The sequence below is a fragment of the Ixodes scapularis genome, unplaced genomic scaffold, assembly GCF_016920785.2.
Source record: "Ixodes scapularis isolate PalLabHiFi unplaced genomic scaffold, ASM1692078v2 PGA_scaffold0__279_contigs__length_252992795, whole genome shotgun sequence".
NCBI lineage: Eukaryota > Metazoa > Arthropoda > Arachnida > Ixodida > Ixodidae > Ixodes > Ixodes scapularis.
Genome location: NW_024609835.1, coordinates 90413331 through 90485419, shown reverse-complemented (window position 1 = coordinate 90485419; position 72089 = coordinate 90413331). Strand labels below are relative to the sequence as shown.

The following is a 72089-nucleotide window of genomic DNA, read 5'->3' as shown; positions in this document are numbered from 1 at the left end:
TCTAGATAACGGATCCTTAACCTCCCCCTCAACGGCGTAACAAATCATCTTATCAGCCTCACATCCGTCCCCCGGAACGGGAACACTGCGAAGGCGCCATCGAGATGCTTTAGTATAATCCAGGCACTCTAAGGCCGAACATTATCCAAAGTACGAGCCAATTTCTCCGCCGGTCCAAACTTGGCCATCAGTTCGCGCAGCACCGTCCTGATAAACTCCCATCACCGATTAATCGGGCAAGAATAGCCTCAATGCTAGCCGGAGTTACCCACATCAGCGGCCTATGAACTCGGCAAAGGCCGTCCGCCCCGGGAAGAACACGTTCGAACGGAGATAATGTTCTCCAAATAAGCGTCTGGCGCATCTGCAAACTGCATCCGAGAATCAAAAGTAGCGGCAGTATAGAAAAGCACCGCTTCTGGCGGGCCATTCCGTCGACCTCAAGGGGCGGAAGGCTCTGCAGAGAGAGCGGTGCGCTTCCGGCAGACGTGTATACCAGACGACAGAAGTGCCCGTCGTGACTGCTTCAGCCTCTCTTGCTATGCAGATCATAAAAGCCTAGAACAGTATTCGGAAAATCCGGCGGCGGGAAACTCTCAAGGAAAGAAAGCATTGACCGCCGTTCGTGTCGCAGGGCCTTCGCGGGATGCGGAAGGCTGACCTTGAAAAAGGCTGCCAAGGCTTCGCCGTCCGTGGCTGAGTTTACATGGATGCGATCGTAGCGAATCGAATCGAGATTAACCGCCTATGATTGGGTAGACGAGGAAGGGAAAGGAGGATCGCGGGCGCGTGACTGGTCACATCTCGATTCGATGCGCCATGGTCGCATCCATGGAAACGTAGCCCGTGACCGGGCCATTCATTAGTGTCGTCAGAGCCAATGTAAGGAGTTCAGAAAGGAGGTGCTCTAACGACGGTGAAATGGCGCGGTCCACAAAGACGCGCTGCCGCCAGCAGCCGCCACCCCCCCCCCCCCCCCCCCCCCCCCAATGTCCGCGCCGGCTCATCAGGCGATGGCACGTGATTGTTTACTCTTTGGTCGGCTGGATATCATCAATAGTGACGCCATGTCGATTAGATTGTTGGCTGAGGCGCCGAAATGCCTGGCAGCGAAGACTGGAATAGTACACCTATGCGGTCGTAATTGTTTTTCGTCACCTCATGACACTGAACGCTGTCTCTGGCGGCGGATTTCATTTCAAAGCAAAGTGCCTCTTTTCCTTGTTTACGTTCATAGAACATATTAGAGGTCTGAGCATGAGTTGTATAGAAAGTAGCCATTTTGATGAAGACCCGCTGGTTAGGTGTATAACACTACTACCATGCTGGAAAAGCTTTAACCACGTTAAACAGGTAGACTTCTCGATGCATCAGGGTCAGCTCAGCCGCTTGGTCACAGCCGGTGGCATTGCAACCTGAATATATTATTATGCCTAGTGGTAAAGCATTAGAAATTTAGCGAAGTAGAATATATCTACATCACCTCATGCATCGACAAAGTGTCACCAAAAAACTTTTTTTTTCGTAAATAAAAAAAGCATTGACAATTGCTCAGTCTCAGCCTAAACATATCACTAGCGGTCCGGAACAGATGCCAAAGTTTCAGATCTTGCCGTTATCTGATTCAAGCGTTATATAAAATTTCCTGAAAATTTAAATGGGAAAGGGGGTTCGTTCCCGTAGCTGACACTATTAATCTTCCTATATTCGTGGGCTTTGACGGGTGTCATCTTCCCATTAAATTTTTTTTGAAAACTGCTTATAACTTCTGAATCCGGAAACGGCAACCTTTGAAATTTTGACATCTGGACATGACCGCAAAAGCTCGATTTAGGCGGAAACAGAGCGTTTAGCAATGCGTAATTTATTTCTGTGCTGAAAAAAAAAATATTTTCGGGAACTGTACTTTATCAGGTAGAAAAAGAAAAGCGTGATGTACGTCGATGGTTCGCGTACTGAAGTGCAAAAATTATTCATACGCTGTACTTGGACACATCGAAAGGTTTTCTTTCACATTTTTTTTGTGACCCCCGCTAGTGATGCACAAGTTAATATTCTTTATTAGAGTCCCAGAACTGTTAATCCTGTTTGAACCTAATGGCAGAGAGGTCGACATGGTATTCCCATGTGCCAGATAAGAATTTTCCATACGCACATGACTCAAGTTACCTATTATACAGGAAAAAACAATCTGCGCCAACGTTCGTGGCAACCCTAACATTAACGCACAATTGTTCCAGTTTGTCAACATTTTCAGAAAACATACCGCCATTACGTTCCGCTCTTTTTTCATGAGCACATATGTCATTCCATAAAGCCGGGATCACGCTGCTCATACATCATATAAAAAAAGAGTCTGCACACAGATTCGAACGCGAGTTACCGCGAGATCCGTGCTTCGAATGCCACATGGCAACGAGTGCAAGGAAAAAATTTGGCACGCAGCATTCGAAAGACGGATATTGTGGTGACTCGTGTTTGCAGACTGTCTTTTGTATATGATGTGCAGGGTGCGGCCGTAAAAACTTTCACATATGGCACGCCTAGCAAAAATCGAATTTCAAACATCCATACCTGAAATTGGGCACATGAACGTCGTTTATTCCAAAGCTGTTTGCCTATTTTTTTCAGGCGTCCACTCGGGAGTAGCGAATTATTAGAAAGATAACAAAAATGACAGACGTACATTTCCTATGGCCTATACCCGCCCGTTCGCCGTCTGCTATCTGGTTCGCGACGCCGCTCCCAGGTGGCTCACTGAACGCAAAAACGCGGGAAACGCAGTACGAAAGGCTGGTGACGGGCGAGATAATCGCCATAAAAAGTGATTTGAACGAAATATATGAACGATTCTTGAAATTACCTGCTTCAAGTCAAGTTTTGACAGAAGGTCATGCAAGGAAGAAGACACCATGACGCGACGATATCATTTATTTGCAGCCTGGAATTAGCGGCGAGATGTTTTGGTGGCGCCCTCCTATGGTTCCTCCTTGTGACGTCATTACCTTGCGGACAACAAGTTCGATGGTGTTTGTAAATAGCATGGCGGAAGCCTGAAATCATTGCGCTCTCAAAGCAACACTGCCAACACCGTCGAAATAGAGTTCTTTCAATCCTCTTATTTCCGTCGATGGTCTACCCTTTCCGACGTCATAGTCAGCTTTTGGGCCAATCGTGGAAGGCCGACCACAGCGACGCTTTCGGTCGCGCACGTCGCCAATAGCAAGTGGTGCTGCTACGGTTGCAGACAAGTTCGTTTTGAGTTATTTCATTCTGATTTCCACAGAGCCGCTGTAGCACATAATGTAATTTTTTTTTTTTCATACAGCTTGGGTATAAGTAGCACACATGTCGCGAGACATACTTGTAAAAAAAAAAAAAAGAGAAATCATCTTAATTGGAGCAATATTTACGGCGCTGGAGTCATTTCGGTTGGCCGGTGATAAAATGGCTGGTATTTGAAAGAGATAGTCGTCTTTTTGCTGGTTTCCCATTGGTACCTCTATCAGCAGCCTCTACTTTGCTTTCCGCGAGCGGCAAGCAGCACGAGAGAAAGTAAGAGGGAAACTAATAGTTTAAATTCCGTCAGGAAGTGGAAGATATGTGCGTTCATTCAATTGTTTATTTTTGAAAAATATATATCCTGATACGCCTCTTCTGTCACGGCGATTTGAAATAATATTGATGCTGCAGCGGCCCTTTAAACGACTAGGGTTCGGCCGATTCGATGTGCCCGCCGTTTACAGACACGCAAAGCCGAAGTCGAGCTTCGTACGCCAGGAAAGCCCTTTCGCGCATCCCATCGTCGATCTCGAGGAACGCGCCCTCAATTTTTTCTTTCAGCTCTTCGATGCTCGGGATCCTCTTCTTGTAGACAGGTCCTTTTATAAATCCCCATACGAAAAAGTCGCACATATTTAAGTCGGGGGATCGTGGAGGCCAGTCCATATAATCTGATCCTCGACTCATCCACCGCCGAGGGAACGTGGTAGTGAGCCATGCCCTCACACTCTTTGCGTAATGGGGAGGCGCCCCATCCTGCATTAATATACAGTTTTCTTTTGTCATGTGGTACCTTTCAAGCTCAGGGAGCATTTCCGTTTTCAGCATGTCCAAGTAGGCATCTGCTTTAACGGTGCCATCGAAAAAAAAGGGGCCCACTATGCCTTCACGCCGAATCCCACTCCCCATTGTCACCTTCGGTGAATGAAGATGCCGTTCGTCCACGGCATGAGGGTTATCGCGAGCTTATATCCAGCTGTTCTGGCGGTTCACACGTCTATCTAGGTGAAAATTTGTTTCGTCACTAAATAAAAGAAATTGCAGGTGCCCCGCGTTGCTCTTAATTCGCAACAACTCCGCCTTGCAAAATCCTAAACGTCGGACGTTGTCACCCTCATGCAGGGCTTGGACAAATTACATCTTGTACGGGCGCAAATTATTTTTCCGCAGAATCCGTCGTACGCTTTTTTCCGATATTCCAAACAACCTGGCTGCTCGTCTTGTTGACAATTGCGGGTCGCTCTCGAAGACAGCAAACACCGCTTCAATGAGCTCCTCATTTTTCAGCAGGCTCTCACGTTCACTGACTGGATTCTTCTTTTAAGTCTTTTCCACTCACAAAACGATCCGCCCAAGTCAATATAATCGGGCGCAAAGGCGGGCGTTTATGAAATGCAGTGCGAAATTTTCGTTCTGCTGTGGCCACCGAGTTCCGCTCCACGTCTTGACAGCCTGGGCACACTCACTTGCCGAGTATTGCGGCATCGCAGGGCGGCGCGGAAAATATTTTGATAATAACTGCAGAAGATAGGGCAACAAAAACAATAATAAGGAACAATCAAGATGCCTCAGCAGCGGCACCCTTGATTCCAAAGTTGAGCTTTCACCGGGAACGGACCCGTCAACAGATAAGCAGACGACAAAGCAAGACACACGTTCGTCTGCTTTAGAACATATTCTTATTAAACGAGGGCGTCCGCCAGCTTCTAAATTTCAAGTAAAAGGGCATAATCGTTCACATATTTCGGTAAAATCACTTTTTATCGCGACTATCTCGCCCGACACAAGCCTTTCGTGCGGCGTTTCCCGCGTTTTTGCGTTCAGTGCGCCCCCGGGGAACGGCGTCGCGAATTAGATAGCAGACGGCGAACGGGAGGGTACAGGCCATAGGAAATGCATGTCTGCCATTTTTGTTATCTTTCTAATATTTCGCTATTCCCGAGTTGGCGTCTGAAAAAAATAGGCAGAACACCTTGGAATAAACGACGTTCGTGTGCCCAATATCAGGTATGTACGTTTGAAATTCGATTTTTGCTAGGCGTGCCAAATGTGAAAGTTTTTACGGCCGCACCCTGTACGAGCAGTGTGGCCCCCGGCAATCACAAAAACGTTAGTTTGCAAAAACGAGTTACCGCCATATTCGTGGTTCGAATGCCCCTTGCCAAGTTTTTTGCTTGAACTTATTGACGTGCAGCGTTCGAAGCACGGATCTCGCGGTGACACGCGTTCTAATCTGTATGCAGACTAACCCCACGGCCGGACTGGAAGCGCGCGCTCTCTTTCTCTTCTTACGGCCTTTGCAATTGGGGCAATCGCTACCTCCCGCCGCAATTCGCGGGGGGCGCTGTCATCTCACCCCTGGGCTACCCTTTGCCGTTGGCACAACGCGCGTCTGACAGTGTATCGCAACGCTGTCGCAACTTGCAGCCGAGATTTTTATAGCCTTTGACACCTGATCCTTATGTTTAGACCCTCAGCCACTTATCTAATAAGCTTCTGATGAGCCCAAGACGGTGAATATTTGACGCATATCTCCGAGACATTCGTGAATAAAAAGTAGTAAGTAGAGACAGCGAATGCAATTGCGGAAAGACTATGCTCGTCTTTACCTCCAGGACTTCTGTTGCAACTCAAGAGCAGGAGGAGACGGACCGCTTCTACGTGGAGGAACTTTGAATTATAAATAATTCGTACACTCTCGTGAAATGTAACCAGGCCCAATCTATCTATTGCCGTGGTCTGCATCATCATTTCATAGGCCGCACATGAAGTCGGTCAGCTGCTCTAGACGAGGGTGTAAGTAGTCTGTACAATTTTCGCACAGTGCATATTACAGCCTAAAGTGCTTCCTCGAGGGCTTGTGCACATATCCAGCTGATTTTTTGTTTCTGTCCGTGACCGTCTTTGCATGGTTAATCAGAAGTATTCTGAGGAACCGTTGCCAAAACAACAACATACGAAGTTAAACACCAGCGCAAAGCAGCTCGAAGGGACTCTCCGAGTGGGGTGAAACGGGGTGAGGTGGTTGCGCCCCTGGCGGCAAGCAAGTGAACTACATGCGGAGAAAAAATGCCATTGAATCCCGGGCGATTGCAAAGGCCGTAAGAAGAGAAAGAGAGCGCGCGCTTCCAGTCCGGCCCAGAGCCGTATATTGGGAGAGTTTGGCCAGTGGGTGTGGTGACGAAGGCGCCGGAGAGGAGAAAAGTAAATGAAAAGGAGGAGAGCGCCGACGGAGCGAGAGAGAAAGAAGGGAGCAGAGAGGAGACGACCGCCATTTTTTTAGCAACGCTGTCGGAAACTGGTCGGAGAAGAGCACTGCTGAGGCTACGCGTCGTCTGCTACCGGCCGACTTCTTTTTCGCCTGAATAAAAGTTTGTGGCCATACGCCGAAAAATCTTCATTTATTAGCTTTTTAACCCACCGAGGAATAACAGAATGTCATTTTCTTGCCAGAGCCAGCGATATAAAAGGCAATAATCGAGATTTAGATGCCGATCCCACGCATTCCGCCGGGAAAATGATCGAAGATGGCGGCCCTCCCCACTCAGGTGGGAGCAGCCGGGAGTTCACGCGCATGCGCTCATGCCTCTCGCTCTATGCTGCGTGCTGATTGGCTCACTTGGGAGGAGAGCGTTACGGCGGCGAGATCATAGACTGACCAAACTCTCCCCATATACGGCTCTGGTCCGGCCATGCCCACCCTTGGGTAGTGTGACTCTGAACCAACAGGAGGCAGTGGGATCGCCTTCCAGAAGAATCGTATGAGGTGGCGCTTCGATACAGTGGAATGATTTTTTTTTTATATCTCTAAATTGACATCCATGGTTCTTCGCTTGTTTTTTCTATAAACAAGCTTTCCTTTCTTTTTCTTTTTTGGAACGCGCATTGTTGCGCCAGTTCTCGTGCAAGGGGGCCAGTTGCCTACGCTCCGAGCTCACGTCTCAAGCGAGTGTGGTCAAAACAAAACGCGAAAATCGTCCTGAGCCAAATGGCGAGACACGGGCACAACAAAATAACCGACGCGTTGAAAAATATAAAGTTGCCTGTGCGCCGTTATAGGGGCGGATCCAGACCTCCATTTTAGGGGGGGCGGTTCCTCGGTGTAAAACGGCGGGGGGGGGGGGGGTGTTTATATTTTTTGTGGAGGTATCGTTTTTACTTAACTCTGATAACATAATATAGATCTTGAGAGCTTTTGTATCGGTTTACCTGTCGGGGATGAACTCTTTGAATTAAAACCTTTCGGGTGACCACGCTAGAGGTATAAGTATCTCGAAAATTGTGGTGACACTATCCTTTCTGAAACTTGGGTTTCAGACCGACACTACGTGAGCAGTCGATTTAGGGCAGCTTAAAGACATTGCCTTGGCAGACATTCTGGTTGAAGCTAGTGCTCAACTGCTGCGGCAACGGGAAGAGCGACTTAAATCAGCGGAGCGAGTACGTTGCAAAGAAGCGACAAAAATGGCCCGGCGGCTTCAACGCTGCTCGCGGCGTCAAAACACTGTTGACGCAGCGAGCGAAACGAACGCTGCCATGCAAGTTCGTCGATTGTTCGCCGTATATTTGGAATGTCCAGAGCGCAGCACATGTGGCATTGCCAACCCAAACTCGTGTTTTCACGTGTTCTGGATGCAACTCGAGAGAACGAAAGCGAATAATTGTTGAATATTTTTGAAAGCATGTCGCAGTTCGGCAACTATAACTTTTGAACTTAGACAAGACCTTAAACCAGCAATGGATCCTTCCAAATTATATTCAATTGCACTTCGTCTGGATATTTTCTGTATCAAAGGAACACTTACTTGTTTCTGGGTAGTTAGCTCATTCGTCAGGGTCGAGAGGACATGCAGGTGCAGAGATATGATAGGGCAGAGCGGTTGTAAGGTCGGCGAATCTCGACTGGGCTAAAGGCCGATCACGACTGCAGCATGGATGTTTGGGAGTCGGTGTTCACTCGAACGGGCACAGGCACTGTCTATTTAATTTATGTATAGCTGCATCTTTGAAAGGGCTCGTCTTCCCCAAGTCCGTTCGACACACACATATTCGCTCCCGCAAAGCCGCGCGAAAGCTCTGCCGTCAATCCACAGAAGCGGCGTTTATCTGGAAAAGGCGGCGCCAAGGGGAGACAAGGGGTAGCGGGCGCCTTTCCTAAAATATGTCCCGCCACCCTAAGTTGAAACGGCATTGTATACAAATAAATGCCTACGGCGTCGGCTTGAGGACCCCGTGTAAGCAGCCTCCAGCCTTTAGGGTGCTCGTACCGTTTCTCTTTCTTTTATTAGCTTCCCGCCACGAGAAGTCGTACCGCAGGCAGTATGAAGCCCATTAGAGGAAACATCTCCCCCTTCTGGCGCTCGTCGGCTTCTTTCTGTATTCCGCGCTGCGGCGCTGATCCTCAGTGAGGGATGGAGGCGAGGACGAAAGCGGGCTTATGTTTAAGCCAAGGTCATGGGGAAGTCCGGAGCATCTTCAGGAAAAGCTTAGACCCAGACTACACTGTACTTAGAGCATTTGCTTTCTCTCTCAGTTGAGAAGAAAAGCAATTGGCCACCTGGTTGTACAAGCTGCATCCCCCCCCCCCCCCTGGAACGTCTCCTCCCGGTACGTCCCCTCCGCACTTCCTTTGGCAATGAGCACACCGTGCCAATAAGATACCTTTAGTGAGCCCGTGGGCGACAGCATCTCAAAGCAAGCTAAAAAAGACATGCCAAAAGACAAGCCCAGAACCACAAAGAAACCATCAAACGAAAAGTGATGAAAAGGCGGCCGTTAGAGAGGAAGGATAATCCGCTACCCTTGAGGAATCGTCTGCGTTTGGGAGCTTTCATAGCCGCGTCCCACTAGAGCGACAGACAGCAACAAACGACAGCGACACACGACAGTGAGCGACAGACGACACCGACAGACAGCCTGTTTGTCGGAGTCCGCCGTCCCACTTGGCGGACACGACACAGAACACGGGGACAAGAAAACTTGTTTCCTAGTGGGACTGGAGTTGTCAACAAAACACCTCAAAATACACAGACAAACTGAGTCTGGCGACACGGTTTTCGTGTTTTGCTCTTTGGGCATAAAACGCGCCGACAGACACGGTGAAAGTGGAGACGATTACTTTATTTCTTGATTGAAGCTTCCGCTTCTCTTCGTTCGCTGTTGGCGACTTTCAGTAAACAGTCGTGACAATCGACGCCAAACTTTTTCCGAACTAGAATACCCGAATCGGTCCTTTTTTTGGGTCGCTCGAGGAATTTTAGGTGAGCGCCACGGAATTTCACGCCTATTTTGAGGATGTTTATAACCTCATATTCGAATGATCGAGGGCAGGCGTTTTTTGGAGGACAGTACGGCATCCCGATTATCACAGAACGCGATGACAAGTCTCTCCTCTGCCGGAATGGCTTGCCTCGGAACGTCGTGTCCTACTTCGTGGTGAGCGGTCTTACTTTGGTCAGTCCTTGCACATGGGTGTATCCATCCTGATGCAGGGGCGTAGACCTCGGCGTCTTGAAGCACCATCTCGCGCACCAAGTTTTCGCGAGCAAAACCAGCCACAGCATGACAGCAAATTCCCTTTCGCAACACGACCGTCTGGCGCCAGCAAGCAAGCCGCGCCCGCGACCACTACGTGCAATCGGGAGACCGGAACTGCGGGGCCGGGAACGAGGAGTGGCCGCCAAGGGCTTCTCGTTCCGGGAGGAAGGGTAGAAGGGTGGGAGGGGAGGCAACAGAAGGCACAAGCGGGCGAGGAGGATAAGTTTGTCTCCGAGACATGTTTCTCAGTGGGACTGCTTGCTGCGCTTCAAGTCCAACGACAGACAAGAACTCGTCCGTCGTCGATCGTTTGTCGGCGCGTGTCGGCGATTGTCGCGGGTGACGGTCGTTGCAGTGGGACAGCATCGGCGACACGGAACTTTGTGGTGTCGTCGGACAAAAATCGGTGTTTGTCGTTCTAGTGGGACGAGGCTATCAGGGCACAAATTTTTCGCAGACAACCTCCAAAGAGAGAGAGAGAGAAAGGGGACTAGATATGTTGAAGGTATTTTCCCGCCGTGCTCGACGTGCTTGCCTTGTTTGGAAGTGTGCCTGCAGTCGAGGACCCTGATATTTGGTGCGCCTCCCCACTGTCTCTCCACTTCGAAACTCCTGGCGCCGTCCCTGTCAGGAAGACGTACCGTGACCTTGACGGAGATAAACCCCACTTTGGAAGGGCCCAGCAGGCGCGTCCACCCACCGCTGTTTTAATCTTTTGTTTCTCGCGTCGATTGCTTACGTTTTTTCTTCGAGCTGACGAAGAACCTCGGGGGGGGGGGGGGGGGGGGGGTTGCCTGGCGAGGCGTTTGGGAGGGGGGGGGGGCGATCGCCCCCACCGCCCCCCCCCCCCCCCCCCCCCCCCTTGGATCCGCCACTGCGCCGTTAGCACCTCGCTAGTATTTCGGAGGCAGATTTAAATGACGGGCCAGCCCTTTTGTCGTGCATGTGCCTCGCTCTTTGTGGATTTCCGGAAAAACGTGATGACGTGATAGACTTTGGTTTCCAAAATTCTAACTTGAGGAATTAAATATCTAAAAAATCAAAACAAACAGACTCATTTTTGGGGGCTCAGTGGTCTCATTTAGGTAGCTGGGTGTTTATTTTACCCAAGAACACGAGACTGGAAAGCACAAAAAATGACACTGAAGTTTAGATATTGAGTTCGGTAAACCCAAAGTAGGACTGGTGCGGGAGTCGTAATAAAAGAATGCGAAGGTTAAAATATAGCTCGCAACAATAAACGATAACAATTAACTTTGATACGTGATTGTGATTGATTTCAGTGATTGATGCAATGACTGACCAGACAAAGATTCTGGGTCTGAAGGTAGCTTTTGCACAGAGTTTAAAGGGCTGCTGAACCGATATCTGGATTCCACAAAACACAGCGGCAAAAGCGTGCAACGGGACGCTACAAACACCAAAACATATTCCTCATACAGCGATATCTCAAACGGATGGCCGTATTTTCTAAAAAAAAAAAAAAAAATGAGGCGCATTTGACAGATATGTTGACGTCTTGTTTCTCCGAGGAGAGTCAAGAAGAAGAGGGAACGGCCTCGTGTCTTCTCCGCCTCGCCACCTTGAGGGGGCGAAGCGAACAGAGGGAGAAACGAGATATACGTTGTCGTCACGCGCCTCGTCGGCCTCGTTCAATCTCAACGTCTTTTTCCAAAAATAGGGCCGTCCATTAGTGTTGTACGGATTGTAGCGTGCTGCATTGTTTTCTGAGAACCAAATGTCGGTTTACCATCCCTTTAAGCAATGTACCAGTCTTAATTTGGTGATTTATGCGCGTGAGTAGTGGTGTGCAACCATGAAAAATATGCACAAGGGTAGAGTTTGACGTTGAATAAAATACACTGTAAGCACGCAGATGGTACGCTGATTAAGACTGAAACAGTGCTACATTTGACATTAGCGTAGAGCGTATCGAAAGTTAAGGGTGCATCTAAAGCTAAAGCTTGTACACATATACTGCGTCGTAATGTTTGAATGTTCATAGTATTTTGTTACCGTCCAATTTGGTGTAAGTTGTCTCCTGATTGCTTTCAACAGAAAGGAGGAAACATTCTAACTCTGGGTTGATAGAAAAATTCCACCTGCTCACAGCTACCAATCATCTCGGCGCCGATTATGAGTATTCACTGCATGCCAACGGTCGCGTGTTTAGAACGAGTTTTTGACACGTGATTTCACACAATCGCAGTTGTTCTTGACAAACAACATTGTTTACTCACGCAAGCGGAAAACAAGTGAAGTTTAGAATATTTCGTATTGATTGTGTCACAAGTAACAAGTAGCATACATTCTTTTTTCCTTTTCTTTTTTTGTAATTTGCGAAATAGAATGCTCTTGGGTTACCTTGGTCTCTAAAGCATGTAGTACACAAAGAGCACGAGCTGCATCGTAGTGGGAAACGGAAACCATAATGATAGTGTGTAATCGCGTGAAAACTGAATGCATTGTACATATGCAGAAGGTAAGCTTCGTTTCACTAAATACATTACCAGTAGAGTATTTGGTTTTATCGTGCGAGCGAAACGGAACATACAAGCGCGTGCATGCTGACCTGAACTACTGTTCTAGTGAACAAGCGCACAGTTCAAAGCAAGGAGCTCGCTTTTATAGCTTTTAGTGCACTGAAGCTATTCAAAACATAATTATAATCAATTCAATTATTTCATTTTGTTTATTAAGCGAGCGTATGTCTGATTTTTTTTCTTTTGCATTGATATGCCATTTTCTTAGTTTTATGATATTTTTTGTCCCAGAGGTCCGACAACTATAGTCTGTTTCATCATAAGTAAAAGCTGCATAATCAAAAATGTAAGCCGTGAACCTTGACTTAAGGAGTAAACTGATTCAAGATAGTCAGCGAAAGCGTTTGACAAACGTGCAGGTTCACTGAGTACTTTACCCGATGTGTCCTGTAGGGTTATCGCAGAGGTGGACGTGGACATGCGATCCCCGACATACCGCCAGCGAAACCTAGGGTCACGTTTTAATTCTCGTCCCGCTTGATCAACAATTTAGCTGATGCCCGTGATTCTGAAAATTTATTTTACCAAAATTGAGCTCGCGTAAGCTTGTATTTTCTACGACAGTGCAGTTTTTTTTTTTTTTTTTTTTTTTGTTTCACACCAAAGATAACCAATAAGCATAGTGAAAACCAATGATAGTGAGAGTGTGACTTTTTTTTAATAAAAAGCTCAAGCGCGCTTTTAATACAGTTTGTAATTATTCAACGGCGCTATTTTACATCTGTTGTTTCATATATAGGTGACCAATCAGTAGTTTCAAAATTCTAAGAGGCGAAAATAGTCGCCCTTATTAAAGGCAAAAGAGTCGTGGCTTCAAATATTTGTATTTTTACGAAAAAAAAATTTGAAAGAAATTAAAAAAGGAACGTGCCACCCATCGGGTGGGACGAGAAGGTTAGAATACTGAATGAGAATGTCAACGTTAACGTTTACTAATGCGAGATCCAGCACGTTTCCCGCAGTGTTTTCAAAACTACTTAATTGCTTCAATCCTAAAAACTTGAAAGAATCGAGTAAAGTATTTGCCTTTAGTGTAACACGACCAAAAGATGATAAAGTGGGTTCTAAATTCAAATTCATATCGGGAACATTATAATCTCCAAGAATAAGAATACGGTAGTTATCTCTATCGAGTATATCAGGAAGCAGGCTCATTATTCAGAAAAGCGAGTGACGTCAAGGCTTGACGGGAGGTAAACCGTGCCAATGAGCAAGCCGGAATTATCACAAGGTATTTCCACCAACTCACTGTTAAATTCAAGGTCAAATCGGCAAACAACCAGTAATTTTTTTTTCTTTTTTTTTAAGAGCAGTAAGCATATTACTTTTAAAGTTTATTGGCACGCTTTCATATCGTCCGTCCCTGCGGGGGGATGTAGTCAGATGATGCAAAAGAGCAATTCAACCATGTTTCACCTAATGATTTACATGACGTAAATCAAAGGTAAACACAGACAAAACAAAACAAAAACAAAAAATGGCGCTTCGTTATCCGCCATATCCTTTCCTCCCTCTAGTCACTTCACTCCGGTGTCAAGGAAAGCTAATGTGCACCCGGATATGCGCTCTCGCGACCGGTCGGACATGGGCGTAGACGCTGCAAACACGCGATATAATTGGTACATAGAACGCACGCAAATCATTTCAAGTGGGGTAGCGATCTTCGTGATAACTTTTGTGTCTTCCCTTTGTAAAGTTAATTCCACCCCCACCCCTCCCCCGGCTCACCTATCTATTCAGTCAGCAATTGCGTTGATATAGATGCGACCAAAGCACATCGAATCCACTTTAACAACGGCGTTTGCATCCCCTCCCTACCTCTCTTCAATCCCCCCACTCTTCAGGCACTTGATTCGACTCGCTACAGTTTACATGGAGATATCAATTCGGCTTGAAAATCTCAAACCACCCCCTTTAAAAGGATCGAATCAGAGTCGATTCGATGCGCTTGGCTAGCGGATCGAGGCCTTTACATCGGACGATTCTATACGCTGACTTGATTCAATTATCTACTGTCGCATCCATGTCAACGCAGCCAACGATAGAATGTTTAACACATAAGATCCATCTTTAGATGCTGTATGAGCATCAGCCCAGAGCGTGGACTACTGTTATTGCACTTACTTCTCGAGTCTTACATTTCCCCATTGGGGTGATGTCGGCGTTCATTTTTCAACTCTTAAAGACGGAAAACGCTGGTTTTTCACCGTCAGTCTAGGATTCATGAGTTAAGGGTTGTAGTTTTGCTCGAACGAAAAACTATGTGTTTGAAAGATTTAGACAAGGGGGCGGCAACCTGCGGCCCGTGGGCCGGAACCGGCCCGCGAGGCAATATTATACGATGACCCCTCCTCCCCCCCCCCCCCCCCCGCACACACACACACGAAGAAAATACCCACAAACCAAGAGGCAAGCTTGGTTGCAAACCAAAAGATTTGCCATATAGAGTTCGCTTATCAGCTGATCCCCAAACAGCTGAAGATTATAATTACAGCGAAGGATTTCGTCCTGAATTTAAGTTTTCAAATCTATGCAATTTAGTGGCACGGAGGGTGCTGCCAAGATGGCAGCACCCTCCGTGGCATGGGCGCTGCCATCTTGGAATCACGTAATGCGGCCACCATTAGGTTGCTTCAACTCGTCGCTTCGCTCTCTCCTCCGTGCTACTCCGCGTCTTCGCGGATACGTTGAATTTGTGCTTTTCGACGCGTTTCACCGCGTTTCTTACCTCACTCTGTAGAGTGTCGTCCAATACCTATATATTTACCATGTAAATGCGTTACATGATTATGTGAACAATTTCCGCAGTTAATTTTGCAACACGTTTTGACTATTTTTACCGTCGGCGTGCCGGATACGTGTGAAGAGGCTATGAGCACATAAATCAGCGTTAGCGCTCACGCACCATTGAACACATATATTTATCTAAGACAGCGCAAGGGTTCAAAGGTCAATAACTTATGAGAGCTCAGGTTTGCTTACTAATAGTGCGGAACATTCGCAATAGGAAGAAAAATGTAAGTATATAATGATCGCGCATTTGGGAAAATACTCAGTGTAAATAACCGCGTGTTTCCTGAAAGCATCGTGTTTTGTATTTATAACAGATCGAAAACAGTGGCTTTTGATTATATAGGTGAAATCGTGGACAAGATAGGGAAGAAACGTTTAATTTTAATTTGTTGTTTTATGCAAGAATAATGGTACGTCAACGTCAGGGAAGTTGTTTGTTGACAATATCACACGAACATCTGTGCGATGTTCTTAATCGTGTCTATGTAAACATTCCCCTGATCGGTCTATTTATGAATTCTAAGAAACTATACTGTGCGTAATAAGGGAAATGTCTACAGCACTTTAATTGTCAAACTACTTTGTTAAGACAACCAGCTCAATTCAATTAATTCATTTCAACACAAAGGTTTTTGACTTCCCGCGTAATAAACTGTCACAGACAGCTTGAGAGTGCCTTGGGTCCACAATATGTGACGCTGAAAAGACTCCGTCGGCATTAAAATCGAACGGATGCAGTGTTTTTGACGGCGAATATAGGTTTACCTTTAGCAGCTGGCGACGCCGAAATCTACGAAGCGCATCGGTTCAAACCAGTAAAGAGCTTTTTACACAGGTTCATTGTGAGGCGCCGGACGCTCGACTCCAGCCAAACTTGCCAGAGATCACTTCTTTTGCGGCCTTTAATTCCATATCGCAAATTTTACGGGAGAGTAATGTCAGGTATCATTTGAGGGGCCTGTCACTTATTTCATACCTTGAAAACGTCGTAAGCAAATTTCCATAAAACAAATAGCCTATTTCATCGGGCCGATATCATAAAATCTTGTTAATGAGTACTTTAGTTTTAAACAAAATTTTAGTCGGCCTAGGTTGATCTATTAAAATATTTCTCGAGAACTTAATTTGTTTAGATAAAACAGGCCGAGAGAATAGCATTTTTTTTTTTAATGGTATCTACGTCATTATAGGAGACTTCCAGTCTGTGAAGTTCAATAGTTGGTGTGCGAAACCCAAACTGTAAACTTGCCACTTCATATGTTTTTCGAGATGCGGCACATTTTTAATCATGTAGTGGACCTGCTTCTTCACTAAGCACTCATGCATTATAACCTGTTACAATATAAGATGAGCAGTCGAATTTCTGACATGAGCTCGAGCCCTTCCATACCACTCGGTGCACTCGCAGCAAGAGCCCGACGGCAGGCAAGAAGCGCGTACTGGACGCAGAGCTTCTCCAGATCTTTATTTATTATTTATTTATTTCTAGCAACTAGGCGCCTGGGGTACGGCCGTGGGACACGGTAATCATCTCTGTGCACCAGAGCAGTTGTTGCACCGCCGAGGCTGGCCGAAATTGACGATTGGACGTAATCGGATGCATCTGGTGTTCATAAATGTGCTCGCGATTTAGGCTCGAAACCACCTCGTGGTTCTCAAATTGACTCAGCAGTGAGCACCATTGTGTTATTTGCTGTGTTGCACAAGAAAGAAATTTGTATCACAAAATTAAGCAAAAACAACATGAAACAGCAACACAACCGCGTGCGCGTTGGAACTTGGAACCGAAACCAACCAGATTGAAGCAACCTCATGGCGGCGAGTGCACCGGCACCCTCTACCTGGCGGTCAGCCAAATACTGAAAATATACTTTCTCAGGGTGTAAACTGTGAAGTCAAATGCGGAACAAGTGAACGTAAGATGAGCACCTCCAAAGTGTTTTAGGACTCTCAATCTTTTCAACACAGGGTTCGAGTAATCTTATTTCACCTGTTCCTGTTTCAAGAGGACATCTTTGCATACCACCTTAAATATGAAAGGTTTTTTGTTGTTGTTGTTGTTGTAAATGATTTTTTTTTTTTTTTATATTAAGGCTGGTTCGGTATGTTTTTCGTTGTCTCATAAAATGCAAATTCGATAGGCACATTATACTCTGTTGAAGGTGCATGAACTGATCTATACCCCTGCTGTTTCAATGTCGTTGGTTGCGGACACGTTTAACCTTTAAGAACTGTTTATTGAATGCTTAATGACGAGTTACATTGTGGTGCGTACTTCGCGCCCCGCGTCTGATATGCCTCTGCCTTCGGCCCGGAGGTGGATGGCGCCAAAATACACAGGAGGGTGGCGCTATCTAGCGACATGTCTTGTAACACCTGCCACACGGGCAACTCGAACGTCATTTACAACGAATTACAGTTGAGCGGACGGCCAATCAGCGCGCGACACACCGGGCGCAGCGCATTCCACGCGCGACAGGTTGCGAGCTGATTCGCCAATCACACAAATGTCATTCGTTGTAAATGGCATTCGAGTTGCCCGTGTGGCACGGGTATTATCCGTCGTTTCAGCTTAGGTCCGAGCGCGGTCGATGTTATGAGCCGAAGGGCCAATCAAACAGCGCAAAAAGCGCAACGTCATGGCGTGCTCTCTGCGCTTGATAGGACTAGCCGGCAGAGGAGCAGTGCAAAGAGAGACGGCGAATAGCGGCTGGTCCTATCAACTGCAGAGAGCACGCCATGACGTTGTGCCTCTTTCGCTGTCTGATTGGCCCTTCGGCTCATAACATTGGCCGCGCTCGGACCGAAGCTGAAACGTAGTATGGTCGTTTAGAGCAATGTTATTTTTTCTGCCCATACCAGCCACGTGTTGAAACGTCTCCTCCTGAAAACCTACGCCGTCACTCAAGGTGAAGGTATGTGTCATGATTTACGAGACAAGAAAGAAAGAAAAAAAAAGAATAAATGGATTTTCGGCGGCACGGAGAGAAGTAGGAAAAGGCGCGAGAGGGGTCCGAACCAAACTGACAAGCCGCGACGGTTGGCTGCTGTCTTCTAGGGTTGCGGAGCTCGGGTCGGCCGTGTCCCGTTCCTGAATTTCTCGACTCCGCCAGGCTTGAACCGGTCGGCTGTCGCGTCCTTGAAATCGACTCCGTCAGACTTGGATCACCGCGCTCGGCATCGACATCTTGGTCCGAAGGGCACCAGCGGGCTAGGCACCGTTCTCCGACGATCCACTCGCCACTGACTACGCAGACTGTAGGCTATTCTTGTTGATTCTTGTTGACCGTGTATGTCTTTACTTTCGAATGCAAGATTCACTTCATTTATCCCACGCTTTTGCTTTTTTTTTTTTTTTTTTTTTTTTTTTTTTTTTTTTTTTTTTTTTTACAGTATGCTTATATGTGCTTCATGGAGAATTTTCGTTATCTTGCGTGGTCTCTAAAAAGGAAATTTTCGAAAATACGCAGATGAATGAACCGTACTGATCGAACGGAATAGTTGGTACGAAGCCGCCAGAGTTTTTTGTTTAGGTGGCTTCGTAACAATTATTCCATTTGATCAGTACGGTTAACTCATCTGCATATTCACATGCACTACATTTGATATTCAAGGGTGCATCAGTTGCGAGACTTTCTCCAAGCCAGTCGCGCTTCCTGGTTATAATAATTTCTGGCAGTGATTCATCTTACATTCGCTCGTACAAGATGCCACCGAGAATACTCGTTTACCGATGCGAGAAAACGGCGAGGGCCCAAATATGCACAAAGGATACTTCGGCTATCATGCCTCGCGTTCAGCTGTGTCCCTGCAAATTACTGGTTGCTTCGCACACATACATGTCAGGAAGCGAGAGTCAAGTAATTAATGGTGACCCTCATTTACATGCTCGCGCCTTGGTCATCCTAATGTGGTTGTGAATAAGGTTGTTTGCGCACGCATGCGGAGAAAACAGTATTTTTGGCCTTTCCGCGGCATTTAGTGTTTTTTTGTTTCTTTTTGAGAGAAAGAGAGAGCCATTCAGTCAAGGTTAACAAGACACGAGTTTGTTTTGCTTGCTAGACAAGCAAATTTCAACAGATAGCTTTAAATTAAGACGATTTTAAATTGAAAGGAAAATTAAATTTAAAGTTAAAGGGACACTGAATACGAGTTTAAAAAAAAAAAAAAAAAACTTTCTGAAGTTTCATGGGCGAGTTGACTTATACCAAACCATTCTTAAAGATTTCAAGCGGAAAAACTTGGAGGATGCTTAAAGGGACACTGACAGGGTATTTATGCTCGCCGAGGTTGTTAGTTGTACGTGACATATGAGGGCTCAACTACCCAGAACAGAATTTGCGGCTCGAAATTCGGTTTCTTTCCGCCCGAAAACCGCCGATCAAGAACTGGCCGGTTCGAGTCTCGCTCACTCTCTTTTCCGCGGTCACGGGCCATTTTCTAAGGTATCGATGCGACCACCAAATTTAATCAAAGTCGTGGGTCACTGAAGGCACACACTCAATATTAAAAATAGAAAAAAATATGAAACCCATTTTTTGTGGCTTCTAAAAAGCTGCAAATACGTTGATTGAAAAAAAAAAGTTCCACAGACAACCGGAAGCATTCTGTGCGTTCGTCGTTTCGCGTATCGTGGGACTCGCGGGGACGGCGATGGCAGCGGACGACGGGCGTGGGACCTCTATTTCAGAACTGTCGTTCGCGGTACCGGCGAATTCTGTCTACCGTTAAAAGAGACATGTGGGACTGATCAAAAGATTTGGTATTCATCCCGTACGACACGCCCGGCCACCAAGCCGATTTGCACGAAGACGTCGCCGAGCCGTCGCTCCCTTCTCGTGGCTGAAGACAACGCTCGCGCAAACGTCAAGCACGACGTGTCTACTTCGAGTTGAATATGCACGCGTACGATTTCTTTACTAGGTGCGAATGTCCCCAAAGCGTGGTGCTTCCCGACTTCGACCCGGGAGTGCTTTTGCTAAAGAAAAATCGACAGCAAACTTTCAAACTTACAGTTTACCGGCTGAATTATTACTAAGGAAAGAGATCCACCAGAAACGAGATGCCCCAGTAACTCAGTGGGAAAGACGTCCGCTTCACACACCGAAGGTCCGGGCTCGATCCCCCGTGATTTTTTTTTTTTTTTTTGCAAACAATTTCTGATGTTTACATATCTTTTTCTTTTTTTTTACAATCATCACTGAAGAAACAAACAAAAAAAAATAACAAACAAATGTTGTGGACGATACTTCGCTGAATTAAACGGTATGGGATTTCCGTTTTGACACCTGCGAACTCAATGTAATCACTTTCCACAAAGTGCAAGGAGCATATAAATCAGGTAGCGTCTGCTTTCCGAGGTGCCCGTAAATGTTCTACAGGAATTGCAGCCAGCCATTGGTTCCGATCCCGTTGATCTTTCGACAATGCTACTTTTTTTCGGATGCAGGACATGTGAGCCAGCTCTTCACGCAACATCTTGGGTTTATTCTTTTCGGAGCCGATCATGGAAATTCACCACGGGCACTCACTACTCATCTCTAACTCCTCAATGCACAAAACAACTCATCTTGGAGTACATAACAACGAGCGGAACAAACATAACTGCAAAAGAATGGCACGGCAAGCAGTTCCCGCACGCCGCATGTCGTGTCGTCTGCTACCGGAGAGGAGAAAAACAAAACAAAAAAAAAAGCACGGTCGGGTGTGACTTCCGCCAGTCACTCTCTTCTCTCCACTTCTCCGACCTCCGTCGGGTTTCGGTTTCGGTTTCGAGCAGTTGCGTCTTTTGGCTTTATTAAAGAAATACGCTACTCTGTTGCAAAATATTAATTGGGTAGTCCTCCGACACCATAATGAAGCGCCTGGCAAAAAATAAAAAAAATTTTTTGGGGGGTGTCAGTGTCCCTTTAAGCTTCGCCTTTAAAGGGACACTGACAACCCCCCCCCCCCCCCCCAAAAAAAAGAAGAAAAAAAGAAAAAAAAGGTTGTTTTATTTTTTGCCAGGCGCTGCATTATTGTCAGAAGACTACCCATCGATATTTTGCTATAGCGCCGCGTATATTTTTAATAAAGTAAGAAAAACGCCACTGCTCGAAACCGAAACTAGGAAAGAATATGCGGAGCACTAGTTCGTCTGCTTCATGCATAGGGGTTGCAATGATGCCAAAATGCCGAGTTCTTATTGGCTGATTATAAAAAAAATATATATATATAAATAAAAAAAATAGTGGGTAGATTTTAAGGCATCTAGCATTGAGGTCTACCCACTATACTTCCAATCAAATCCAATCAGAGCTCAACGACATTCTGACGCCACCGCAACTCCATTTCAGGAAGCAGACGACTTGCTCTCCACATAGAGAAGAGAGAGTTGGCGGAAATCACGTGGATGTGCAACTTTTCTTTTTTCTTCAATCAATATATTTGCGGCATTTTAGAAGCCACAGAAAATGAGTATCACATTTCTTTTCTCATTTTAATATTGAGTGTGTGCCTTCGATCACTCATGACTGTGGATATATTTGGTGGTTGTGTCTAAAACAGAAAATTGCACGTGACCACGAAGAGAGTGAGTGCGACTTGAACCGTCCAGTTCTTAATCGGCAATTTTCGGGCGGAAAAAAAAAAAAATTGAGTTGCAAATTGTGTTTTGGGTAGTTGGGCTCTTATATGCCATGTACGAATAAAAACCTTGGCGAGCATGCGCCATCTGCATCTTTTTTTTTTTTTTTTTGTCTTATTGTTTGAATTTTTATATTTCCTCAATTAAATGCAACAAGAAATTGCGAGAAATCGCCGACAGCCGTTCCGTTACATGTGCGATTGCTACACTGCGACCCTGGTAGGATAAGGTTTAATCCCCTTGGAAGCAAAGTAAAGCCATTCCACCTAATCTACAGGGTGTTTCCAAGAGCTCTTCGGTTGTAAAAAAAAATCGTATAAATAAGCCAAAAAATTATGTTTAATTAAACTTTGTCACAAAGATGTCTTTAAGGGGTGCACTTACCATAGTCAAATATGCGTGTAAGTTGCAGGAAACTATTTAAACTTATAAAATCATTGTTGTTGCTTTTTCCTATGCACAGGGGGAAGAACGGCAAAAGCCGCCTAGCTGATGCTGCTACTCACAGATGGTGCCGCAGTGCGTGCTCGAATTAAAGTGCCTTCATGTTCGCTTTCTAGCTCGGATCTGCTAAGTCTGCTTTCGGGAATCCATCTAAAACATTATCACGGTTTTGCTTTATTAGTGCCATCCTTGAGTAACAGCGTCAACCAAACGATTTTTGCTGCCGTTTCGCCTGTGCATAGGAAAAAAAAAAAAACAATTTTCTTTCCTGCCTGTGCGTAGAAAAAAAAAATGCAGTTTTCCAGCTTAAATATTTTTACTGAAATCTACTCTCTCAAAATTTACCTAAACACCCCACTGTGAAAAGTTTGAATGCATTCTGTTCGTAAATTTATTTATACGAATTTGTTTTAAGGCTTAATAGCTCTCGGAAATACTCTGTACACAGAATGTAACCTCCAGCACATTCCATTTCCGGACAGGGGCATCAAGTAGCGGGAGAAAAAACACATAAATTTGATAGGGTGTGAGAAATTGTGTGTGTGTGTGTGCGGGGGGGGGGGGGGGTGGAGTTACTCTATGGATATTCAGCCAGGGAGACGATTTGGACAATTTTTCGGGAGAGTGTGTTTGTTCGGAGCATTACAGTATGTGACTGCGCTTGTGAAAAAAACTTGGTCGGTCACATACCCTACACAACCATCCCGAAAATAGCAGAAGAGAGCATTGTAAATCAACAAAAAAGACCTTTATTCAATAACATTTCTCAACTCTCGCCTTGGCAAAAATAAGTCCTTAGTTCATAACAATAATGAAAGTGCGGGTGAGAGCAGCCAAGGCAAACGGACTATACAAATATAGCTGAAGAAAAATGCTTCAGAAATAGGGTAGCTAAGCATAAAATATCTGTGTTTGTTGCTATGTATGTAAATAAAACATAATATCTGTCAAATATATTCAGATTTATCACTAAATACCACTCTTTTCAGACCTGCTTCACCATGTCTCAGGCAACAACCCTTGCAAACATAAAAAATTGTTTTCTTGTTTTTTTTGGTATTTTTTTTTTTTTTTTTACTGAATTCAATCTATGTAAAGTGAAACTTAGATAAACACGAATGTGTGGTTATCGGACTAGCTGATAGCTTCTACCGCAGTCACCTTTACATTTGTTTTTATTGCATAATATGACTGATTTCAGATTACGACTTTTTGGAAACAATCAACCCCCAGATATGCGCCAAATTTCAGCCAAAATTGACTTAGTTTAGGTTTCTGGATTTGGCTCATTAAAATAAAAAAAAGTAAACTCCTCATATCTAGCTTACATATCACAGGCTCATATCATCGGTTGCTGGAAATTATTCTCATCTTGTGTCAGTCAGGCCCGGCTGCTTGTTCATTTTAATCCATCTATTCCTTGAGCATAGCAGCAGGCAGCATTCACAATCTTCTTGCACATAAGCAGGAACAACAGGATGATAACAGTTCTCATTTGGAGAAGCCAAGGTGCAGTGCCTTCCTCAAAAGACCAGGACCCTCCCAATATCCCCTGAAAAAAAAACAAAAAAAAACATGAAAGCAAACATTCTTTAGCTGAAATTCCTTAAGGCTGGTTCAGACATTTGCATTTGTCTGTGACCAACTGCGCTGCAAATCCTTGCATTCCGCTGTGACGCACTGCGAGGACCTCAGTCGCTACAGCAACCATCTAGTCATAACCAGACACAAACGGTCGTAATGCATATGGTCAAGCACAAAAACAAATCTTTTAAGCAGTCTTTAGTGTCCTTATATATTCCATGACAATGTTGTAAGCAGTAGTAATTTTCCATGCAGGTGGCAGACGCAGGTATTACATGTATTTTCTAAGGGGGGTTAAGCTTACCACATGTTTGAACCCCCCCACCCCCCATTTCCCCACCCTAAATTTTTACACATGAAAAATTCAAGAGGGTGGCAGGATATCCAGAGCCCCCCCATTTCTGAATCTGCCACTGGTTCACTGATTTCATGTTTCTGGCGACTATTATTTTTGAAATTCAGGGGGGAGAGAAAAAAAAAAGATTTCAAGGTTTTTTTTGTTTTTTTTAAGATTTTATGTTTTTTGGCATTACTTCTTGGTGTTAAAAAAAGGTTGGTGTACATTGGGGCTTACGCTGAAGAAAACAGGACACTGGCACGGGATTTCCCAACTTCCGGGGAACAAGCATGCAGCCCGAACACTTGAAAAACGTCTCGGTAGCAACGAACTAAAAAAACGGGATGAGAGGTGAGGTTCCCAAACAATGCAGCAGCCTCGCAGAGTTTGCTCTGGGGGCTTTGTTCCGGGTGAATACGAAATAAGGCTGTAGATAAAGAATTCTTCCAGCGAAGCTCAGGCTTTTTCCTTATTCAAAGACGGCTTCGATTTGGGCTCTTTTCACATTTTTATTGAAAAAGCATTAACTGTCCCATGGAGCGAACCGGTGTTATCAACTTTTAAAGCCGCGCGCCAAACCACACCTAAATTTCACTGTCCCAATGGAGCGAAGCTTGTCGTCTGTAGCAGAGAATTGATTGATAGGCTGCCATTGGCTGGTGCACGTCATAGTTTATACGACAGAGGCTCCCATTCGCTGGCGCGCATCATAGTTTCAAGGAATGCCACCCCATAGTGCTGCAAGCTAACAAAAGGAACATGGTGGCACGCACACGCGCTCGGCCACTTCTGCTTTTCTCAACACCGACTGTCACATGAAACGGCAAGGGTAATATACAAAGGTCGGGGAGAAGCGTCTGTCGACGTGAGCGGCTGCCCGGTCTCCCGGAGTCTTCCCCCATATTCGAAATCTCCAACGCGTGCGGGGACTGTTTTTCGGTACCCTGCTTGGTGGCTCCCTTCCCCTCACCTCGCCCGCCCAGGCTCAGCGGGCTAACTAAGGCATGTAGTCCCCCAATTCCTGGCTGCCTTGCCATAGGCTCAGGTTACTCCCGAAGCCATGGGCCGCAGACGGCCGCGTCTGTGGCCGCCACAGGCATAAATATTAGGAGGCATGCAGTCTCGTAACTCTGCCCAAAAGCAAACCAAACACAAAAACATAACCTGAGGTCTTTGAACCTAGCGGAGTTGTGTCTCTTTAAACGGCAGGGAATGCTTGGGTTTAGAGGGCAGACTGCTTTCAGGGCCAAAGGGCAGATCGACAGGGCAATGATCGTCTTGGGGAGGGGAATTTCCATTCTTGGTACGCGAACCTCGGTTTGAGTGCGGGGAACAAAGGACAGTACGGGAAGAGACTCTGAGGCGAATGGACCCATCGCGTCGTCGAACGGGGCGTTGAGACCACTGTTGACGGCCTGAGTTCCGCTGTGTGTGAGCGTGTCAACTGAAGAAGTGGGTACGAGGCCAGGGGGCCCCGCCCATAGTGAGCCAGCCGACCACCGGAGCACCTCCACCTTGGACGGACCGCGCAGGGAGACGTTGTCCACCACTGACTCGCCAGATGAGACTTTTAGCACTCGCTGTTCCTTCTTTAATTAGCATATTTTGATTTGGTTAATCGTAACACCTTTAGTAGCGACTGTATAAACCTTAATAAACCTTTATATCTGAACTCTTTTTTGTAAGCATTCTCCTCTATATTACAGAAGCTATTTGTGCAGAGTGTATGTCTCATAATTAGCTTTCTGCCTAGCACTAAATTAAAGCTTCTTTTTGTTCCCGAGATACGTCTCTGTCTCTCTTCATTAATCAGACTCTCTACCAGAGCGTGGACCTATCGCTCGGTCAGTGGTCCACCCTTAAACAACGTCACACCCAAAAAACTCTCTCTTGATCTTTTTTTTTTTTTTTTTGTTGTTGTGACACTGACGAACATGGCGGCACCTCAGGCATCCACATCGTCAGCAGCTGCAACCTCGGCAGTAGCGAAACCTTCTTTAGATGAACTAAGGAAGCGGAATAATGCAGCACAATGAGCGAGGAGGCAGGCAGCAAAATCCACCATCGTTGTCAAGTCTCCGAATACAGAGGGCAGGACGAGCAGTAGCGTAACGCGCTAGAGACAGAACAAAGCCCTTCCAGAGCGTGACGGGCAAGCGGATCACGATTCAAAGAATCTCAGGCAGCAAAAAAACAAGGCCCATCGACAACGCGAGGCGGAAGCAATACACCGCAGACGGCATGCTTTCACATTCACAACTCGTAAGAAGTGCTTAGGTGTCCTCCGACTTTTTTTCTATTTCTCGTTATAGAGATGAAACCAGCTCAGCAACAATTCTTCGGATTTTGTGGACAATTGCCGAAATCAAGAAACCCTACCCATAACCTGCAAGATAAAGAACTCCGTAGTGGCCCTGCCGAGATGAAAAGGCCAATTTCTGATGCGAAAGCATTAACTGTCCCATGGAGCAAGCTGACGTCATCAGCTTTGAACCCGTGCCAAAAGGCACCTAAACTTCTTCCTCCAAGTGAAGCCCCGACCTGATGCTCCCAGCTTTGAAGCCCCGCGAAAAGCCTAGCCAAACGGGACCTAGTTTCCCCCCTCCCAATGGAGTGCAGTGAAGGCGAAATCTGATGGATAGATCCAATTGGCTGAAGCGAATCATAGTTTCAAGGAACTAGGCTCCCAATGGCCACTGCGCATCACTTTCAAAGACTGCCACCCCATGGCGCTACAGATCTGCGCCACCAGCACGCCGGTAAAACAAACCGTCTGGCCGCCAAGCGAGGCAGTGGCTCCACCGCCAAGGTTAGCGTGGCAAAGAGAGTGTGCACTTGGCCATCCACGCCAGTACGCCGCAGACAAACTAAGGGAGTGGAACAACAACATGCATGTTTTTGCATTCACAGCTCATAAGAAGTGCTTAGGTGAACCTCAAGCCTTTTTTTTTTGGTTTTTCAAGAAGGGGGAAAAAGAAAACCTACCAAGAGCTTCGAAACAGCAGCCAATGTTTCACATTGGTTTCACTACTACAGTCACCGACAAGGTAAGAACAAGAACTGCAACATCTGTCTTCCAGATGCCCGACCTTCAGCATGCACACTCCTTGTTTTCCATCATGCTTTGGCAGCTTGTGCACACTCGAGGCTCGGAAGATGCCAAAGCGTAGAGCGCTGTGTCCAAGTCTTTTGACAACTAAAGCACCTATGTGTATTTACCACGTGATCCTGAACCTTACGGCTTAGCGAAAGTAGCAAGCTCGCGCTGGCAACGGCACGACTGAGGCTCCTCCCCGCCACCTTCGTCTTGTCGGCGACTACGGCAGACTTGACTTGGTTTTTTCTCAGAGACTGCTTTTCCCGCCTTAAGAAGCTGTCCAACCGCGCTGACGGCTGCCACCCTGACGCTCCTTAGGAGATTCCTTTTCGTGTTCTTCTTAACGGCTCTTGCAACTTGCACGATTTATAAAGAAGGAAGTCATGTTTATCCCACCAAAACGCAGTGCGCAGTAACTCGAAAGGAATGGCTTCATTTCTCAATGCCGTACAGACCACTGTGTGGAAAACTGTACTTCGTATCGAATAAAATGAATAATTTAGTATAGACCACTTACAACGTAACCGCTTATAGTGCAGGACTGGGTACAACGCGGCTTTTTTAAACCACCGGTTCGCCTCCCATAGAACTTCATGTAATTACATACCGCTTAAAATGCAGGCGCGCAAAGGGAAATACCCGTTATAGTGCGGTTTCTGGAACAGCCAGCCGACCGCACCGACAAACCGGCTCAGCGAGCACGCTTTCCTATGCGACACTAGATAACGGCGCTAGCCGCAAGCGGCACTCGCAGGGCAAGGAGGTTGCTCGAAGAAGCGGGGAGAAGCGAAGAGAGAGGCTTCAGTTGCCATAGCGACGGAGGGACGCACGCACGTGTCGTTCACGTACGTGCGTCCCTCCGCTGCGTTGGAAACAACCGCAACGACAGACCAATCGCAGGTCGAGGAGGAGTGTTCGCGCGCGTTGCATACCGATCGCGAGCCGGCTTCTCCTATCCGCAAACATGGCGTCGGTTGTGATCGTCGACGTAGACGACGTGGTGAAAGCTCATCGTTCCGCATAAAAGCGATATCCTTGACTGTGAATTTTCGTAGTGTGTCACTATAACCCAGCACGTACTACGGTAGAAGGGAAGATCCACCTACTCGTGCGGCGATGTCGTGGCGGCACTCTCAAGACGGCAGAAACGCCCGTGTCGTCGTGTTTGTTTACTTCGACTACAGTGGTGCTTTCTAAGCATTTGTGTTTTCGAACATTGCCCAGATTTCTCATTTGGAGCATTTCATGCCTGTGCTCAAGTTGAAGGTATTACTGACGCGTAACGTATAAAGGATGCGAATTTTCACGCGTTTTCATCACCGTAGAAAAGTGATTAGGGTTAGCAATCCTGAACGCTCGCAACGTCCGTCCGCAGCCCGCGACGCCGTTAAAAGGCTGCGCCAGGCAAAAGTCGCTCATTTCTTTCAAAATGTGTGACACACTTGAGAGAGAAGTGTACCAGTTTGGTGAAATAAAGACTTTCCTCAAACTAAGCTTTATTTTTCATCTAACATAAAATAAATTCTTTTACAAAGGTAAGTTGTCTCATGGCATGTATTTTGGCCTGAAAAATTCATGTTTTGGTTATAGCGTGGTACCGCTTATAGTGCGGATTGTCGCGACTCCCGCGACATACGTTATATGCGGTCTACACTGCACAGTGTAGACCAGTGCCAATGTCAAGCTTGGCGTCGCCCAACCACGGTGGTCGGCAATTTCACTGGCTTTCTTACCAAGTGTTCGGCTTAGAGCCCCTGGCCGTCGGTAGTGTATGCTAATCTATTACAGTTCCGACTGCACTCGTGTAGTTGCAGCACAATGCACGGGCACCGGGTCATATGTGCTTCATGCGACATGTGGCAAAATAGAAAAAAAAGAGGAGTCTGTTTACCCACCGCAGAAAGACTGTCCAGTAGAGCAAAGGCATCAGGTCCCTCTTGAGGTGGTACATGGTCCGCCTCTCCAGCCCTTGATCCACCGGGAAGGTCTCCAGGGGGTTCAACTTGAAGTCAAACTCGGCCAGGATGCACTTGTTGTAGCCAGTGACCAGCGGGCAGGACGAGTAACCGTCATACTGATGGAAGAACAGAGACAGGGTCATTCTTGCACAGACGCCATGATCGACGGGACGCGACAACGCCGGCAACACAGACTGACAAGGAGCCCAACGTGATGTGGTCCGTGAAATAACATTCAGATTCGGCGAGCCTCGTGTGGTCCTACGTGCCATTGAGTAGCCTCTTCCTAACACAAACATGGATTGCAACAAAAGAAAGCTTGCGCAAGTCCAGCTGCAAAACAAGAGGCCTCGGTTATGGCAGCTACGAATCACTGGGCACCCCTTAATTTCAGTATTTCCATCAAGAGATGTAACTGTGAACTGAATGGAACTTGATTTCCCTCTGAAAGAGCAAAGACCAGCAAAAAAAACTGCAGCAGGCAGCTTGATGCTGCTCCTCCTCCCCCCCCCCCCAGCTCTCCACTGTGGCTCACCTAAGTGACTGGCTGGCCAGAAGGATTATTAGAAACTTATAAGATGGTCCTCAATGATCACTAACAAATTCGCCGACCGACAAGTGCCGTAAAATAAAAAGACCAGTTTGTCTCAATCAGTCTGCTTGAGAACTAATAAGTTTAATGCCCACGGCAGCTACCATTCACTTTTTCAGGAAGTGGCAAAGAGAAACCAAATTCAATACTCTGTGATTTATGGAGTGAACTATTTTATATATGAAACTGAGTCAAAAAGTATTCCACTTAACAAATTTAGAGCTCAATTGATACATCTTGATGAACATTGAAAACACGGTTAATAAACAGAAGAGCTGACTAACGTTACACACGAATCTAACCGGTTACAACGGACGAAAAAAGGGGCAAGGGACAAACACGCACATCTCAACTTAAGGGGGACATGGGCCTAAGTTCTAAAATTTTTCGAAAAACTTCATTTTTCTATTTTTAAGTTTTCGGTTTTGGAAACTAATTATACACCCCCTTACACAAAATTTCATAACCCTAATTATAATTTAATTATACACCCCCTTACATAAAATTTCATAATTTTATATCAACATAAACAAATAGTTATGTCGATATAAAATATTTTCAACACATTGTGAGGCTGTAACAAAGTAAAGGAGTTCAATGTTTGAATGCATTTTTCTCAGTTCCGCTTTTTGCTGCAAATTTTATACAAAGGAATCTCTTGTTTGAATATAAAATTATTCTGAAACCACAATGAAGATGTTTCTTAACTGAAATTTACTGGGGAATCGGGCTATCTTCTTTATTTTGTTTTAAGTTAAAGTCCTTATTGAGAAAAAATGATGTTTTAAAAAATTGACATAGGACAGATATGCATCTCATATTTTGAGATAATCACTCTTCCTGAAATATTTACACTGGAGTTATAGAAACTAGATAGCCCGAAGTCCCACATCCCCCACTTTATACTCAAGCAGTTAAAATGATGCTTAATAGCTTCGTTTGCATGTCATAGATTTCTTAACGAAGAGTGACTTATCTTCTTATGCAGGTATGTAAAGTTGCCCTAGAGAGCTGAAAGTTTGCACAGTACCCCTGCATCTGAAATTAAATCTCCCTTGCCAATTTCATTTCGATCACTTGAGTAGTTAAAAAGTTCAACCTCTAGCCAGTGTCCCTCCTTAAGACAACTGCGTTTGTCTCGTGTCCCCTTTGTTGTCCGTTGTCTCCGGTTAGAAGTGAACACACTATTGTATACAATTAAAAATTTTAATTGAAATAGCAATCAGACTGAACAATATTTAATATAATCAACTGTAGGCACCACAATTTTTCGATAGCAGCAGTAAGGGTAAGATTAAGTCACAAGAGCTCAGTTGAACAAAATTAGGGGAGCCCCAGTTATCCCTTCAAATTTCAAACAGTTTCTAATTCTTTTACTTCAGTCCTGGGCTCTTTATTGATGTTATTGACTTCTATTAAATCTTGCGTTACACTTTATTTGTGACTCGCGTTTGTAAGTGTTCATTTTATTTACATTTTTACATTCATTTGTACAATGCTTTCATATGCTGTATTTTTTTCGTAATTAGTACTTTGTGCTGCAATCGGGAAAGGGGGAGGGGGGGGGAGGGGCGGGGAAGGGGGTGAGGAGAGTTTTATTATCCTTTAGTTCTCATTTTGAAGGCAATGCCTTTACCTTATCACTTAAGTGGACTTTTCTCTTTTTTTTTCTTTTTAGGGTGTCATCCCACAAGCCCTTCGCTGGCTTAGGTGTGCCCGCAAACATATCCCTCTCTAATAGTCCCACTGAGTCAATAAAATGTATGTATGTATGTTTGTATGTACTAGCTTGCCTGTGCACTTACTGCCTTTTCGCTAAATTGCGTCCTATTGTCAATACAGTGCATGCCCACTTATAACGATACCACATATAACGATGTACCGCTTATAATGATCAGGGGCGGATCCAGAACTCTGTCTTGGGGGGGCAGGAAAATTTGCAAGGATACTATTCTCCCATTCTTTCTTGTGCACCGGGGGGTCCACCCATGTCAAATTGCCCTCCGAAAAGGGGGGAGGGGGGACTTTGTTTGGGGGGGGAGGAACAGCCGCTTTGTTGTCCCCCCTTGAGTCCGCACTTGGCAACGATCAGTTCCTAGAGTTTCTAGACTGGAAATGATCAGTTTCCAGTCCAGATACAACGATAATCAGTTTTACGATTGCAATCTCAGGTTTCCTTACTATCATTATAAGTGGGTTGCACTGTAGCAACAGAAACCCACAGTGGCAAGTGCTCATTGGAAAATAGCCTGCAAACAGGGAAGTAAAAAACTGAAAACCTATTCTGTTCTGTCAGACAGCACAGGGTGACCCTGTTTGGGGAAAAAGGAAAAAAGAGAACTGTGTTTTTCTCACTGCAAAAATAAATCATGCATTGCCAAAAACTCAGTTTCTGTCCAAATGTAGTGTTAGCAGTCCGGGTTAGATGCCAAAATTTCAGAACTGACTGTCATCCAATTCGAAAGTTTGATTTTAGAAAATTTTCAATAAGGAAATGGGGCGTGTTACCAATAGCAGACGCCATTTCCATTCATGTATTCGAGGGCTCTGTTGGGTGCCATTTCCTCAATGGAAATTTCCACGATTCACTTATGACTTTTGAATTAGATAACAGCAAGTTCGAAACTTTTCCATCTGGTCCCAACCATTATTGTTACATTTGGGTACACAGTGTTCAGGGATGGATAGTTTCTTTTCGTGATGTGAAAACACTCTTCCCTTTTTGCCTTCTTTTTCTGTTTGTTATATATATCGGTCTTTATGCATTTGCAAAAGTCTACTTTTGAATGCATTTTTCTCTTTCTTACGCTAATCAGTTTACCTGACCAGGCAAACCCGGTATAATGACACTAAGCGACTCGAACCCCCAAGGATAAGCGACTCCCTTCCACGTCGGCTTGGAACAAGAGGAAGAGAGGATATGAATGAGATAGTGTGAAAAGGACGTCAAGGGTGTCTACTAATTTGCCTCTCTCAAATTCCCCGACTTTTCCCAGATTCTTCATGAATATTTCGATTAAATTCCCCGATCATTACAACAGAAGCAAATGCAGAGGATGGGGTTTTGGCGGCTATTTCCACTTAATCCAGTGAATCGCTTGGTGGCTTTCACTGCCTAGTAATGCCTTGGGCAACTGTTACTCAGTGTGGAGGTCAACCATGACACCACGTGCCACACCCTTCCGCTTCCTTACGTGTCACTGCACCGCCCACATCACACATTTTCCCCGACTTTGCCAACTTTTTTACTATTTGCTTGACCATTCCCTGATTTCCCCAGATGCTTTGAAATTCCCCAACAATTCCAGGTTTCCCAGGTTAGTATACACCCTAGACGTCTGGCTAGTGCTTCAGATGATGTCACCCACCAACTATATTAGAGGCAATGCTAGTCGGAGGCCACCCCAATTGCTTCATCACCCAACCCCTGAAGGGGCAGTCCCAACGGAGATAAGCAGCGGCAAATGCTAATAAACACAACCCATCTGCTTTCCGGAAACCTTGGCTTGTGCCACATGTGTTGGTGTTAAGACCTTTTCTCTATTTGTACAATGCTGTCACTCATTTTTTGTTCCTTTGCCCGTCTCAGCTGTTTTGAACCACCAGCTTTCGTGCATTCCACGTCCCAATTTTGTTGAGTTCAGGTACATGAATTTTAAGGAACTTTAAAACCTGGACATTCGATTGTTTCTGCAACCTCTTGCAGGACGCTGGACAATGGCACTCAGTATGGAAATGTCCTGCGAGTGGCGAGACAGGTGTTCTTTCTTCATTACTTCAGTCTTTATTAATTTTAGAGTGATCTTACAAATATAGCAATTCCTTAACGGGTAGGCAATCAGTGGTGAACTCCAGATATAGTAAGGGCTATGAATCCAAGGACTCACTCCAAAATCGGAGAAAAAAAAAATGAGCGCATGCATGTAACGAGTCTTCAAAAGTGTTGAGAAGTTTATTCTGGGAAATTTCGAGACATAGTTATGTTCCTGTAAGGAATTTTTACAATACCCATGATGTTTTCACAATGGCTTCCAATGCAGACAATCGAGTTAACTAAAAGTTGTGCGTGTGGTGCCATCTCCCGATAGATGCAGTAAGCAGATGATGGCATCACTTCTTTCAAACAAGTTCCTGCTGTGTCTGTTGAAAGATGGCGCTAAAAGCACAACTTTCAGTTAATGCGATTGTCTCCATTAAGAGCTGGCCGTGAAAATGCTAATCGTGTTGTGGTAATTTCTCACAAGAATGAAGCAACTCCTTAAAATCTGCCAAGGTGAAATCCACCATTTAAATACTACACCTTTAGTGACAGGTTGAGCTTGTTACATGCAGGTGCCGATTTTTCAGTGCAATTTAAGACAAGACCCTGGATTCAGAGAGAGATACTGAATTCATTCAAAAAATCAAGTTAGATTCTTCAAAAACTAACAATTATCTGAACAAAAACAACTTTCTAGTACAAGGCAGTTACAGAAACATAATGGAAGAAATACCTCTCTTTCAGGTTTCTTCCCCTTCATGGCATTCTCCAGGTTTTTACGGAGGACACCACTTTCGCCAGCTGCACCAAGAAACGGTAGTATATTAGTTATCGGCACTACTGTTAAATCGCAGGTTGCACCGCAGAAGAATTTCAGAGAGATCAGAGCAAGGAACTTTGGTCTGAAGTCTGAAACAACACATCATTCATGGGAGGAGCCACATGGCTTTTAAATCTGACCATGCCAATCTGAACCTTGAAGAGGTTAGGAATCTTCATTAAAATTCAAACTATGGCAACATTCGAACGTGTCTACATATTTTAAAACTCAAACCTCATGTGGATTGCAACATCTTCCTTCCAAAGTACTAGTACCTGCTTCCGTTCAAGTAACAAAAACACTTTCTGCCTAGATTTTGGCTAGTGTTCCACTCGAGATATTTCACAGGCTTTTATTTGATCGAGGTCCTTCATATATCATTTCAATATTCATCTATTTGTCCATTTATTCACATGCTTGGGTCACGACCTACTCTATATTTACGACCACTCCGTCTGGAAACACTCTAGCATGCACCTCTGGAAAGCCGAGTTTCAGCGGCGCCTCGTGGCGGGGCTTGGAACTCTGTATTTTTTGTTTTTTATCTTTTTCCACGCTGCACTAGGTTGCATTGGCCTTTATGGCATTGGCGGCGTGCGGGCACAGCCATTACCATTTGGTGTTGGCTGCACAAACTAAAAAATTTACCGCATCTCCACGTGGTGAATGATGTTGATTGGGGCGAAGCTCTGGTGGTGCTGATGATACTGATTTTGTTCATAGGTAGTGGTGATGGTGCTGATTTTTTTTTTATTGCTCATACGTAGTGCTGAGTTCCCGGTTGCGTTTCGACTTTATTATTACTGCTTTATGGTCGGTGAAATGCAGAGCCAGTGGTTCTTTTAGCGGATCAGCTTAAATCCGCTAGAAGCTGTGGGAATGGGCGGTGCAACGATTTTATGATTAAAAGAATTTGCATATCATAATTTTTACGTTGTTTATCGTGTCCCGGAGGATAAAGAAAACAGCTCCTTCATTAAAAATGTCGCGATTCTGCTGCATAATCGCAAAGCAAAAGTCGAGCTTTTTCCCCCCCCTGCAGCCCCAAGTGGCAGCCGAAGGAACTACGGCGAAAAGATTATGTGACCTCGCTCGGCTCTAAGCTGCAGCATAACGCCCGCTAATGTCAGCAGAGAGAGGGAGAGGAAGCGTCCTCTGAGAGATAGCACACGGGAAGCTACACGGCACTCCGAATGACGTCACTAGGAGGGGGACCAGGTGTGACCCTGAAAGCTGGGAGTGAGTTGAGGGGTGCCCGAAATGCCAATATTTATCTTTTTTTTTACGCAACAACTAGAAGACGCAGGCGAAATCTGTTTTCTGTTCTTTACTTCAGAAGTGTCAGAGGACAACTTCTAGAAATCTGTGACCGAAGTCTGGGAATCGTTCCACCTCCCTTTAAGTCAACAATCCATGCCAGAAAGAGAATGTGTGGTATGGAACGTGGTTATACAGTCGACTCTCATTAATTTAAACTCTCTTAATTCAAACTTGCGAATAATTCAAACTAATGTGCAGGTCCCATCCTATGCGTCTCTATGAGAGGAAACTCCTGGTAATTCAAACTTCGCTTTATTCAAACAAATTTTTGGCCTCCCTCAAGTTTGAATTAACAAGATTCGACTGTATAGGCATTTGAGCATTTGACCGCAGTGCCCTTTCCTGTATAGACGTTGAGCCGCTACATGCAACGTTTCATCCATGACATCCCCAGCTCTCGAGTTACTACCACATCTCAGAGCCCCCTACTCGTCCCGCAGTCGTGGCCGAGTGGTTAAGGCGATGAACTAGAAATCCATGGGGTCTCTCCGCACAGGTTCAAATCCTGTCAACCGCGAAAAACATGTTTTCTTTTTTTAAGAAGACAGATGGGGTGGCAATCGATGTGAGCACGGACGCCGGACAAGGCTAGACCCTAAGGAGCTTCGTCCCTAAAAAAAGTAAACTAATTAACGAATTGGACTCCTTCAGTATCCTTAACATAAGGGAAAACATTTTACAGCATGAACGCACTTCAAACCAGAAAGTGTGACTAGCTGGCACAGACCCATGGATAACAGAAGAACCCGACGAGGCAGGAATTAGATAAGAGGACAGAGTTTTCGTGCCGCCTAGTGAGAACGCCTCTTACTAGGTGGTGCTAGAACTCGGCCCTCAGCCGGGAGCAGGCTCTTCCATAGGGAGCGCTCAGATGGAGTGGTCGTAAGTATAGAGTTGATCGAGGCTTGGGTTACTGCACACTAATGAATAACTACCCCTGGCCTGCATGTAATGCATCATTAATGCAGTCTTTGGGAACTTGAGTCCAATGCAATTTCTAATCACAGTTCAACAAGTCCCATGAAATTTACCAGACAAGGACAGACTGTTCAGATTTAACTGAATTCAAACCAAGCAGCTCAAACTAACAAGGTAACAGACACTGCAGCTGTAGAGGGGGCACAGCCACCATTCACGTAAAGCTCTCAAATGTCAGGTGCCAACTTAAGAATGTTTTAATTGCATAACTATAAATAAGCAAAACACAAAAGAAGGATGACTGCAACTATGGCATCAAGTAAGTCAGAGGTTGTAGCATTAAAGCTCCTTAAGAGTGTATTCATCTTTCATGCATAGAATCTTAATTTAAACAGCCTGGTTGGGAAAAGGAAGACATAAAACGAAATTACAGCAAAAAATAAAAATTGTTAGGGGTGTATTTATGGAGCTATATGAATTGGTAGTTAGTGCCTGTGGGTGCCGCAGAAAAGTGGCCACTATTCATCACGTGACTGACCGCTATTTGTCACGTGGTACTTGCCCTTTTTCGGTAGCTTCCTCTGGTTTTTAAAAGTTACTTATTCCTCTTTGTTTCAAGTGCAACAAAAAACAAAGATTAATAAGAAACTTTTAAAGCCCAAAGGAAGCTTCTGAAAAAGCGCAAGCAGACGTGATAGACCTGTGTGCCAATCAGATGACGGTGGCGGCGGCGCGAAGCAGACAAACTTGCAAGGCGGTGGCGTGGATAAACGTGTTGAAACGGCGGCGCACCACGTTTAGCGTGCAGGGGCAGCATGGCTTTGAGGCGGCAGCGGTGCCGCATGACGGCACACAGGTCTACCACGTGACCCGCAACAGCTCTCGCGGGCACCAACTACAAATTAGTTTTGCGCCGTAAATACAGCTCTAAAAATATTGCTTCTTTGTTGTTAGTTTGTTTTATAATATTCTTTTTCCATCTAGGCCGTTTAAAAAATTGTCTTTTTCCTTTGCAGTTGTCCTTTAAGTCGGCCACAATAAGACTCATTTTCTCTTTATTTCTAGGAAATAAAAGAAAGAGACTTTTAGCTGAGTTACGGGTTTAAGTTGAGCTAGTTGGTACATACTGTTGGCAATCAGGTCAGCTGAACACGGAAAACAAGAACACGAAGGAAAGAACTGGACAATCACACCGCTGACTAACAACTAACTTTTACTTTTTCCTCATCCCAGCCTAGGCCTTTTCTCTAAGGTGTTTTTAAACGTGTTTAATGAGCCGTAGGACGAAGAAGAAAAGGCTTAGGCTGGGATGAGGAAAAAGTAAAAGCTAGTTGTTAGTCAGCGGTGTGACTGTCCAGTCCTTTCCTTCGTGTTCTTGTTTTCCATGTTCAGCTGACCTGATTGCCAACAGACTTTTATCAATTGGCTTCAGAGGAGCAAGAAAGCTGGGAACATCAGACTGAGTGTAACTACTGTCGGAGACATTTTGCATGGAGCAAGTATGGCTGACACTTACCAACGGCAGCAGCAGTCTTGGCGGTTGGAACGTTGGTGCAGTCCCCAATCCCGAAAACATTGGGGTAGGTCTTGTGCTGCAGTGTCGTTGGGTTGACGTCCAGAAAGCCAGCTGCATCCGCAAAGGATGCCCCAGTTTTCAAGACAGCGGGAGCAGCCATGGGAGGCGTGACGTGCAACATCTCATACTGGAAAAGCATTAAAAATCACCTAGCTTAGACAATCTGTCAAATGAAATGAGGTTGCGATAGCACTTGACGGGGTTTCTTAACGAGCATCACTTTGAAATGTGTCTGTGCCTACTACATTATTCTACTAATACGCAGTTCCTACCCTGCTATACAATAAAAAGGAGGGGAGGGGGGGAATGCTAATGCACTACCTAACCTCTCCCCTTACTTTGTGCAGTGCAAAACCATTGATTGCATCTGCTATGACATAAAACCAATGACTGCGCTCCATTGCTGGCACTCACTCCCATGTGACCAACACAAACAATTAGAGTCCATACAGAGTTCCCACATACAGCTACCACTTTAAAAGACATCACTGAGACGCCCTTGGGGCTGTAGACTCGTAAAATACAAAGCTGAAGCCAAAAGTTTGCAGAGCGCGTCGATTGAACTTCTACGACAGAAGCGCTGTGTCATCGTTGTGAGTACGATTTGCGCACTCCGTAAACTTCAGCTTCCACTTTGTGTTTGATGAGGCTGGGGCTTCTTGTTAGCAAATTATTGCAAAAGGGTATTTAAAAAGCTCAAGGCATACCTAAGCACTTCTTATGAGGTGTGAATGCGAAAGCATGCAAGCTGCTCGTCCGCTCCCTTATGTTGTCTGCTGCATACTTTTCGTCGCCGGTCAGGGCGCTGACCTTGAACGCTTTTTGCGCACTGACGAACACGCAGTACCATGGAGTGAGCGGCCGTTGAAACTGAAGTGCAGCAGCCAATGGGAGCCTTGTCGATGCGCCAGCCAATGGCATTGAAGCCGAAAAGCCATCCGCCTTGCTCCGCTCCTTTGGGATCATAGAATTTAGGTGCCGTTGGCTAGCTTTTCGCGTGGTTTCGTAGCTGGTAACTGGCTTCACTTGGAGAAAGGATTTAAGGTGCCGTTTGGCGAGGCTCACTCCATGAAACAGTTAATGCTTTTGCATTAAAAATGGTTCATCGTTTTAGGAGATGCAAATGGGATGTTAACTTTATAAGTATCATAGAATACTGCACATCCGCCCATTCCACGCTAAGCACCCAGTCCCAAATTTGAAAGATCTGAGAAAGTATGTACAGTACATTGATATGTAAAATTGATCATCGGACAAGCGCCCATACCCCATTCTTTTGCAATTATCTCCAAATTTTGAGTGGGCACTTGCTTTGTATTTTACGGCAGGTTATATAGACTGAAAATAATTTCAATGTTTCTCAAGACCGTGCTTGAAAGCCTCCAGTAAATTTATTGGACTGACAGTGTGTTATGGTGGAGATTGAAACAAATTAATATATATAATTATATCTCAAAACTGAAATTATCTCCAAATCATTGTATCTGCCATGAACCAGTTCAACATAGGATCCTGCATTTCCAATCATTTTGGGCAATTCAGAGGGCGTTTCAAAGTACACACTGTTATCCAGATATCCACTCCCCTGGAGTTTCTGACTGGACCTATGGTCAGTTACAGGTTAACAATTTAAAGGAAGCTCCTTCCACCTCTTCCCACTTTAGCAAAGCGAATACTGGAAAGGAGGCAATCTCCTTCTCTCCAGCATTTCCCCTGCTAAAATAGAAAGAGGTGAGAGGAGCTTCCCGTGAGCTCTTAACTTGTCAACGACCATACCTTCAATTGAATTTTGCAGAACTGCAGTTTCCAATCTTGTGCAGACTTCAGGGGTGTTTGGCATGCATGTTCAGAGAGAGCATACATGCCTCACTTGTTTCAAGACATTACCACAAGAGGCTACAGACAGGCATGTGGTGTCACATAAACGTAACAAGTTGAAGGGTGCCTCGAAAATAAGATATGCACATGCAATAACTGCCACACTCTCACCTTATAGGTGACAGTCTCTTTCGGCGTAGCAGGGCTGTCTAGCAAACAGAACACCGCTTCCTTTGACTGGGGCTTCACTTCCACTAGCTCATGCTTCAAGTTCACAGTAATGTCTCGGTCCTTCACCACCCCCCACAGGGCATCGGCATATTTGGGTGCGCCAAAGAGAACGCCAAGTGAGCTGTTGAAAATGATCTTTGCCTTGTCTCGCTTGCCCACCTGAAAACAAGTCAAGCGTAATCAACAGAGAGACACGTTGAATGGAATAAGACATGTACAGTCCAGCCTGCCAAGTTTCTAGAATGGATCACATGTTTGTAAAAATAAATACCTGTTATACCCAGCATTAACTACTTTCCGCTACGTTATTATGGCTGGCGTAGCTTCGGCAGTACTACAGCTATGTCAAAGCTATTTGCATGAACGCGTGCAAATAAGACGCAAGACAAAGCCACGTAATCTAACAGCAGTACAAAGCTGCAGCACTGTGGAAGCTATGCTAGCCTTGACAAAGTTAGCAGAAAATAGTTGATGCCAAATATATATCTACTTTATGTAGTTTACTTGAATTCGTATATGTGCATTTTTGTGTGTCCGTGGTCGACACTTGTAGCACTTTCCTGAAAGGTATGTACCCAACATGCTCTGCATTGCGTGCTGCTAAAGCGTCCAGTAACCCATCTTGCTAGTATCAGTGAATATCTTTTTTTTATTCTGTGTAACATGCTTTTAGAACAACAGTACACTGTCAAATACTGAGAAGAACGTGGAGCATTACACTGCATATTCTTTAAAGGACAACCAATGCAGCTGCCATATGGTGCATAGTGGCATTACTAAAAACATTCCATGTTGCATAAACAGTGATGAAAGCAGCATTTGAGCATTTGTGGCAGGCAAACTATCGGTTTAGAACAGCCCCTGATGCTTTTGGAGCAGATACCAACCAAGTGAAGGGGAAAAAAAAATGCATCTCTAAATTAGTTTTTTTTTTTTTAATCATGATTGAGTTTTTTTGTTTTATACTGAGGCATATTACTCACTAGTTGCATGATAAAAATGCATATGATGAAAAAGGAACGTACAACTTTCTTCTTAGAAATAAATGTCTGATCAGAATAAGTTCTATCTGTAAACATGTACTAAGAAAAATTGTGGTTGAGAAATTAATTACAGCACAACAGTTCAGTTAAAGGGCCCAAGAAACAAATTTTGGGTTGGTAGAAGTCACTTTAGATTGGGATTTTACTAATAGCACATTGTTCAGTGGGCCAAAAGAAAAAAAGTAGAAAGTCAAAAGCCTGACTTTCAGTGCGAAAATTTGAAAACACAGCGAACTATTTCGTACCTCCTCCCCTTCGTAAGCTTTCTGCCTTTTCACTGTGATACATCCGCGGTCCCAAAAGCGCGTCATTGGGTCCAAACACACGTCACACGATACCGGACCTCACTTAGTCCTAAGCTGACGGTGTGGTGGAAGCTACACGCTTGCCGGACCAATCAGCCACCTGCCTTTCATCACCTGACCTCATTCTCTGTGGGTGGGTATGCGCGAAGGAGCATGATCACGTGGCGAAAGTGTGGCTGGCCCAACGGGCATGTAGACCCACAGCACTGTCAGCTTCGGGGTGAATGGGTTGGAGAGAGCAACATTTGTCGGAATTTTGAGCGACGGGCTTATCTTCTAGGGGGACAATGGCTCTGTCCGGGTACGCAAACCAGATTTCGAGCAAGAGGGGCCTCCCCTCTTTTCGTCTTCTTGAACTGTTTGGTGGAATGCGCAATTTATGAGTTGAGGAGGAAAGCTAAACAGGAAAAAGTTGGAAAAGTGTTTCATGACCCCTTTAATATGAAGCCTCCCTCCCCCTCACTTTTTTTCACTCATAGTTTATTTAGCATAAAATTACTTTTTTTTCTAAATTCCGGCAAAAACCAGCATACTCGCTAAAACGTTGATCAATGATAACACGTCCTCCCAAGTTTCATGAACTTACCAAACTCAAGATTGTAATATCATACACTGAAAAACAACCACCATAAAATATGAACACCTACAGTTGTGCTTTAAAAGTGACGTTGCGCTTTAGCTGTGTGGGCATCACAGTACAGCCAGAGTTCACCGCCCTTACGCCTTGAGTACTGTTGCGATAGGCCTTGGCGAAGGTCACGTCCTTCCTTCGCTTTCCCTTCTTTTCCACCCGGCGGGGTTTGGCCTTCGCATTTAGGATCGGCGACCGGCCGTCTGAGCCGTTGTTGACAGAACACGTCGCCCGGCGCCGCGTGGACGCCGCCACACCTGGGAGCGGAGCTGAGCCGGACTCTTCTCTCTGGCTGCGGGGGTCAGTCCATCCAGGAATCAGCTGCCCTACCGGGAGAGGATTCCGGGGGACGACGCCGGCGGCGGGACTTCCGGCCGAGTACGTTCGGCTCAAGTTTTCGTCCGGCGCCACTTGCGGATTATCCCGCTAAACCTTTCCCGAGCCACGACGCCGCATAATGAGGGGATCATCTCCATCACGGTCAACGTCTCACGAGCTGACAGCGGACCCTTCGTCACCAACTCCTGGCGTGGCTTATCGAGGTCAAGAATGCCCCGGCGCCGGATTGGGAAGCCCGTCCGACGCTGCAGTGTGTGCGTGTATCTGTGTGCGCGCTCGAGAGGATGAGTGGGGGCGGGGCCTGAACATGACGTTCGTTGGCAGTTCGGCCACCATTGGCTGCCAACCGCTGGAAAATCAACAGCGACTGTATTAAAGAGCAAACGAGAGGCCGCAAGGTGTGCTCTCCGACGAACAAGAAACTTCTGTACATATGTATTAAAACAGAGTTTATCGCGAGACACCCTCCCGTCTCCTGATGTCCCTGCCTGGAGTCGGCCTGCGGTTCCTGTCCTCGCCTGGCCCTGCCTGAGGCTGCCTGGGGAACTCCTCGGTCGCAACAACTGGTTGGCAGCGGCGGGATAACGTGCCTGCTCATGGTTCCTGGTACGGGTGAGTGCTTTGCAATTTTAACTTGATTTGCCAGACCTTTTGCTCAGTGTTAGGTACGCGAGTAGAAGGCTGCCCTTTCGGCTCAGAAAACGCGAAGTTCAAGCTGACTGAGTTTGATAGGGGAGGGAGATTGCGACACTCGGGATCATGGAAGTCAGTAAGCTACGCATTCCTGAGTTGGTGGCGGTATGCGAGGAGCTTGGTATAAGCGTGGGGCAGGCAAAGCGAAGGAAGCCGATCATGGAGCTACTTCGCGAAAAGGAAGTGTCCGACGTAGAGCTTCAGGAGGCTTGGGAGCTGATTCAGGAGCGGGACGAAAGAGCGAAGGCTGAAAAGCGGGAGCGGGACGAAAGAGCGAAGGCTGAAAAGCAGGAGCGGGACGAAAAACGCGAACGTGAACGCGAGAAGCGGGTTCGTGAATTGGCGGAGAAAAGGCTCGAGATTGAAACGTTGATGCAGGAAGTTCGATCTCAAAGAAGAACGGTAGTAGTAGAGGTCACAGACTCGAAGTACCTAGCAGCGACATTTCCTCACTGGTTCACGTACGAGGGTGATCCGAAGCCACGAGAAAAAGACCTGGTGTCCAGGAGGGAAAGAGCGGTTGCACCAAGCGGAGCTAGAACGCGTCAGGTAGCGGCAGAGACGGTGGGTCAGAAAGAAAAGGTTGAAGAGGAAGAGTTCAATTTAACCGACGACCAGGGTCTTTGTGCCGACGGGACTACCGACGCCGTTCCGCACAACGCCGACTCCAGACCTGAAGCGCTGGAAGTTGGAGGGGATCCCGCCAAAGGAAGAGAAGAGGCCTCTCAAGCCTCTGACGTCTGCTTCCTGGGGGACGAAGACAAGGCCAGCATGGTGATGCCGCCGCGGAAGTCTATCCAACTCGAGGAAAGCAACGTGGAGAAGTCAGCAGATGGGGAGGCGGAGCAGGAAGTGGGTCGTCTTGGCCGTCCCCCGTGGAACTCCGAGACCAAGCCGGGGCTGGACGAGCGAGACCAGAGTCAGGGGTGCTCAGAAAAAGTGTCCTGTTCGAGCCGTCCTTCTGGAAAGAAGGAACAGAAGAGGAAGCAGCGCAGGGTCAGTGTTTTCCGTCCTGCTCCGAACGATTCTGATCAGCAACGTCAACAGAGGCGCGACGCGTCGAGCCAGAAGCAGAAGTCGTCCAGGCCGGAAAGGGGGAAGCGCGGAGGCACCCATCCCAAGGATCCATCAGCCGGCGGCGGCTGCAAGAGAAAGGGATCCAAGGGGAGCGCGGAGAGAACCATGCTGGATGAGGAAAATCCGGAGCAGGGTCCCTCGAAAACCTCGTCTCCATCGCAGAACGACATCGGGTGTCCGTCCAGACGGAAAAGACATAGGAGGAAGAGGCAGCCCGAGATCAGCGTTCTCCGTCCTAGTGCGGACATTTCTGATGAAGGGCAGTTTTGGAAATCTGGCGAAGGCGAGTCTCGCAGAAGGGAGCTGTCGTCGAGACTGGGACACAGAAATCCCGCGGATATTCATCCCAAGGAAGTATTTACGGACAGCGGCTGCGAAAGCAAGGGGCTTGGCTGCGACAAGGAAGAGTCAAGTCTGGGCAAGCGAGAGGATCCGAAGCGCAGGCGGTCCGAGAGGTCATCCCGATTATGGCACGGCAAGTCTGATGGCGACAATTCAGGCGCCGACATGAGCGGGCCGTTCACTCAAAAGAGACACAAGAAGAGAAGGCTGCGCAGGGTCGGTGCCTTCCAATCCGGCCCGGCCCCATCCAATCAACAACGTCACCAGAAGCTGAAGAGAAGCAACTCCAGAAAGAGAAAGCCGTCGTCTGGGCTGGGAGACGGAAATCTTGAAGATATCCACCCCAAGAAAGCACCAACCGACAGCGGCTGGAGGAGCAAGGAGCACAGCGGTGACGCTAGGAAGCCAAAGCTGAAAAAGCAAAAAGATTCGAAGCAGCGGCGCTTTAAAAGGCTCAGTGCGCGCAACTCCAGAAAGTTCTCTTCAAGGCCGGAAGAAAGCCAACGCCAGGACACCTATCACAAGGAGCCATCGATCCAGACCGGAAGTGCGAGCAACGGGCCTGGAGGCGACACCAGCAAATCTACACTAGATGCGGAAATGACGAGACAGAGCCGCTCGGACGAGAAGAACGAAGGCTGCGAGGAGTCACGCAGCGTAAGGAAGCCGAGAGTCAAGCCGTCACATTTGTCTCATGCTCCCACGACGAGAAGAGATGATCAACAGAATGCAGGAACCTTGCTGGACAAATCCTCAATCTCGTCCAAGTACCTCGGGTCCTATGAGTACGTGCTCGCCTCGCAGCTTGTTCTTCAGCGGGAGATTAAGTCAGATGCGGAAATCAAGTCAGAACTTTCCGACTGTGGCTTTGAGGAAACTTTCGAGTCTGGGGACCAGGGCTTTTCTGGTGAGAGTGGCACCGAGAACAGACTGGGTGTAGGTTAGAGCGCAAGTTCTCGCCAGTGAAAGCAGACGAGGCTGAGGCCGCCAGAAAGGGGGAAGGCTTAATTTGAATGTCTTTTTCTGAAGTCGGCTTAGCAAGTGGTATGAATAGCTTTTCTTTTTTCGGGAGTCTGAGTTTTGCGTGTTGTTCGGCTTCAGTTCGTTGTATCGGCGGTAGAGTTCTTTTAAAGCGGTTTTATCCTCGGTATAGTTTGCCTTATGGAGGAGGCGCTTGAATTTAATAGGGATATGTCCTATGTAAGTTACGTAACGGTACGTAATGTGTTCTTTTCACGGGAGTCCGTTTTCGCGTTTTGTTGAGCCGCAGTGCGATGTGTTAGCAAGCTCTAAAGTTTATCTCGCTTCACGGTAGTAAGCCTTCGAGGCGAGGTAAAAAGGGGCACAGCTAAAAGAGGAACGCTGATTATCTAGGCCGGGGCTTCTAAGACGTGAACGAGCTCCATGATCGGATTGTACAAATTTGTAAAGTTTTTTTGTTTGTTTCAAATCCTTGGAAGGGTCATCTTGATTTTGTGATTGTGTTTTTATGTCAAAGCACGCTACCATAACTTTTGTTTCTGTTTGCCTGGTTTGGGGTATGGTTTACTTTAAAGGGCTTATTGACAGCCTGAGCTCGAGTGTCGAGTGAGGGAGATTTTAGGTAGTAGGTGGAAGGGGGTTGTCTTTATTTTTTTGGTCTGGCGGATCGGGGGAGGAAAGCGAAGCACTTGTCGCTACTGGGATCGTGACTTGCTGTGTTTGTCTCGCCCACGCCTTCCTCTTGTGACCTGAGTTGAGGTCCCCCACTCCAGAGATTTGGACCCGACCCTCGCCTACGTCTCAAGGCAGGAGATGATCACCGGACCCTCTCCCAAGAAAGCGAGGCACTCATCGAGTCAGCGCAGCAGTGTGGGACTGCTGCCCTCCTGATGAGCTCAGTGGCGGCGGAGGTGTTGTTGCGATAGGCCTTGGCGAAGGTCACGTCCTTCCTTCGCTTTCCCTTCTTTTCCACCCGGCGGGGTTTGGCCTTCGCATTTAGGATCGGCGACCGGCCGTCTGAGCCGTTGTTGACAGAACACGTCGCCCGGCGCCGCGTGGACGCCGCCACACCTGGGAGCGGAGCTGAGCCGGACTCTTCTCTCTGGCTGCGGGGGTCAGTCCATCCAGGAACCAGCTGCCCTACCGGGAGAGGATTCCGGGGGACGACGCCGGCGGCGGGACTTCCGGCCGAGTACGTTCGGCTCAAGTTTTCGTCCGGCGCCACTTGCGGATTATCCCGCTAAACCTTTCCCGAGCCACGACGCCGCATGATGAGGGGATCATCTCCATCACGGTCAACGTCTCACGAGCTGACAGCGGACCTTTCGTCACCAACTCCTGGCGCGGCTTATCGAGGTCAAGAATGCCCCGGCGCCGGATTGGGAAGCCCGTCCGACGCTGCAGTGTGTGCGTGTATGTGTGTGCGCGCTCGAGAGGATGAGTGGGGGCGGGGCCTGAACATGACGTTCGTTGGCAGTTCGGCCACCATTGGCTGCCAACCGCTGGAAAATCAACAGCGACTGTATTAAAGAGCAAACGAGAGGCCGCAAGGTGTGCTCTCCGACGAACAAGAAACTTCTGTACATATGTATTAAAACAGAGTTTATCGCGAGACACCCTCCCGTCTCCTGATGTCCCTGCCTGGAGTCGGCCTGCGGTTCCTGTCCTCGCCTGGCCCTGCCTGAGGCTGCCTGGGGAACTCCTCGGTCGCAACAGTACCGTACTTATTCAAATATAGATCAGCGCTGTTGTATTTTCCTTTCACTGCACAGCATTTTAGAATTAGAGATGAATCTACAACTTAGGCCAAGGAAGGCCGACCTGTAATGGTGATGAGCCTAATTTCCAAGCACATAGCGCTACCCCATATTAGTTGCTCCTCCTAGCACACCGGTGTGAAGCAGTGAAGCTCGACACACAGTGCAAAGCGATGAGGGTGGACATGAGCGGCGCAATTGCCACAGTACTCATTAGCCACAGCATAGAGGCATTTGGCAGGCATGATAATCAAAGGATCTAATGAGGAGCAAAACACCCTGGTTCTGTCTAATCACAGTAGCCATTATACCAGTATTGTGCTCATCTTTTCTCGCGACTTTAACCTACTGACATCGCAGATATTGTCTCAAACTTCAGACATTGACGCGGCCAGCGCAGTTGATGATCAATCTTCTATACTTTGTTTCACTTTGATTAAAAGCACAGTGAAATACATATTACTATTTGTACCAGTTTCTCTCCCTTCTAGACTGAATATCAGGGTCGACCAATAAAAATATATTTTTCTTTTTCTTAAAACCCATATCGGTGCAGGTGTGGCGCAATTCTTTGCAAAAATGGCATTTGGGCACAAGATGTAGCAGTCTTTCGTTTACAGAGCAATTAGGCACAAATGTGACAGCCCTTCCATCACTGCACAAAGTGCCAATACTATTAAAGAAAAAGAAAAAAAAATGAGACAGCACAGCATGATGGGAACGTTACACCTCATTAACCTTTAAGTAGGGGTGTACAAATATTTAATTTCCGAATTTGAATCGAATAAGGATAGCTTGAATAATTCGAGTAAACTTTGGAAAGTCTTGTATTAAGGTTTTCAAATAATTTGTTTCAATGAATATTAGTACTGTTGAAACAAAATCAGGTTTATTCAGGAATGCTGTTCATATGCGAAAGTAGCCATAACTCATGGATCTAAATCAAGCCAGTATTCAGAAAGTATGGTTTGTTTCAGTGTGTCGAACCGAAAAAAATACAGGATCGGTTACGGTTCAGGTTCAGGTAAATTTATTTTGTTCCGGTTCAGTTCCGGTTCGATTAATTCGATCCGCAAACCGGTTCGGGGCGCTGAACCGGTTCGCGAACCGGTTCGGAAATTAGAAATGACAAATTGCAACATCAAAATAAATTACAAATAAAACATCTGAAATCAGCACATACGAAACGGGATACATCGCAGTGTAAGGCTCAGGGATTTCTACCAGGAATGGTTTCTTTATGTGCACTCAAAGGTTACCTCACCAACGTTTACGCATTCGGACTTCATCTAATTGGGTCCGACGCAGTAGCTGTAAAATCCGCGACCTCCTTACAAACCCACTTACAAGTAGAACTCGCTAACTATCCCGCCACCTTGGCGTGTAAGCAATTGAAGGAACAGTGGGGAGAAAATACAGCTTTCTTTATTTGAACTAGCCTTCGGTAACTGAAATTAGACCCTTAAATAAGTTTTCATTAAACAAGATACAGAATATGAAAAACACTTCACCGAACGCAACGCCAGAAGGACGCAATAGGATAAATATTAAAATAGAAGAGTTCGCTGTCTCACAAATACGTTAGCTTCTAAGTGCCTATACGAAACCGGATGCATTATTATCAAACTCCACAGCCTTTTCTTTTCTCATTCCGATGGAAGCAAGCTTCAAGAACTCGCGCGTTCTAGAAACGTGTTATAAAATGAGTACACAGCAGCATTTACGATTTACGAGATTGTAAAAAAATAAAATCCCGTGACGCGATTTTTTTTTTTTTTTTCACGGCCTTTCAATTTTTTTTCTTCCATGCAAGCCGCGACCAGCGCAGCTGGTCCTATGTCAAGATTCATTGATGCAGTGTTTGTCAAGATTCATGGATGCAGCGTTTATATTCCTAAGACTGAGTGGAGAAGAAAAATATGTAAGCGAGGTGTGTGTCACTAAGGGATGCCGCGAACTTTTTTCGAATCGAAGTTTCGATGATCGAATCAAGCGGTTCGAAAGGTTCGAAAGATTTCGATTTTTCGAATTGTCTATATCGTAAAATTCGACGGAGGTCGAATTTTCTAACTTGTTAAGCTAAGAAGTTCGACGCTTTTCGAACCGTCAAACTTATTACGCTAAAAAATTCGATTTTTTTCGAACTTTCGAACTTATTGCGCTGCAAGGTTCGATGCTTGTCGAACTTTCGAACTTGACTAACCAAAAAATTCAATGAATTTCGAACTTTCGAACTTATTTATCAAGAGAATTCGAAAAGTTTCGAACTTTCGGATTCTGAAAAGTCAGAAGTTCGACGAACTTCGAACTTTTAGGGTAAAAGTTCGACGTTCGTCGAACTTCGAAAGACCGGCGGACTGTTTCATTTGATTTCAAGTAGTGGGGTACATTCGTAATTTTTTTTTTCTCGAACTTTTACACGCGGTGCTGCGTTCCTTACGAAAGACAATGTCGTTTATTTCAATGTTCTGGCATGCTTAGGTTTAAAGAAATAAATCCCCGAAGGGGCGAGGAAGGACGACGGGTTTTTGACGATTATCGTTTGTGCCAGATTTGAAGCACGTTGCAGCAGGAGCTATTTATGGTAGATATGTTATACTTTTAAGAATGATCTATGTATAGCCTAGGTAAGTGCCGTCTTAAGATGTGATTATTGTTATTCAACGTGAGTTTCGAAGAAATGTCCAAACATGTATCTGCATGCAATTATAACCTAAACTTGATATTTATTTTCGTCTAAGTTGTTTGCGGTATCGCATTTAAATTAACACAACAGACAGTACATATCATTGCCATCTGCAGAATACGAAATAATATATTTATTGTTTTTTCACGTTAAGGAATAAATTAACTCATGGGAGAAGATTTCTAATAGTGTTCAAGTTCAGCACGTCATTAAAAGAAAACTTTTTTTTTTTTTTCGCTTCACGTTTCTGGGACGTGTTTCTTTTAGCCTGTACACATTTTGGTAAAAGAAACTTGTTTCGAAGTTCTGAACCTCTGAATGTGCAAGAATAGAACACTTCCAACAAATTCTTGATAGTTTTTTTTTTTTTTTTTCTCCTGCTTTTTATTCCCGCATTTATTCTTTTTTTTTTTTTTTTTGTTACCATTGGCACAGGTGTTTAGGTCGAAAAGACAGCTTTGAACTTCCGAACCACTAAGCATGTGACGAGCAGTGCCTTCTGACAACGAGTTTCTAACAATGACCATCTACGCAACCTTTTATGCAGTGAAGAGCGACAGTAGCTATACATATGCATAAATAATTTCAGATTAAAATAAGCTCGACCACGCCCTCTTTCCCCGTATTGTTTTCTTTAACAGTTCGAAATACCTGCAAGGAGGAAAAGGAGGCTGAAGCCCCCCCCCCCCCCCCCCCGCTACCCTCTTTCCCCCCGTTTTTCCTCTTCCGACGCCACTTGTATGGTAGAACGCTCCTCGACCTCGAGTTGTGTCGGCTTTTGTGCTTTTTGCGAGGCGATTCCTCCGTCCCAGAAAATAAACTTCACCGGATCGGATTACTACCAGCGTGCAAGGGGTGGCGAGGTAGTTTGCCAGGTCGCTTCAAGGTTTTTCTGAGCCTCAACCTCCTGCTCGCCCCTGGCCGTTTCGAACTGGATGAGTCTCGTAAAACAGTGTGTTCGCGCAATCACTACTGCGTGATGCAGGTTAAAGACCCCCCCCCCTCCCCTCCCCTCCCCTCCCCTCCCCTCCCCTCCCTCCCTCCCTCCCTCCCTCCCTCCCTCCCTCCCCCCCTCCCTCCCTCCCTCCCTCCCTCCCTCCCTTCCTCCCTCCCTCCCTCCCTTCCCCCCCCCCCCCCCCCCCCGGGGCTGGCGGTCACAATTCTGCACTGGCAAATATTCTAGCACGTCCCGGACACTCGTCATCTCATTTAATTGCCTGACCAACTTCGCAGAATCTGGATATCACACCCTAACTTTTCTAAACTTGATTTCGTGAAAACCATTGAGTCGTGAAAACGTTATTTGAAACTGAAACTGTGGAAAAACTTGAAAATCGGACTTCGAACTTTGAAAACTTGGATTAGAAAAATTATCAAAATCTTCTAAGTTTTTTTTTTTTTTTTTTTTTTTTAAATTTTGCGTTAAAAGAGAATCGAAACCTTCGAACTTTTCGAACTTTATGCAAAAAGAAATTCGAAATCTTCGAATTGTTCGAACTTCATGTCTATAAAAATTCGAAGCGTTCGAAGTTTTCGAATTTTTTTTACAAAGAATTTCGAGATCTTCGAATTTATCGAACCTGAAGTAAAAAAATATTCGAAATATTCGAATTCGAAATTTTGGAAACCGTGGAAGCTTCGAAATTTTCGATTTCGAAACTCCGCTGTGGTCAAAAGTTGCGAATTTTTCGAAATCGAACCTCAGTTCGCTTCGCAAATATCGAAACCTTTCGAAATCGAACCTAGGGTGGTTTGCGACATCCCTAGTGTCAGTTGACGGGACTTAAAAAACAAATGGCATTGATAGCACATTCATTGTCAACAGCGCATGGCAGAACTGTCTTGACATGAGCCGGTAACCGTTATTTTTTTTTCCGGTTCAGTTCCGGTTCGGGTTCATCACGATAACAATATAACGGTTCGGGTTCGGGTTCAGTTCCGGAAAAAATACCGGTTCGGTTCCGGTTTTCGGTTCGGTTTGGTTCCGGTTCAACACCCTGGTTTGTTTCAAAGTATGGTTTGTTTCCTGTGTTCCTCGAATGAAGTACTCGAAGCTTCTTAGATGCTCAACAAAAGCCTGAAAAACATGTTTTTTTTAATTCAAACATCAGCTGCAGCCAGCCCTGAGCATTATATAAACCCATTTTCGGTTGTTACGTCCATAATGACAAATTATTATCAAACTACAAATAACCGCGATAATTATATCTGTCTCTTCTGCTAACTAGTCTCGATCCTCGCGGTATAGAGCAAGATGCCCCGCTACGTGATGTAAAATGTCACCCGATTCCGGGGATCGGTGGCCGAGTGTGTTAGCTCCGAGCACGTGGAGTGAAAGCTCGCGCTGCAAGACCTAGGGATCCAGGGTTCAACCCCACCTCTGCGAATTTGGTTTTTTTTTTTTTCACCAGATTTAAACAGCTTTATCCGCCCATTTATTCAGCATGTTGCATGATGCGTATTCTATTCATACATGGATGGGTGGACACATCTATCAACAATGTCTTATGTGTTGTTTTTTTTTTTTTCATGCTATCTTCCGTTCGCTCTGCGTGCCCTGAAGGAGAATGAACACGAAGGGCCTTTTTTCTTATCTATGCGGCTTTTTCATATGCATAGTTTCGCAAATGTTGTGAAAAGACTTCTGGTTATTCGATTCAACATTCAACATCTTTGTCATTATTTGGCACTATTTGATTTGATTGGAGCTGAAAGTTCACGCCTCCATTAAGCTGACAGGACAGTGAAGGCTACAAGTGCAATCTAGTCCACACTTCTCTCTTTGTGATGTCCTTTCCAGTCTGAGCTGTCATTTCGCAGAGGCACGCATGCCTTATCAGCAAGACCTCAAGAATTAATAAACAGATACTTTTCTGATATCTTACAATGCAAAGCCCATGCTGAAAAATTTGGTTCTCTATGAAATGAATATACCCTTACAATATTTTATTCCTTTCTTTTTTTATGTAACCAACCGTGATAAAAAAAGTTACAGGCTTCCACCCAAAGACGTGGCACCCACACTATACTCCGCTCCACCTTGCGTCTGACTGCAGCGGACACTACGAGCCATCCCAGCCAATCCAGCTCTCTGAATGTAGCATCCGATACGCTCTCCGCCCGTCACTGCACCTCCTCTCCAAGGTCACCTAACACTGATACAGCCTTGGATTGGCTTCAATAGCTCGTAGCATTCGCTGCGGCCAGACGTAAGGTGGAACAGGACATAAAGCTTGTGGCATGCCAACTGCTGTCTTGCCTAACATCTCATGGACGTCAAGCAACCACTAGATACATAATAATCAACTTTTCTCAAAAACATGACTTACTCTTTCTGTGCTCGTTGAGCGCAAAAAGGAAAGTTTCTCTGAACGGGATAATCCACACAGGATAATCCACAACGGGGGCTTATAGGTAACTTCTCTAGGAGGACAATCCACAATGGATAATACACAATGGGTGCTTAAGTGACTTCGCTATCAAGATCACTGCAGCTCGACAGAGAAAACAGGAAGTAGGTACATGCCCACAATAAGAGGGCACCCCTATTCATATCATACACTCTCAAACCAATATTTATAGAAATGGTATATTGATATAAACACCTCAGCAACCAAGGTGGCAGGCATCGCACCAGTCAGTGCCAGACTAGTGCGAACAAAGATGCCTACCTTACGTAGGTAGGCGTCTGTGAGGTACATGATTTTCTGCGCAGCACCGGGACACTTGGCGGGTGTTGCTGGATAGGTGAAGATGGCAGCGCCTTCATTGAAGTTCTGCATTGCACCGAAGGTCTTAGTAACGGTCTTGTACGAGTAATTGGAGCACACGTTGGGCGTCTTCAAGGCATCTTCTAATCCTTTGATCTGCAAATGGATGGTCTCAATGGATCGCCACATCATTATAAGATATAGTATGCAGAGTACGAGCAGTTACAGTTTGCAGCTTTTTGCAAGATCAGATAGAAATTGCAAATGGAAAGAATCGTGCAACAGAGGCTGGTGGTACCAGGTGATACTTCTCTACCTCGTGAGGTTAACTCACCGTGACGTCACTGTCTTTGTAATGACTCAGCTTTCGGCTGCAGGAGCTTTTCCTTTTTTATAAGCTCTGCTCCTTCTGGGGCTCTGAGTCCCATTGTATTCATTAATGATATTTCAAAGTGTATTACATTTGCCAGGTTGCTTTTATTTGCTGACGATATAAAGGTATTTTCATATTTTCATTCCGAAAAAGACTGTGAAGCGCTACAATCTGATGCACTGAGCATTTATAAGTGGTGCCTGTCAAACCACTTGCCTTTGAACGCCAACAAAATTAAGGTAATCTCGCTAACAAGATGCAATAATCCCTTACACTTTAAATACAGGTTGGATAACTGCACTATTGCTCGAACTGATGCAGTCAAGGACCTTGCAGTGCTAGTAGACTGTAAACTATTATTAAAATCTCATGTCACTAACATATGTGGTACCAGTCTTAAAGTACTCGGGATGATCTCACGTTTGACTTGACACTTCCAGGCACCTGATACTACAATTAATTTGTGCTTTGGTTAGGCCACGACTTGAACTTGCGTCTGTTGTGTGGAACTTTCAATCACATAGCGATTGAAGACGCAATGAAATGGTACAAAGGCATCTGATACGTATAGCAGGCACGTATCCAGGATTTTGTTTCGGGGGGGGGGGGGGGGGGGGGAGTCGCCCACGACAAAATGCTGCATGAGGGGGAGGGGGGAGAGGAGGCCCCAGCAAAATGGAAGATTTCAGGAAGGAAGGGGGGGGGGGCCCGGGCCCCATGGGCCGGCCGCCCCCCCCCCCCCCCCCTGGCTATGTATCTGACGCATAGTCTACGATAGGCATTTTGACAGGAGACTCTACTCTGAGTATAAATTTCTTGTTAAAGTTTTAAACCTCAAAATTCTAATTGACCACAGGCATTGCCGAGATGTAGTGTTTTTACAGGAACTCATACAAGATTGTTTCGATGTACTTGATCTTTTGAGTAGTACAAGCTTAAACGTGTCACCTAAACACACGCGACTCTGCGATACGTTTTATCCTGACAAGCAGATTAAAGGGTCACCAATGCATAGAAATCAACTTTTTTGTAATAGCCTTGTGCAGTATGATTTCTTTTCCATGCCTTGCTTTCTTCGAATGCCGAGTTGTGTCTGTAATTTGTTTTATTATGACTGATGTGTCACTCCTGTATTTCACATCTTTGCATGTTGAAGTCATTTGTGACTTTTATGCGCACCAATATCAAAGCCTTCACAGTGTTTTGGGCACGCAATAAACACCAATACTAATACCAATTCTAGCGCGCAATCCTGTTTGTCTTCAATTGAGCCGAGCTGAACTGATCAGATCATGTATCACCTAGACTTAGCTCCCTTTTTGTTTGCAGCTTTAAGAATGGTGCTGGACGTATACATGTGACTATCAGTTGGCAGGCAAGGAAGCAAATGATATAGGAGGAAGGAGAAATGTGAGTGCCTTACTGATGCCATTTTCACAAAAGCTATTCTATGTAAGTAAGGGCTAATGCTACTTGTTCGGTTCTTTACAACTAGGGTTTGGTGTTTAGGTAACTAAAATATCCAAAATTAAAGCTGTACTTGAATTTAAAGAAAAAAAAAAGAAAACAAGTTTCAGGGAAAGAAATTCTTAGCTTGAGCTCAATTTCGTGTTGATATGAAACACAAACCCAAGTGAATAGTCATCAAGGTAGCTTTTCTCTTTGAGAACCACACCCATTGTCTTGTTTCCTTTTTCTATGGGAAAGCTTTTTAAGTATACGGGTCATACACATGTTCCCTGGAGGTTGGGGAATACCATGTCCTGTTTTCTTTAACATAACCCCCGATAAAGGCTTTTATAGACACCAAAAGTTGACACTGAAAAACACCAGATTTAAGGGGAAAAATAATACCCTCCAACCACAAAAAAAAAAAAAAAGACACTTTAAATTTGAAGCAACATAAACCCCAAAAACACAAAACCCTATTTACGACATAAAAAGTTTGTCTAGGAAAAAGTAAGGTAAGAGAATTATTTTATGGTTAGTTTCATTAACTTCAAGTGAAATATGTACTACATTAGAATATTGCAAGCATTGTGTAGTGCATCAAGCCCATATTCTGTGAACCTTAAAATGAGGCAGAAAGGCAGGACAACCATGTGGATATCACCGATGCCTGCTTTCGTGACGGGTTTGTGATTTCCGACTGCTCTAATTTCCTGCATGTGTTTTCTTACAGTCCACTTTCATAAAGCCAAAATGCAAAATTTGAACTTCATTGTTATCCACCTTGTCTACGAAGTTTTCCTGTCTCAAGTCTCGAATTATGCTCGAGGATTTCACTAACCCTAGAAAATTAGATTTTTTTTTTTTTTCATTTTCAAAATTTTTTTTTGTTTCCTTATTCAGGATTTAAACATCAACCAAAACAAAAAACCTTATGTCTTTTTTTTTTTTTTTCTGTTCTCTAAAACCACATATGGCAGGTAGCATCTTTCAAGATAGAGACATTGAGAATGGTATAAGTAAGCAGTATTTTGTATGCCTGGCATATGAAAAAACATCCTTTAAGTATGCATGTTACATCAAAGCCCACTCACCATGTCAAAGCGGACTTGAATGCCAGCAGCAACAACAAGGAAGTCATACTTAATCTGCAAGCATGAGAAGGAAGAAAAATAAAAAGCTTCAGTGAGTCGTGCCAGGGGCAATGAAATGCAGCTTCCACTTTGGACCACTGCCAACACTGCACTGAGAAGAAAAAGTAACTGAAAACAAGTGTCCAAAGTAGGATGTCTGCAAATTGGCTGACCCTGAGTCCTCCCTTGGTGACCACCACATTCTCCTGTGGAACAAACATCTCTGCTTGATCTCTGATCCAGAGCGCATTGCTGGGCATCACTTCTTTCATTGGTCGAATGGAAGCAGAGGCCGGTTTGAGACCACCTCCAACCAACGTCCACAAGGGCTGGTAGCAGTGTGCCTGAAACAATCAAAGGCGCAATGATGACACAAGATGTACCTTGATTTCTTGTTGGTGCTCTATTTCCCTAGTGCTCGATCCATTGTTCTTTTAGCAAGTTGTATAATCAAATTCAAGTGGAAAAAGAAAAAAAAAAGAGACAGATAATTTAGATTAAGCTATTTGTCTCCTATAAATGTAAATAAAAAAATACTCAAGTTCAAGATTTGTCTCATTAGGGTATTGAACCTTGTTGATTGCTAATTGTACTGGGTGCAGAAACAGAATTACCTGACCAAAAATTAGCTGGATTTAATTAATTTAAGGAGTGGTATGTCAAGCATTCTGTAAAGCAGCCCACACATTCTAGCTGTGCCAGTAAATTGGATTATGAACAGACAAAAGATAAAAATGTGAGTGTATATTTAAACAGCAGGACCACAAGTTTAGATACATAACTTGGGAAATTCAACTTAAAACCTATAATTCTTGGCTACTTTATTAGCTCTGTTGCTAGCTCCCCATCAGTTCCTCTGCTCAAAATCCAGTGTAAGCAACATAATTCAAGTTTAGCATTAACCTTCATACACAAAATTACATAATGCGGAAGAGTTGCAAGGCACACTTGTGCATGACAATGTAAACTATGATATCAACAGGACTGCCAACACAGCAATGATTCTGTGAGGCAATGAGTTCTGCATGACAGGTGAGCATCACTTTGTGCAACATAGATTAGACTTACATCCTGTGGCTCCAAGACGCACACTTTGCCTTTGCCCAATTTTGAAGAGAACTTGGCGGCCGTTGAGATGCCGCCTGCTCCGCCCCCAACCACAAGGAGATCGCACCTCTTCACGTCTGCCAAGCAGTGGGCCGACGTCGAAAACAGTTTCACAGTCTGCCTGAGACTCCGCTCCAAGTCAAATATGCTCGCACGGCACAGCATCTGGAAAACAGAAAAGAGGCGATGTTTTGGAACAATGCCAAGGATAGAGAAGTATAAAGAAAATGTTAAAGTACAAAAGTGGAGCAATGGTAAAGCTCAAAATGGTTTCTCGTTTTGTGTTTCTTAAGTTGTCTGTATATGCAAGGCAAATGTGTCAATCTAGGCAGTATTAAGCCAATAATATGATTATAGAACAACATAAATATGATTATCTGACAAAAAAATACCTGATATATATGTAACCTCACAAGATTTTTCGAAACACCCTCCCAAGATTTACTGCGACAGATCTCAAATTCCAAACGTCCTTTCAACAACTGTCAATAGCAGAACCAAATTATGTGCTCTAGAAGGAGTATAAAGATTGACGAGTATGTGTGTTGGTGTACACACTGGAAGAGGTAACGCAGTGAACAAGCAGCGACCTATCGCTGCCACCAGCTATTTGTGAGTACATTTGTTTGTTTTAATGGGAGGGGGCTGGAGTTTTTTTTTATTTTGTTTCAATACCGGCCATCTCGCAAATGTGACCCTACGGGATAAAAAAAAAAGAGAATGGGACACAAACTTTGAAATTGTTCACAAAATAAATAGTTAACATATAATATCAAGAGTTTCGAACTAGAGTGCACAGAGAAAGAGAGAGAGAGAAGGCTTGCGAAAGTGGAGTTTGGAACTAATATATAAATATATAGTAGTTTTATTTCTATATTTACAAAAATAAAGGCAGCAGCTATAGTGCTGCCCAAGCAGGGAGGATTCCAACATCTGTGCAGGCAGTTTTCAAATGTGTCAACACTTACATTGAACAAGCAATGACGGCAAGCAGTTCTGTTCAATGATATTAGGAGAAAAAAAAAACTAGTTTTGATATAGATTAGTTTTGGCAAACTTTGGGTATTCGGGCAAACTGTAGGCGGCGCAGAAGATAGATATGTATCACGCAGGACAGATATGTTGTGGCAAAGTAAAGAAACTTCAGTTCCAGGTCCATGCTGATGATGAAGATCGAGCGATAGTCTGATGAGATGAACCTAGCAGCAAGACTTGGAATCCGTTCCACCTCCGCAATGTTTACCCTCCCAATGAAAAGACGCGGGTCGCTAAGGAAGCAGAGAACAACACTTTTTCACGAGGTTTACCCCACAGCCAGCAATGTGTCAATTTGCATTTTAATTTCGTTTTTCGTGAAACCCCAAAGGCTGGGCTAGTTAGTTCCACGGCAGTCCTTTGACCGTCGAGAACAGCAACGTTAGCAACGTGAAGCACTGGTGGGAGATAGAGACGCTTCAGCACAGACGTTTGTTAGCTGGCGATCAAGTCATAACAACAATCTCAACGAACCACAACAGGAAGAATGGTTCACAACCGCCGGTCCCGCCACAAAGTATGGAACCAAATTTGGTAGAACCACCAAACAAAACATCCGCGGTGGTTGATGACAGCATGTGCGATCTGCCGCGCATTATACTCGTTCTTAAACAGGAATTCCGAACCACTTACCTCCAATAAATGAATGAGCGTGACGTGCTTCAACGATGACCGGGAAGTCAACTGCAACTTCTCCTATCTTCGCCAGTCCCGCCTACGTTCTACGTCTTTCGAACGATTTTGCGACGCTCGCCCGCTCGCTTCGCGCCGTACCTTCCTCCTTGCTCGCGCGGCGCACTCCTTTCTCTCTCTTTCAGTGTCTTTCTCTCTCCTTTTTCTTCATTTCTATTTTTTATACGTTCAGTGTTGTGCGCCGAGAATGAAGAGTTCGCTACAATCGTCGCCAGCTATCAGCAGTTATCGGTCGAGCGGGTCCGTACTTCCCTGGGCGTTTCGTTTAGCTCTTTCGCCACGCCTGTCCCTTGCATTGCGAGCTTGCAAGAAATAAATCGCTGTTCGTCCCCTTCTGTGTTCCTGAGTCTCGGGTTTTATTACCATGAATCATCATCAGCTCGATTTTTTTTTTTTTTTTTTTTTTTTTAAAGTATTATTGCAGAAATCGCTCGGCCACTTGGCTGAGTGACGAAAAACAAACACAAGCAAACACAAGGTGCGAGAAATAAATGCGCGATACTACAGCTGCTTCAGCCACCGCCCAAATGTAGCGCTACCGAATCGGGCCAGTAGCAAAGTTGTAAAAACACTTATCCGATTGGAAATTTATCAGCGATATCTGGAAAATTTCAATGAGCAAATAGGGCGCTCTCGCCATTCATTTCCATATCTATTCTTGTCTCCGCTGGTCAACATGATCCTCATTGAAATTTTTGAAAATCGCTTATAATTTTTTTTTAATTACAAGAGGGGAATCTGGATAATAATAATAATAATAATTCCTTTATTTCCATCGAAGATGGGGGAGCTGGAGGAAAAAAGCTGCTATAGAGCAGCTTGGCATGTCCTCAACCCCCTACAGACAGTGGTTCAGCGAAAAGTTTTTTTTGTAGTTGTACATAAATCGAGTCACTGATGGAGAAATGCAGAAAGATGGATGTCATCTTACAAGCTAATCAGTGATCACACTGATTAGCTTTGGTTGGGACATTGGTGACCTACAAATTCACAGGGCAATCAGACACACAAAAAAAAATGAATTGCAACGTCTACTTTCTAAAAAGTCCTATAATATATAAAAAGAGCCGTAAAGAGCACAAATATAAAGAGTCACGAAAAAAAAGTGAAAGCCGTTTACAAATCCCTGTAACGCCGAATTGGAGCGCAGCTCTTGAGGAGGAGGAGTGAAGGGTACTGAGGGGAGGGTAGACCCCTCCTCCTCCCCTCATTCTTTAATATGCTCCGGGGGGGCGGTCACGTGACCTCGGGGGGGGGGGGGGGTGTCACGTGACTTCGGGGAGGGGGGTCACGTGACCTCGGGGGGTCACGTGACCTCAGAGGGGTCACGTGACCTCAGAGGGGTCACGTGACCTGGGGGTCACGTGGGGGTCACCTTGGGGTCACGTGACCTTGAGATGACCTTGGGAGGGGTCACGTGACCTTGGGGGTCACGTGACCTTGGGGAGGAGACCACGTGACCTCGGGGGTCACGTGACCTCAGAGGGGTCACGTGACTTGGGGGTCACGTGACCTTCAAAGGGTCACGTGGGGTCACGTGACCTTGATATGACCTTGGGAGGGGTCACGTGACCTCGGGGGGTCACGTGACCTTGGGAGTCACGTGGGGTCACGTGACCTTGAGATGACCTTGGGAGGGGTCACGTGACCTGGAGGGGTCACGTGACCTTGGGGGTCACGTGACCTTGGGATGACCTTGGTTACGCCGACGGCGACGGCGACGGCGACGCCGCTCAAGCCGGGAACGGGCCCCTAAGAGCTGCGCTCTAAAATAAAAATATGCGCTATAAATGCGTAGCATGTAAATACGATGAGCATCGTATCGGCGTGCGGTCGTATATCGCCACTACGTGGCTGACACCCCCAAAAAATTTTGTTTGTGTTTTGCCAGGCGATCTATTAGACTATTACGGTGTTAGAAGACTATCCAATCAATATTTTGCTACAGCGTCACGCAGGGGCGGATTTAGGGGGGGGGGAGGAGGAAGGCGACCGCTTCCCCCCCCCCCCCCCCCCAAGCTTCCCCAGGTCAACTTTTTGTAATGCAATCATTGATATACACCAGCTAAAAGTTTAGATGTTGGTGACATAACAAATATTGGGACGGCAAAATATATATCTGGACAACGTTTAGGCCGTAATATCTAATCTCAGCAGACTCCCCCTCCTCCCCCGCCGCCAGCCGAATGCTTACCACCCCTCCCTGGCCTGACCCCTAAATCCGCCCCTGGCGCGTCACTTATAGTTTTAACAACAAAAAATAACGCAACTGTTTGAAACCGAAATTGAAACGTGACTGAGGAGGAAGAAGAAAGCAATATAGACGATGCGAAAGTCATTGAAAATCCCGTAACTGTGCAAACTTTTATTATTATTATCATTCAACGTATTTGCAGTTTTTTAGAAGCTACAAATAATGGGTATCATAATTTCTGTTCATTCGATGACCCGCGGCTTCGACTATCTTTGGAGGTTTTGTCTAAACCATAAAAAATGGAAAAGAGAGTGAGCCCGACTCAAACCGGTCAGTTCTCTATCGGCGGTTTTCGGGCGCAAAGAAAACGAATTTTGAGCTGCAAATTGTGTTTTGGGTGGTTGGGCTCTCATATGTTATCTACGAATAAAAACCTTGGCGAGCAAAAATACGCTGTCAGTGTCCCTTTCAAGGGGCCCTGCAATCATATTTTAGGGTCTACCTCTTTTGCGGTTTCCACGTCTCCTGGGGGTCGGGCAAGCCAGCGGGTACGGAGAGAGTAACTAAATATCAGTGCGTCATATTTTAACCGGACGACGCGAAAACCTCACCTACGAGGGCGACCCGCGTTGCCGAAAGCGCGCGATATGTGACGTCTTTGGTCCTGGACATACTACTGGTCAGCACCGCTAAAATCTTTCTTTCTTTTTTTTTTTTTAGTCGAGATACAAAATATAAGTGTCGCGAACCGCTTCAATTATGTATTAAAGTAGTTTTTCTTCAGTATTTTAGGTCAGAAAAGAAACAAATGAACCGTCGACATACCCGCCACCAAGCGGCGGAAAAAACGGCGCATACTAGAAGGGGCTAGTGGGATGATGCGCCGAAGAACGGCGAGCGTAGTAAGGTCCCGGATGTTCGCGGCGGCTCTGTGGTCGTATACCGGCTCGAGGATCCGACCGGTTCCGAACGTTCCGAAGGCTTTCGGCGCGGGCTTGGCTGGCGATTTTGCCATTTGGCGGTATGGCAGCGCGAAGTGGCTCCCGTTCTAAACTGATATTTACCCCGTGTTTGCTGTTGTTTGTGGCCAATGAGTGTTATGTTTTCCGGGTGTACGCGGCGGTTTTCGGGCGGAAAGAAACCGAATTTCAAGCCGCAAATTCTGCTTTGGGTAGTTGAACTCTCATACGTCACGCACAACTAAAAACCTCGGCGAGCATAAATGCCCTGTCAGATGCAGCGATTTTTGTACTTTTAGCAAATACCGCTTTGAACGGATCCCTGGACTTATAATGACCTAGGAAACACCCGTTCGTTTTTCATCACGCGCAACCGAAGTCGCAGAAAAAATATAAGAAAAACAAGAAACGTTCACCTCGTCAACTCGCAGCCAGAACTCGCAGCCACCGCCTCCGAGTTCCTCGGGATTCACAGTGCCAAATGTACGCGAACCTGAACTATCTGCACCCACAACCCCTGCCTATGTATGCAGATGACGTTCGATCAGAACTTTCCAGGGTACTGTTTTCAGACAAAACATTGCGGGAGGCACTCGCCAAAATCAAGAACTCTTGCAGTCCTGGGCCAGATGGGGTCGCGATCCCATTTGGTTTAAGCTGTTCTGCTCCCATGCTCTACCAACCACATCAAAGTTACTTCAGGGTCTACTAGACTGTGGGGTCGTCCCAGAAGCGTGGCAAGAAGCGCTGGTCATTACTCCACGAGGGAAAGGGGAAGTCAGTGGACGAACCAAGGCACTACCGGCCGGTTTCAATCACCTTAATCGTTTGCCGGACATTTCAGGGGGTAGTTAGCGCCCAATTTCTGAGCTACCCCCAAGACTCTCGGACAGCCAACACGGCTTTCGTAAAGGACATAGCTGTGAAACCGCCCTATCAACCATAACGCATTTTATTAGCGACAACATGGACAACCAAGGCACTTCGGACTTAATACAACTCGACCTTAGCAACCCATTCGACACCCTGAGCATTCAACTCCTGCTGGAGAAGCTCGCCCATGCTCGGGTACAGGGCTCCTTATTTACCTGGGTCTCTGGCTTCCTGCGTAATTGCAGTCAGCGGGTTCTGTACCACGGCACACACTCTGTACGGATACCCATCTCGTCTTGTGTTCCGCAGGGTTCGGTCCTTGGTCCGACGCTGTTCCTGCTATATGTGAACGACATGCCACGCAGTGAGAAGTGTCTCCTGGTGCGGTACGCGGACAATACGTCAATTGTGGCGTCAGTCACAATCTGACGCAGATCACCCACAGCTGTTATCTTGCTGAGGTTGAGAACTGAACCACAGCGCAACACCTTCGTCTCATTGTCTCCAAGAGCGATGTGATGCGCTTCACGAACAGTAAAAAACGCGACAGACCCTCTTACACTGCCGGAGGTACTCCTCTTACTATTTCGGACCACCTGACTGTACTCGCAGTCACCTTCTCTCGGACCTTGAACTTTTCCGCGCACATTGCAACTGTTGTTGCAAATGCTCGGAGGAGTCTGGGTTTTGTTTCTCGAATCAAAAAGCCAAGTGGACCGGCGGCACTGCGCACACTTTATACTGCCCTGGTCCTACCCTCGTTAGAATACTACTACGCAGTGTCGTCGCCTCCTCAACGACATCTCCTCGACCGCCTATAGAAAGTGTGCAGCGTCGAGCATCAAGCATCATCTATGCTCGGATCCCAGGCCATGCTGGCATCTCGTACCCCGCGAGGTTGAAGGTCCTTGGCTGGCGTCCTCTCGACCAGAGGCAAAGAATTTCGCGGGTCCGCATGCTGTACCATCTGCTCGACGGGTCACTTCCAGGCAACAGACTGTCCGCCATCCTACGCGTCAGCAAAAGGACCGGGCAGTCCCAACAACTCCGTGGCAGGACTCTGCGACACAGCGAATCATTGTTGCCTGCGGGTATCAGGGACTTTTTGACCATGCCATTGGCTGCCCGTGGTCCTCTGCCCAAGGCGCATGAGGAGTCCCAGGCTCTTTGTAGAATCTTCGCGACACAAATGTCTTCGAGCCAGGGTTAGGCGCCGTTCACACACTGGCAGTGGAGTGGGACGGAGGGGGGCGGGGCCGGGTTTTTGGGCCTCTTGCGACGTCTTGGGACCGGATGCACTGCTGCGGAGCTGGTCCTATAGGACGTCGCGAGGAACTTGGGGGCCGGTCTTGTCTCTCTCCGTCCTATCCGGTTACGGGTGTGAACTGCGCTTTAATCTGAACTGGCGCAAACTTTCCACTTTCTCACAATGTATTTAGCTCCATTGTCATCATTTTATTTCGTTTTCACATTTTATTTAAGCTTTCTGGATGTCATTTTGTGACTCTAACGTACATACACGGCGGCAGGCAAGCAGGCGCACAGGTGTAAGGGTTTTAACCTCTCTGCTTCGCCTTGCACGCTGCCGTGTACGTGCCTGATCTGTGCAAAATAAAATCAACCAATCAGTCAACAAGCGGCCACGTGATCTAGCTGGAGCCGATTATATGCCGCGAATGCTGATCTGGAGCCGATTATATGCCACCAGTGTTGATCATAGCCATGCGCTGGGGTTGGCAAGGCACAGGACACGCGCCGAGTTCCAGACATTGTAATCGTTTGGCTATTGTCGTCATTGCACCGATTGGACACAGGCCACTACCCGAATAGATCTCGGGCGCCGTGATCTCGAGCTATCGATTATCACGATCCCAAATCGAGTGCCCACGCAATGCTCGGGTCCAATCTATGACCTCCATCAGTGATTTTTCTACACCCCCCCCCCCCCCCACCCTACGGGGGTGTATACCCGCCCCCCCCCCCCCCCTTGCTTTTCCCGAGGCATCCCTTAATTCACAACGACTCCTCTCTTCTCAATGCCCCCCCCCCCCCCTTTTAGCCCCGCCTAAACATTTATATCCCCAGTTACCAACGTTATTAGATTAGCTAAGTTACGGAACTGCTCATAAACAAAAACCGTAATTTGGATTTCAAAAAAAAAAAAAAAAAAATGCTGGAGATGTAGGCGGGACGCTACAATCCCTACAACACTACTAGTAAAGCCTGATTCACATGGTGCGATTTTCTTCTGCGAAATCGGTGAAGTGATGAACCGCACATGCGAAATTTCGCGTTGCCTTTCACATTGATTGAGAACATATGCGATTTTCCGCACTTGCGAAGCACATGGTTGGAACCCTTGAATTCGTTTGACGATACTAATTTCGATATTTAACAAAACTATAAAATTTTCAGATTTATTTATTAGCTGCTTGTAAAAAGTACGCGGTATACTTATATTTAGGGCCGATTCAGATGTTTGCATCGACTGCATTCGCATAAACGAAAACGACGAAAACAACGAGTACGACGAATGCGACAAGAACACCGGGAGAGCCACCGCTCATAACTGCTTGAGCAAGCTAGTTGTTGCGTTGCTTGGCATGTCGCGCAAGGCGAACAGTTGTCCCGGTGGCTTCGTCACGTGGACGATGTTCCATATTGAAAGAAGGCAAGTAGCAGCGCGTCTTGACTTTCATAGAGCATGATGGCCGCTACTCTAGATCAGACCTGCTCTAGATGACCGACGAGTTCAGACTGCTCTGTAAAAAGGAATACCTACTTCTGCGAAAAAAAACTGCTGCTCCTAGACGGAAGCCCGTGGTGATGGTGGGTCAGGCCGTGCTGGCAAAACAGAGCCGAAGGATCGGAGTTTTACTCATTGGTAAGTCGACTTGTGCTTTTCTGCGAGCAGGTTTCTGGAATACTTTTTCTCTGCAGACCTTCTTTATGCTGCACAGGGACCCGGAGCAGTTTCGAAGATATTACCGGATAATGCCGAACGCCTTTGAAAGACTACACGCTTGCCTGGAAACAAAGCTTACGAAGCAATATGTCGTCAGAGAGCCCATTTCGTCGCGGGTGCGGCTTGCTATCACTTTGAGGTAAAATGGTATTCTCTTTAAACTGCACTGTTTGGCGTGAATACGAGGTGCAATTAAACTGGTTTATATGGCGAATTCATTACTAGTTTGTCGGCTTCCAGACATTAATGTACACAGCAATGTTTTGTTTTTACTCAGGTACCTGTCATCGGCAACGTCAATGCAGGATCTCGCACTGCAATTCAAGGTTGGAGTGTCAACAGGGGCATCCATCGTGCATGAGAGATGTCCGCATATATGAAAGGTGCTTCGCCCAAAACACATGAAGGTAAGCAAAAAAATCTGATTTCGTTTTTGGTAACTTGTGGAAAAGAGGACGGTTTCACATGGAGCGATTTTAGTTGCGATTTCGCAGTTGCGACGGCGCTGTTGCGGCAAACAGGCAGGTTCAATGTGATTATGAAATAATCGGAGCTGCGTCAATTGCCAAACATCTTTCGAGACGTCACCAGCGCCGCTGCGACGGTACGAAAAGACAGCCAATAAAAACGCGCCTCATCCAAAACCAACCATATTCTTATTGTCGCATGCATGCTGTGAAAGAGTCGCTGGCGTCTCGTAATGCAAAAAAAAAACACTTGAAAATGGAGGTGGTATTCCAGTCGTGTGGTATTCACTGGGGGCCATAGCTTGCGCCGGTTGCTGTTGAGAGCACGTGCTGTTAGTGAATTTGCACAACGCTTCTGCAACGTATATTTCACACCGTCAAGATTGTTTATCTTTGCCAGCAGTACGTACCAGTTCTTTTTGAGCTCTAGCGGCGACCAATGCGCGCCAATACGGCGCCCGCTAAATACCGCCTTTAGAGATGTAGATCACTACGAACAACAAGACTCGCTGTGGTGGTGTTGGGAAATTGATAAATTCAAGTCCCCCCCCCCCCAATGCCCCGGTGTACTCTTTCTACACACTACCAAACCACGGAATCATCCAGAATTCGAAATCAAAGGGTGTTGCAATTATTCGAGGGGGGGGGGGGGGTGCTGTTGGGAGGGGGTGGCCTTAGGTCTAGATGCATTGGTCAAGAAATTCTGGGGGGTGTCGCCCCCAACCTGGAGATAAATAGGGGGGTGTTGGAAGGGGCTGGCTTTACGTTTATATACATTGCTTAAGACATTCTTGGGGGGGGGGGGGGGGGTGTCACACCCCACTTCAAGATAATTATGGGAGTCGGGTGTACAAATCACTGCAGCAAACTCGTCCTTTGTAGCTGCTCCTAACTATTCGCAGCCGAAATATCTAAATGAATCATGTTGAAAGCTGTACTGTCAAAAATGGTTTCTCAAAAAGTTTACACAACAGAGAGCCATTGATCTATGATTATAGGGACGAACTTGGGGAAGAGAGCGCTGCAGACCTGAGGATGTTGAGGGCCCCAATGCTATTACTGCGCCACCTTCGAAAGACGGGGTCGCACATTACGCATCCTACGAATACAGTTTGCAGACAAATAGTAATTCGAGGCACCGCAGCATCCCTGCTTTGTATGTCGCACGGCAACCAATGAAAGGAGCAGCCTGGCACGCGGCTTATGAAACACGGATGCGTCAGTGAGTCGTGTTCGATCGATGTCTGCAGACAGTTTTTTTGTCTTTTGTATAAGCAGTCTGACACCAACCTGACTTGGGCATAATATGATAGCTTACAAAAGTAAGTGGTGAGTGCCTGGAGCTGGGCTAGTTGGCTAAACATGCTTCGAAAAGTTTAAGCTGAACGTAGAAAAAACGGAGCGAGGGAGAAAAAAAAACAGACACACAGCTTTTCAGATTCAGTTACAAAAGTATTCGCAATTGTTAAGCGTCAACAAGTATTTCTCATATTTGAGGATGCATTTATTACCAGTATTACTATAGGTAAAGTAAGATTACATGAACGGCTTTTAAATAACAACGTAAAACCATGTGTGAACGTTGTGCTGTACTTCTAGCTCCCATCAAGAATCACAGACTAAGGGAAATTGCCAAGGGCTTTGAGACAGGGCGGAATTTTCCTCATTGTGTGGGGAGCGTTGACGGAAAACACGGACATATCGAAGCCCTTGCCGATTCTGGAAGCCTGTACTATAACTACGAGGTGCTGTATATGGGTCTACAAATTTACTTTAACACATATCATGTTTTGCAAGAGCGCATGAAGTGAGGTAACATTCGGCTTTTCAGGGTAACCTACTCTATAGTGCTGATGGCCGTCGTGGACAGCAAGTTGAGGTTTATGGCCACAGACGCTGGAGCGTATGGCCACCAAAGTGATGGTGGCGTCTTCAAGGCGTCAAGGATAGGACAGTGCCTCAGTCAAGCTGCCTTAAATTGTCCACCACCAAATCTGCTGCCATCTTCCCATGTTGTCGCCGCGTCCGTCTTCGTTGGAGACGAGGCGTTTCAACTGAGGTCGGACTTTCTGAGGCCCTGTCCTGGTTGATACCTCAGCGATTATCTAAAAATATTCAACTATCGACTTTGTAGGGCGAGGTAACCTTTAGAATTGTTTTACTTGCATTATAATAACAAAAATCGCAGTGTTGTCTTTGTCCCATTTCAAGAAGGGGCGTCCAGAACGCATTCGAAATTTTGGATACTAGATTTTGCATCTTCCGCAGGCCAATCGACCTCCTCCCAGACCACGCGACTGGAGTCGTCCGCGCAGCTTGTGTACTGCACAACTACCTACAAGACGACAAGTTGCCCATGCTAAATGCCAATGCGGATTGAAGTCGACCACCTCAGCAACATCGTTGATGGCCAGTGCCGCAAGGAGGTCTCTCAACAAACAAACGCGTTCCTCTACCTACCGAGGCTGAAATCGCGGCACGTCGACCAATCTGCCCGAAAATGAAACACAGTGGCCACCGCAGTGAGAGACCTGTACTGCAGGTACTTTGTAAAGGAAGCTGCAATGTCATGGCAAAGGAACCGCGCTGGATTGAAATCCTAAGTAGTGTCAGCGGTATGGTGACAAATCACGAAGTTTTCAAGTTTTTGTGTGTGAGGATCGTCTGACCTATTTCCGGTGGAACAGGGAGCAGAGGCCACCATTAAAACAATATTCTGCCGCTGCTAGTTAGCTACTTTTGAAAGGGCGCTCTGGTGAGAGACGGCTTCCGTGTGAGGCCCACTAGGACTTTGAACAGAGAAAGTGAAACATCTGTATTGTACCAAGACCGGTGCTACTGGAGGGGGATGAAATTAGGGACTCTCCCTGTTCATGTACGCTCTTAATGTGCTTAACTAGGAGTGGACGTAATTTATACTCTACCGCCCGTGGAGGAGTGACACAGTCCTCTCAGATCCTTGGTTGGATAAATGGGACGAGTGTTTTCAGTGCACGTTCTGCAAGATACTGAACTGAGAAGCAGTCCTTAAAGGGAAGCCGGAACACTTCTTTAAAAAAGATGAGATAGAGCTTGATTCTAGCGTAGTTTTATCCCGTGGATATGAATATCACGTTCGTTTTCCCCGAAGATGTAACTAAACTCGAGAAAACACGAGAAACACCCGACACGTCGTGGCTTCATAAAAGGGCCTTTCGGCCGCAAAGCTCGTGTCGCTTGAGGGCCGCGCATGCAATCCCTAGCTTGCCAGGTGTATTCCCACGTACTGGCACAAGTGTTAACATCTTTTTCTGCCCTTCTTAAAAAAAAAATAGCAAGAGTACGCGTGCATAGCTTTGGTGGACGCTGCTAAAAGGAAGATTCCGAAAACTCCTTTTGTGGCGACACGCTCCTGGAAGGAGGGCCTTCGGCGGTACTTTGAAAATGATTTTCTGCAACCTCCATGCACCAAATTATAATATAAATAATTTCTATATTCAAGATCCTGGAGGTGAAATGAAGACGATTTAGGTGTGTTTCCTCAAATACAAAACCGCTTCAGCTTTCCTTAAACTTGGTGTGTGAGAGTTATTTGAGTGGTCTCCGAAGTATGTGCAATTTAGGTGGTTCAGGTAGATCTGCAACGTGCTGGAGGTAGTGTAGTGTTGAGAGGGAGTGTGTTTCTACACGCCGAAGAAGCGTAGAATCTGCCCTCTTTGCAGTGTGGGGTGGGCTGTAGGGGGTTATGTGGTTAAGACGAAACTATGACAGAAGGCACAATGAGTTTTTTTCTTGTCGTGCCTTGCGTTGTAGCTTCCGGGTCACGTAGGGGTCAATTTCGTCTGGCCATTGACAAGGGGCACTCGGATCGTCGGCGGCGTGCGTAGATGAGCGGGCGGCCTTGCAACACCGGCGCACAATTCAAATATTTGCCTTTTGGTGCTGGTGCACCCCATGACTCCAGCAACCTGTTATGTTCCTCTTTATTCATATTTGATGTCTGCCAAAAAGGTGAGCCTGTACTTGATTTTTTTTTCTTTTGTAATTGCATCTTTTTTGTCTTTTGTTAGTTGTTATCTTTCAACATTTAAAGCCAGCAATAAAAAATTTATTCCTGGATCACCCCTGCCTCATGTCATCTCTCTCGTTCATTTCCACCCCGGACCTGTTGCCTGCAAACCAGTCAATTTTTTTGTAGAAAATGGGTTGTGGTCTTTGCCTCTTTTACGGACAAACTGGCGGAAACTTTTTGAGGCAGGTATAGCTCAAAGTAGGTCGACAGAGTACCGGCTGATTCCCCACAGGGTGAGGTGCTATTTTACTGTTTTCATTGGACCTACGCTGCCCAATCGGGTCTTTACTTAACACAGAATGCGTTTTATCGGCCGACTTTCATGAAATGAACGACACGCTGGACGTGCAAAACACATTTTGTACTTCCTCAGTGTAGGTCAGCATAAACAAGCTAACGTAAATGTTTAGCTTTTTTTTTTTAATTCAAAACAATATTAGCGATTGCGAACATGACAAAAACACTGAAGATAAAGGAAACGGCATAAATAAAAAAAAAATCAGGTTTTCAGATGCAAAAAAAGCCAAAACAATCATGTTGGTGAAATAATCGCAAACTATGCACGAATCCAAATTGTCGCAGGATTTCTATGACAAATGTCACGCGTGGCACGTGTGACATGTGCGTAGGGGACTCATTGAATAGTAGAAAGACCCTTTCTTGAAATCTGTTTGGGGATCTGACACGAAGGTCTGTCCAGAAACCGAGAATCGCTGATCGGCACCTTGTAATTAAAGCCATTTTACACGCGTGTCGCTCGCGTAGCACGCGTTTACATATCAATAGTTGTTGTCACTATACGTAAAAATGTGAAGCTCGATTTTTATCAAGTGGCTTTAATAAAGAGCTGCTGTTCAGCGTTTCTCGGCTTCTAGACAGACCTTCGCGTCATCTGCAAACAGATTTGAAGAAAGGATCTTTCTACTACGCCACGAATCCCTTACGCAGAGTGATCGAACAGAAGCGTCAATTGTTATCGCCTGCAATTTTA

At 45.8% G+C, this 72089-nt stretch overlaps 1 protein-coding gene across 1 annotated transcript; it reads right to left on the bottom strand.

The window, feature by feature from the left end:
• Window positions 1-22953: 22953 nt before the first annotated feature.
• Window positions 22954-59742, bottom strand: LOC8036655 (sulfide:quinone oxidoreductase, mitochondrial). Its single transcript, XM_029978026.4, has 10 exons — window positions 59530-59742; window positions 57823-58026; window positions 56928-57098; window positions 56716-56769; window positions 53761-53955; window positions 40176-40394; window positions 38127-38313; window positions 34286-34353; window positions 29138-29316; window positions 22954-23776 (listed from the first exon to the last, which is right to left on the bottom strand). The coding sequence occupies exons 2-10, from the start codon at window positions 58024-58026 to the stop codon at window positions 23716-23718; spliced, it is 1338 nt and encodes a 445-aa protein (XP_029833886.2). The 5' UTR covers window positions 59530-59742; the 3' UTR covers window positions 22954-23715.
• Between the last annotated feature and the right edge of the window lie 12347 nt (window positions 59743-72089).

Coding starts and splice junctions, on each gene's coding strand:
- LOC8036655 (XM_029978026.4), bottom strand. CDS start 58,026: ATGCTGTGCCGTGCGAGCATATTTGACTTGGAGCGGAGTCTCAGGCAG. Junction 56,770..56,927: donor TCACCAAGGGAGGACTCAGG/GTCAGCCAATTT, acceptor TCATGCTTGCAG/ATTAAGTATGACTTCCTTGT. Junction 23,777..29,137: donor TACTGGACAGTCTTTCTGCG/GTGGGTAAACAG, acceptor TTTTTTTTTCAG/GGGATATTGGGAGGGTCCTG.